This window comes from Rhinolophus hipposideros (genome assembly GCF_964194185.1).
Source record: "Rhinolophus hipposideros genome assembly, contig: HAP1_SCAFFOLD_290, whole genome shotgun sequence".
Classification (NCBI taxonomy): Eukaryota; Metazoa; Chordata; class Mammalia; order Chiroptera; family Rhinolophidae; genus Rhinolophus; species Rhinolophus hipposideros.
In genome coordinates, this window is record NW_027669323.1 from 1 (window position 1) to 72,089 (window position 72,089).

At 41.2% G+C, this 72,089-nt stretch overlaps 2 long non-coding RNA genes across 2 annotated transcripts; both read left to right on the forward strand.

The window, feature by feature from the left end:
• Window positions 1-15,665: 15,665 nt before the first annotated feature.
• Window positions 15,666-28,490, forward strand: LOC308495630. Its single transcript, XR_013993021.1, has 3 exons — window positions 15,666-15,749; window positions 17,032-17,086; window positions 28,372-28,490. It is a non-coding gene; the product is annotated as an uncharacterized lncRNA (long non-coding RNA).
• A 12,006-nt stretch (window positions 28,491-40,496) lies between these two features.
• On the forward strand, window positions 40,497-56,130 carry LOC308495629. The gene is made up of 3 exons (XR_013993020.1): window positions 40,497-40,580; window positions 41,008-41,233; window positions 53,981-56,130. It is a non-coding gene; the product is annotated as an uncharacterized lncRNA (long non-coding RNA).
• The last annotated feature ends 15,959 nt before the right edge of the window (window positions 56,131-72,089 follow it).

The window sequence follows — 72,089 nt, forward strand, 5'->3', positions numbered from 1 at the left end:
GAATGTCAGGAAACTGTTCAGAGAATTGGCAGAGATGGAGACATGAATAAGTATATAGATTTCATTGCATGCAGAGAAAAATAAGTAATATGCATGAAGAATGAGGCAAGGATTATATAATTTGATAATTATATGCTTAGACAGAAATATGACTTTAAAACTGAGTTTCTATCACTTCTGCTTTTTATGTGGAACTGATTTCAAGCTGTTCTTTCTAGAAAGTCTGGAGTCTCAGGAATAGTGAACATGGTTAGGAGTCATATATCAAACATGAATGGAATTAATTGTGATTATCAACATGTTGGCCTTGTTCGTGTTCACCCTGTAATTTCCTCTATCAAATATTTTAGGTGGGCAGGTCACTTTTCTCGTGTAACCTATTTCCATGACATGCATAATAATGAGGGGATTCAGTGTTTGAAACCAAACACGCACTCTTAAATGCCACATGTGTCCATGTAAACACACACTAGTCTAGAAAGCAGAAGTTGGGCCCCTGTGGTAGTGTAGACAGTGGTCTCCCTGAAAGTTCTATGAGGACGGGTCACATGATGATGCCCAACTGCCTTCCCTTCCAACTGTCACTCTGTGTACTGAGAGGAAAGAGGTGAGACCTTCTTAGGCTCTCACACCTCAGATCCTAGCGATGGGAAATCTCAACTGCTGTGGAGGTACGTTCCCACTGATCGCCTGAATGCTGCTCCTTCAGCAGGCTGCTCACCTTTGACTGCAAATATTTTCCTCATTTTTTAAAGTCCTTTCCACCATTCCCAATTTGTCTGTGGAGTGATAAATTCATCTGTAGTTTAGTTGTATCACTTAATTGACATTTCTGATTCCTCCAACCAGAGGGCTGACATTTATTTCCCTAAACTTAGAAAAGTGGAGCATTTCCTAGTGCCAGTTTTGCACTCATTCTTCAAGAGAATAGATCAAGCGCAGGCACAGACACGCCGCTTTCACTGGGTCGGGGTCAGGGCAACTCCTCTGACTGCAGTTGTAAAATCCGACAGCTGACATCAGCAGTCTTAGTCCAGAGGTTTTAAGAATAGATGGACACAACATGGTGGGAATCCATGGGTTGAAGTGCACAGGGGACGTGACTGTGTGGGTTCTTCCTGGGAGGTCAGTGCGACATGCCCTTGCCTCGAGTGGGTGCAAAGAACTCGGATTACGAGGGTCTGGGTAGTTCTCAGGGAGGGTCACTGGCTATGACTAAGTAAGGGACCCTCTCAGAGGAACGGGACTCTGCCCCCTGCTTCTTCCGGGTCGGGTGGGATGAGGCAGTTTTAGAGGCTGTGACGTAGTGAGGAGGTCCCTGGGCAGGGAAGGGGACACTCAGAGCTGGTGCTGCCACTTCCCCTCTAAGTCAGGCCTGAGTTCAGGCTTCCCAGATGAGTGCTCACATCAGTAGTCTGCACACAGGGAGGTCTGAGCCATAATTCATTGAACTATCTACCAAAGCACCAGCACAGACGGCTACTTTCCTGGGTCATGTGCATGAACTGCTCATCCAGAGTAAGTCACTTAAAGGGAAGCTTGTTTTTGGCCAAGTGGTCACATGGCCGTCGACCCAGAATGTTCTGAGCTGGCTTGGGAGGCGCACAGACCTCTGGCCCCTCAGCTTGGTCACCTGATCATGGGGAAAGCTTAGTGTGGAACACTGATAGTGTGAAGACACTGAGGAAGGATGGCCCAACGTGCGGACTTTCCCTGGTCCTTCAGAGGGGCTTTGTTTCAAGGAAACTGCTGTATCTGTGTCACAGCTCAAATAGGGAAGGCAGGGCTGTGTGATGAATGTGGCCTGTGCGTATTTCTGTCACCTCGTCCAGGGCATCACCAGCTGGGCTTCTACTTCTTTGACTCTCAATCATGGAACTTGTCAAAGATCCGGGGATTCCAAATTTGGTGATAAAAGGCCATTTGCCACGCACTCAATGAGAAAACCTCTGTCAGCATCCACAGAGTTTGGACAGATGGCCGTAATAGACAAACGAAAGACTCAGATTGTAGGTGTGTTTCTCTTACATAATTCTTCGCTCCGTGAATTGTGTGAATCACAGCTACAAGAAAACAGAGAAAGCAAAGAAGGAAATAAAAAAAACAGAAAGAGTTCAACCCTAGCCCACCTCTCTGTAGGTTGATCGTAGTTATGAATTTCCTACAGTCATTTTGTAGCAAAATCTGCTTTATGTTTACGCAACTCACAGCCAAATAAAATAACTTTTAGCAAGACATTGGCATTCTTCCTCAATCAGAGTAACATAAGGAAATAAGAAAGGGAATAAGGAGAAAGTGTGATTCCATTTAGACTAGTATTTAGCGTACACTGGGGAGTATATATGCATACATGCACACATATATAGGTACATATGTATATATTTATATATATATTTGGTATATGTGTATGTGTATATATATTAATATATAAATATAAATACACACACACACACACACACACACAGACATAGAGCAGAGGAAGTAAAAGTTCTTCATGTATTAATTGCCCACCAGTTGTATGAGTAACATTCACTCTACTATAGTCTTCAGGGGTGTTCCCAAAGAAATATTTTTACATCACTTCAATCTGACGCTTTCAAAGTTCTGTGTTTTTCTATTGTGTATTTACAATGTATTTGACTTTTTTCTTTTAACAGTGGATGAGTGTTCTCAATGCGACCCTGCAAGCAGGTAGGATTTTATGGATTTCTAAAATTGCATGTTAACTAAGAGACTGCGGAGAGAAGCCAGTAAGCTTTAATGAGTGTTCTGCTCTGGGCTAGACCCTATACTATGTGCCTAACATTGGTTATCCCAGGTCGTCGGCACAGTAGATTTGCAAAGTAGCTGTGCTGTTCGGCCGTTTTTATTCATTAGAGGAGTGTGGTTCCAGGAGGTGGATTAATTGACCCTTGGTTCCATAGTTACCAAGTGGCTGACCCGTGATGTGACCTTCAGCCTGCTTGGCTTCCCAAGTCCGTTCTCTTGTCCCTCAGCCTGTACTGAGAAGCGCCTGGACAGGTCTGGATTCAAGATTCAGGTGCACGTCAGGTGGCCTCAGAGAGTCCCGTTTAGTGATGCCTTAGTGCTGATTTAGAAGTTTCCTACCAAGCCCAGGTAGCCCAAGCTCTGTCTAAATGTACTTGACAGTTGCAGCAGTCACGAGAACCTTGTTTTCACCATCAGTGTTGAGGGCAGATGTCAGTTCGCTATGGCCACAGAACCACAGGTTGTACGTAAGCAAGACCTAATCAGATAAATGTTTTCAGGTATAATGCGACGTACACTTCTTGGGACGAATCGTCGTTCTGTAAGTGAAGATCATCTCTGTATAGACTGTTGTGCTAATTCAGCACAAATTGAGAGGATATTTCTAATTGATTTCTCTACTTACTGACTCCTCAGCCTGTGTTTTCCTTCTGGCTAATACCTTTACCTTGTTCTAGGAAGTTTTTTCTCTTTTTCCAGACTCTTTCTTCCTTCTTCCATGACTTTTCTTGATTTTTTACCTTTTTCTCTGCTTTACTCGGGGTAGTTTTGTTGCTGTTGTTGTGTTATTTTTTTTCCACTTCTGCCAGCTAAGTATTCTCCATTTTTCTTGACAGAATCAAAGGTACATAGAATTCCAGGTGTTGAAGGAATGTTATCAATTAATTATTGCAAACACCCCTAGTACTTCATGCTGCCATTAATGTTTTGGTCAAGTGGTTGATCACATGAGGAGTTTGAACTCCAAGAGATTGAAGTGACTTCTTTGACTACAGTGAGTGATGAAATGAGATTAAGTGTAGGTTTCTAAGCCCAGTACACTTCCTTCTTTATCATCCTTTGGGTGAGTGTTTTAATTATGGAAAGGTCTAGTGAATGCAATGGAAGAGGCTAAGAATGGAATTAGCAGGGGAATCCACGTTTCAAAGGAACAACACAGGTTGGGATAGGAATAAGGCTCTTAGAGCAGAGATTAGGGATCAGATGAGGGAAAAGAGATCAGAATGGTAGGGTATGACAAGGTAAAGAGAAATTACAGGAAGGAAGGACACAGGATGTTGGTAGTTGTCTAAAAAAGCAGATTAAAATAAGGGGCTCAAGGGCATCCTGCCTGAACAGGTTGCTGCTGTTTTGTTTGTTGAATTGGAGGAACCAGCAAAATTTAAGGTTTGTATGAAAACATATTAAACAGTTGAGCCTCTGGAAACATTCTCTTAATAGCAAGTAGGAATGTGGTATCTTCCACCTGCACCCGGAATTACAGAGGGGGTCCCCTTTAGTCCAAAGGCACTGGAGATTGCTGAACTACATAGATCTATGGCCCACGGCAGGTGTCTTGTCACCTCTACCTCTTTGCCCAACGCGCTGATGTCCTTCCCATGGAGATGGAGGGTTGGGCAGAGGGAGGACTGATTGTGAAAACAGTAATGGAGTTGGGTAGGTGGTAACATGCCTGTGTTGGGAGTGGATGACTGAGGCTCCATTTAGCTTGTTTTCCAGGAACAGCGAAATAAAGAAGTCCTACTGTGGGTCATTTGAGCCCAACCTTGTTTCAGGAGTCTATGCCTTCGTAGGCTGAAGTTTTCAAGTTTGGAGATTGCCAGGAAGCTGTGCGGACAAGTGATCTGGGAGTGGGGAGGCTAACAACGTACATATTTGTTCTTTGACTTTTGTACATGTAAGTTGCAAACATATCATGCATTTCAGGGACCTCACTGTAGTGTTTTTGAGTGAAAACAAGGAATGGGGTAAGTTTAGTAACTGCTTTCTATGTTAAAGAAGCAAGACTGCCGTTTTTGACCCAAACAGATTAATCTTTGAACCAGGGACAGACAGTGGAGAAGGGTCAGTGTATCATTCTACCTTGATTTAGCTCATTGCTTTTGTCCCAGTTCAGGTTCCTATTGTCAGCTATTAATTGCATTTTCATTTCAGCCTTTAGGACTTTTGGTGAAAACAAGGTACTCTCAGGTGTTGCCAACATGTTTGCTGTCATTCTTTGTTATGGAAACTTAGAGTGTATCTTCATTAAATATTGCACGAGTTGGGAGTGGTGGAGGCAGCAATAGATAACTGGTAGCTTTTCTAGAACATCGTCTAAATTTTAATCATATCAAGAAACTTCATTTCATATGCAGATAGCTGAATTGCACTCCTTTTGTTGTTGTTGTTGCTGCCTTTGTAAAGAAATGAACTCACTTGTGTCTGTTGTGTATCTTTCCCCGGAAGTCTTTCCTGGAAACCTGGCAGTGATGATTTATGGTGTACGTCAGACGATGGACTCTTCGATGTTGGTACCAAGGTAAAAGGCTCCTGTGTGAAATTAACTGTTGTGCTCTTAATTTAGTTTTGTGTAGCACCGAGTTGTAAAATTTAGTAGTGCTCCACCTATCATTGTTTTATGTTTGTTATGGAAAATTGGTCAGCGTGAACCATTTTATAACATATGACCATTTGACACTTCATTGTTTTGTTGTTGTTCTTTTAACTTTAGTAAGTATCGAAAATGGGAGCTGAGAAAAGAAGGGTCTGGGAAATGTATAGTGATAGTAAAATTCTATAGGGAGTTTTCCCACAGTGACGGAGATATGCAATTTGGTTAAAGGTAAGGATTCTTAATGTGACTTTTACGTTATACCAGCATGACTTTTATCATACTCGTGCCGAAATGAAATCTTTAATGGATTCAGGTACTCATTGTAACAGTCATGAATTCTTCCTGATACCTTTCAGTTTTAAAACTATATAGCATATGACATATAGTTTTATTTTTTTAAGCTTTGTATGTTGGTATGGTATACTTGTTAGGAGGGAGTGTTTTCTCCATTATTTTTTCACTTACATCCCGTGGACATTCCATATTATTTTATATTAGTTTCCGGTATACCAGGTTCATCATTTAGACTTAAAATACTAGTAGAAGTTTTGAAAGTTTAGAATTCATGTTCTCCATCTCAAAACCCATATTACAAAGGGATTCCACTATGTTCTAAATCATTGCATTGTGAATATATTTAAATGTCTTTATCTAATTGAAGAGTATATGTTTTGTATAAAATAATAACCAATTTGAAAAGCAGAGGTTCTTTTTTTTTTCAAGTTTAGTGTTTTAATGGCGTGTTTGATTACATGGTTTTTGATGCGTGGGCCCCTGCGTCCGTATAAGCAAGAGCGACACAGATTTTCATTTAACTGATATGCTGAAATACTCCATAGTCAAATCAACACTTGTTCTGTACCTATTCTGTAACAAGCATGATCTGATTTAATCCTCAGAATAGCCTTGTCAAGAAAGGGAATCCTCATGTTCAGAGATAAGGAAATGGAGTCCAAGGCAATCTAGGCAGCATGTCTTGCAGTAGCCAGGGAGAAGTTTGAGGGTTTGATGCAAAATCCACTTGGCTCCAAAGCTGATGATGCTCTTAGCTGCTCCCTATAAAAACATGTCCATGAGATTTTATGCCCATTGACCATGATGCATTGACCAAAGTAAAGAAAGGATCTGTGTCTGCAGAAGACAGGATCCTTTCTTTACTCTGGTGAAAAGCAGAGATTCTTAAAAACTACATAATAAAGTATCAAATTTCAGAAAGTTTTTAGTTTTAAATGTAAAATTTTTCATTTCTGTTACAGTTGACATTCAATGATGTCAGCCTCAGGTGTACAGCATAGTGGTTAGGCATTTATATAATGTGTAAAGTGGTACCCTGATTAGTGTGGTATACCTGACACCATACTTAGTTATTAAGTGTTATTTACTATATCTTCGTGCTATACTTGACATCTACATGACTATTTTATAACTGCCAATTTGTACTTCTTAACCCTTTAACCTTTTCAATTTGTTCCCCAATACTCTTCCCTCTGGGCAACGATCAGTTAGTTCTCTGCACCTATGAGTTTGTTTCTTTTTACTGTGTTCATTTATTTTTTTTTACATATCACCAATAGGTGAAATCATGTGGTATTTGCCTTTCTCTATCTGACTTTTTTCACTTCGAATAATACCCTCTAGGTCCACGCACATTGTCGCAAATGGTAAGATTTTGTTCTTTGTTTACAGCCAAGTAGTATGTTGTTGTGTATATGTACCACTTCTTCTTTATCCACTACGATGGATACTTCAGTTATTTCTTTATCTGGAGTATTGTAAATAATGTAAATAGAACCATACAGATGCATACATGTTTCAAATCAGTGTTTGGGATTTCTGCGGAGAAAAACCCAGAAGTGGGATTGCTATGCCACCTGGTAGTTCTATTTTCAAATTTTTGAGGAGCTTCCATATTGTTTTCCCTATAGAAAAGGTGTGGGCATCCTTATCAGTTGCTGCTGAGACGTACCTTGGATACTAATCTCTGGTTTATAGCTGATATTTAATATGTTTGATACTAACAATCTTAAGTGGATATTAATAATACTTTAATTATAAGAACCTTACATTGTTACAATATGAAGTCTGTATCATATGTATCACAATTGTTTTATGTTACTTACCTAAGATTATAATTTAATTAGTATGCTTTCAAACTCTTATACTGGAACATATAGGAGAGGATCATAATTTATAGATTTGTTTCAGTGGCTTTACCCTGCCTCTCACGGTCATATAAATTGTATGCTCAATCCAAGAGATGGTATTTGCATTGTAGTCCATACTCATTATGGACTACACTGAGTGTACATAGGAACGTATACATGATTACAAGCAGAGAAAATGTACTGTTGGCTCTTGGAATTGGTAAAAGGATTTTAGTACTGGGGTTATATTCTGGGCTTAATGCTCCCCATTTTTTGACATTGCTGATAGTTTGATGAATGATTTCAGTGTAACTGGTGTAAGAGACCACTTCCATTCGCATCCCATCTGTGTAAAATATCAAATTTTATTAGAACCTAAAATACAGCAACAATAATAAGGCTAACTGCAAACCCTTTGATTTTACTGTGTGCCATGTCCTTTTCTATTACATATGTTCCCTAATTTAATCTTCCCAATATCCCAGTGAGGTAGATGCCACTATTGTCTCATTTTATACATGAAGAAGCTGAGACCCCAAAAATTTAAGTATTTTGCTCAAGGTCACCCAGCTAATAACTGATGGACTTGGGATAAAAACCCAGGCATTTTGGCTCTTATTTAGTTACTGCCCCTCAAACTATTCCATGACTATCTGACTGCCCCCAAGAGTAGCCTGTTAACTTTCATAATCACTGGACTAGCCTGGTAATTCACGTATGTGAATATTTAAAATTAGAGTTGATGGGATGCTTGGAATACAGTATGTTTGATTTCTTGGGTCATTTGTACCACAAGGTATGATAATTGTGAGAACTCATTCAAGAAAAAGTGCTCCATACCTCGTTGCTGAATATCACTGCGGTCACAACGGTCCCTTTGGGAAACTCTGCACCAATGCCACCGCCTAGTTCACAGTTCAAAGCACTTCTGGAACTCTTTTTCTGGAATGGCCATCATTGCTGTCATCATATTACCCTTGATGTCCTGAATGTCATCAAATAGTCTTCCTTTCCATATTTTCTTTATCTTTGGATAATGACATATTTAGTCACTGGGGACCAGATCAGGTGAGTAGGGAGGGTGTTGCAATACAGTTATTTGTTTACAGGCTAAAAACTCCCTCAGACACAGTGCCCTGTGAGCTGGTGCATTGTCGTGATGCAAGAGCAATGAGTCGTTGGCTAAAAGTTCAGGTCATCTTAACTTTTTCACACAATCTTTTAAGCAATTCCAAAGAGTAAACTTGGTTAACTGTGTGTCCAGTTGGTAGAAATTCATAATGAACAGTCCCTCACATATATATAAAAAAAGGGGAGCAACATCATTGCAACAAGTTTGCGAACTTAATTGTCAGATGTCATAGATCATCAGTAAACATAACTTTTTCTTTATTTTAGCTGCAAGAAGCAGGAGCTCAACATCCAGAGGATGCACGATGCACTGAGAAGATGCAAGATCACGTGCAAAAGTATAAGTTAAAGCAGCACAGAAAATAACTTGAGTATTTATAAAGCAGATGTGTAGTGTAGTATGACCATTAGATCAGTTATAACATTAAACACGTGAGTGTGAAGCTGGGTCAAAATGGCAGCTTTGAGCTACCTTGAAAAGAATAATTTGTGTACATTATCTCTAATTTTGCATATTATGCAAAATTCACAACTAGAAAAATAGCACAATTGCCAAATCATGCGCTTTTCAAATTGTAAGATTTTATGTAGTTGCACAATAGATATTTGTTCAGTGATTATGTGGTATGCTTTAAAGTCAATGTGTGAGAATAATTGTGTCAAAATATTCACTTTAGGCTTGCAGCTAAAAATACTGACCTAATACTGACAATTCAAAAGCTAGTGGGCATAATCGAACAGCTTCTCAGGCACCTGTCAGGTACAAGTTTGGTAAGTGAATCTCTTCATTTCTGTCATACTGCAAAGGAATTTCTATGTCTGTCATAGTAGCATATAAGGATATTTTAGACAATAAGAACAGTCTCATTAATAAAAGTACTGTATTCATGTTGATACTACTTGCTGGGAGTAACGTAATTCCTCTCCACAGAGAAAGAAATCTCAGTTCATAAAATTAATGATTTTTGTAGTAAGATTTTTATAGAAAAAGATTGTGATAGTCTAAAGGCAACATTTGATATACACCATGTTTCATTTATCCTTTCGTGTGTCCAACATTTGGGTTTTTCCAACTGTTGGCTGTTGCTATTTATGCTGCCACAAACATTGGACTACAAATATCTGTTTGAGTCCAGGCATTTGAGTAATGATTTGATCCAGAATTCTAAATTTCCCTTGAAATCTAAACCCTTTAGTGAGATTTGGAGAATGAATTACTTTTAATGTTCTAATTTGTTTTCTTCATCATTAACGCATACTGGGTCATTAGGCAAATGTTTCCTGAAAAGAATATACTTTTCTCTTTGTTGGATTTTGAAAAAGAAAAGAGATGCCAGTGTAAAAGTAGAAATGAATGCCCAATCAAGTCCTTACATAGTAACATAGTGCTTCTAGCTTTGCAAGTTTAGAAACTAATCTTTTTCCATTCACTTGAGTTAATCATACGCCTTTAAAGATTTAACAGTTTGATGTCAGAAAAGATTGATGTGTCATCCAGGATGACAATTTCCTGATGGACAGTGAAAACCGTGTCACTATCTTTCCTAAGCAGAACAACATTCCTCTGCCATCCTCCTGTCCTATGTAGGAGAGGCTCCCTAGGATTTCCCATCATAAGATCGCATTGTGACCCCTGAGGTGGACCAATGACATAGATGTACCTTCCAGCTGGTGTCTTTCAGTCACAGTAGCCAGGTCTAAGCAATTTCATTAGACAGTCATGCCCATCAAGGGAAACAGAAGATTGTTCTCATGGTCCTTCTTGTGGCCAAAGAAACTTTGAAAAAAAATTTTTGTCTAGACTTCTTGTCAATTAAGTCACATTATGTTGCTAACATACTTTTCATATGAGTGACATGATAATGTGTTGATAAGGAGTCTTACATGAATGTGAGTTCCATGAGTTGTCACATCACAGCTTTATAGAGAAATCTATTATATTAAGGTATCAAAAATTGAAAAATTGGGGATTTGTGGTCAAGATAGCAGAGTAGGTAAATGCCATGCTTGCCTCCTCTCACGACCACATCAAAATTACAACTAAACTACAGAACAATCATCACTGAGCATCACCTGAAGTCTAGCTCAACCAAAGTCGTCCTACCTCTAGGGACATACAGAAGAAGTCACCTCGAGACTGGTAGGAGGAGCAGAAAAAACAGAACGAGCTGATGCCAGACCCTTGTGCGACTGTCAGAAGTCTAGAGGGATAGCTTGCTTGTCGAGGTCCACTAGGGGTGTGAGAGGTCCCAGCTCCACACCAGGCATCCTAGCCCAGGATTCCAATGCTAGAGAGAGATGTCCCCATAGCTTCTGGCTGTGGAAACCACTGGTCATTCTGGTTGGGTGAGATGAAAAGGGTGGCTAGAGTCCCAGTTGATTCTTTTATAGGGCTTGGAATGGGCTTACTAACTGACAGATTCATTTGCCCTGAACTCTAACACTGGGCAGTAGTTCAGGGATATAAGGGGAGGAACTAAGCTTTTTGCCTTTAGGGTGATGGCTGGAGGGGAGCTTCTTCCCACACAGAGGTCCTTGTGGAATCCATTGTTTCTGTACTGATCCATCACCTGCTGCAGTGTGAGACATAGACGGCCTCCATCTCTTGAGTCTACATCAACCTGGCTAACACTGTCCACCCCACCCTGGTGATTCCCTGAGAACCTGCCCCACCTAACTTGAGAGCCAACCCAAGCTTCTTTCAGTGACTTTTCCAAAAAAAAAACATCCTGTCTTGGCTCATGCTGCAGACTTGCCTAAAATCTCTCAAAGGTTCACAAAACCTAAACAAGCGTTATGTGGCCTCAGCTGTCCTTTACTTCTTGCTGTGTAGACCCAAGATGGCACTAATGGAAGCTGTCTTTGGTTCATAACTGGAACTCTTGAGGCACCTCCAAAGCCGGTGCAGGTGGCAGCCATCTGCATCCTGCTTTGTGGTCAAGCTAGGTGGCCCTCTGCAGGACATAGGCTGCGGCTGAACTAGGCCTGGGGGTGGGCCACTTCTAGGAGTCCCTAGGGCTGACATACCTGGTGGCCATCTTTGGACAGAGCAGGAGCATCACCGCTCTGGTGCCTCCCAGAAAGACACAACCAAAGTGTACACAGGGCAGACACCAGTGCCCTGCTAAAGCAAATCCTGCTCTATAGGGGCAGCCCCTGCAAAACAGCTCCTCCACTGTAGTCATGGTCAGTCCTCACAACCACACAGTCTGAGGATCAACCCTCCCATTGACATGCAAACAGCAGCCAAGGCTGCACTACAACAGGAGAGCACAGAGGACTCACACAAGGGGCAGAGCTGCAGCCCCCGGCTCTGGGTAACAAGGAGGCTGTGCCGCACGGCCCCACAGGACACCTACTATATAAGGCCACTCAGATAGGCCTGGGAGACACAGCCGTCCTACCTCATACACAGAAACATTCAGAAGGAGGGAGCCAACATGGGGAGTCAAAGAAACATGCCAAATAAAAGAACAGAAGAAACCTCCAGAAAAATACTGAGCAAGATAGAGACAAGCAATCTATCAGATGCAGAGTTCAAAACACTGGTTATTAGGATGCTCAGGGACCTCAAGAAGAACTTCCACTAAGACATAGGAAACATAAAAATGAAGATAGAAAACATAAAAATGAACCAGTCATAAGTAAAGAATAAAATAACTGAAAAAGCGAATGTCTTAGAGGGAATGAAAACTGACTAGATGAAGCAGAGAATCGAATGAGTGATTTAGAAGATACGGTAGCAGAGAATACCCAGTCAGAACAGCAAAAAGAATCCAAAATATGAGGACAGTTTAAGGGACCTCTGAGAATGTCAAGCATACCAACATTATCATATGGGGTACTACGAGAAGAAGAAATGAAGGAATTCGAAATGTACTTGATAATGACTGAGAACTTCCCTAACTTGGTAAAGGAAATGGACATATAAGCCCAGAATTTCAAAGAAGATGAGCCCAAACAGGCCCATACCAAGATACGTCATAATTAAATGCCAAAGTTTATAGGCAAATAAAGACTTTTTAAAACAGCAAGAAAAAAGCGGTTAGTAACCTGTAAAGGAGCACCCATAAGACTAGCAGGTGATTTCTCAAGAGCAACTTTGTAAGCCAGAAGGGATTGGCACAAAATATTCAAAGTGATGAAAGACATGCCTACAACTAAGATTTCTTTACCCAGCAAAGCTATAATTTAGTATCATAGGACAGATCAAGAGCTTTCTGGAGGAAAAAAAAAAAAAAACTGAAGGAGTTCATCAGTACCAAACCAGTATTACAAGGAATATTAGAGGGACTTCTTTAAAAGGAACAAAAAAGGAAGAACAAAAATATCAATCATAAAATAGCAGTAACTACATATCTATGCACAATTACTTTATGTGTAAATAGATTAAATTCTCCAATCAAAACACAGGGTGGCTGAAAGGATAAGAAAATAAGATCCTTACATATGCTCCCTACAACAGACTTGCTTCAGATCAAAAGACACAGAGACTGAAATTAAAGGGATATTTCATGAAAACAAAATAAAATTTAAAAAGCTGTGGGAGCAATACTTGTATCACACAATATAGACTTTTAAACAAAGGCTATCACAAGAGTTGAAGAATGACCCAGATATCCCACTTCAGAGAATTTATCCAAAGAAACCGAAAAATGCCAATTCGAAGCGATGTGTACATCAATATGTTCACTGCAGGATTCTTTACAATGGCCAAGATGGGCATGCAGCCTATCAATGGATGAATGGATAAAGAAGAGATGATACATGTATGCAATGGAATATTGCTTGGCCACAGAAGGAAATGGGCTCTGGCCATCTGTGGCGGTGTGGATGGACCTGGAGGGTACAGTGCTGAGTGGAGTGTGTCAGACCGAGAAAGATGCACTGTGATTGTGCTTCTAAGTGGGATTGAAGAAGAGAACAAACAAACAGAAAAAAGTTCATACATACAAAGGACATTTTGTTGGTTGCCAGCTGGGGGTTAAAAGGGGAGAGATTAAAAAGTACAAATTGGTCGTTACAAAGTAGTCATGGGGATCCAGGGTTTAGTATAAGGCATGTATTAATGATATTGCAATAACAACACATGGCATCAGATGAGTACTAGGTAATTTAGGGTGATAGGTGGGAGAGGAGTTAGGAGCAGGGTGGAAAAGGTGAAGGGGTTAAAAAGTACAAATTGGTAGTTACTAAATAGTCACGGGGATGTAATGTAAAGCATGGGGAATATAGTTAATACTATGACAATAACTATGTATAGTGCCAGGTGGGTACTGGATGAGTCAGGGGAATCACTTTGTTAAATTACTTAAATTCTAACCACTATGCTGTACACCTAAAATTAATATAAAATAATATTGAATGTCAAAAAATTGAAAAATTTGTAAAAACACCCAAAACTGATTAAGCTTATACCAAAATAATGAGGGACGATAGGTTCCTAGGGGAAGTAATTAGGATCTCAACAAAATTATCAGCCACCATAAGGTCTACCCTGTAAATCAAAAGTTTAATTACGACAGGTTTCAACGAATTCGATCAATAGCCCCCCAGGTGAGAGAGTACCTGGAGTAAGACATTTGATTCACACAATGTGAGAGGAAGCATCTGGACTGGGAAGAAAGGATAGCTCCAACTGACTTAAGCTGTCAAACAAGATGGTGGAGTGTACTTGCGAAAGGAATTTCAGAACACTTCCATAGGTCAGGTCAGGTCCCAAGGAATAGGAAGTTATTCAATAGAGCAAACAAAAATGGAAAGGCGAATAGTAGATAATGTGAACCTTATGAAAAAACTTATGCATTCTGAGAGAAAAATAGGACAAAGTATGCTGGTCAACATCCTAAGGGTGAGGAGCTGCCAAGAACTGAAAATAACGCTATGTTCACAGTCACAGTGATAAGAATCCCCATGAAATGTACCAGATGAGCTGATCCACAGCAAGTCATGGTGTATGAGTGTGTGGTTGAGGGACACTGTCTATGAGGAGCTCCAGGGGAAAAAGGAAAGTACAGATGACCTCAGTAAAGGGGTCAAGGCTGCCACTGTAGATGAGGGAATGTGGTTTGAAGCACTGGGATGTAAGGAACTGAGAGCATTTAAAAAGAGGAATAGAAAAGGGTCAAGGCCTGACCACCAGGACTGCTGTTCAGAGATGAGTTGGGCTAGGAAGACTATAGAAAGGGTGTGGGCATCCTTATCAGTTGCTGCTGAGAAGTAAAGCAGGACAAGGACTAAAAGAGATGACCCTGAAAAATGTTTTCGCGCAATTATAAGGACAGAAAGTCAGGCTCTCATGTAAAAGAAGAGAATAAGTGGCGAAAATATGGACCTGGGGATGAGACCACACATTAAAGAGGGTTAGAGTCCAAGGAGAAAAACAAGATGACAGAAAAAGTTACAGGAATCAAGAAAAAGTTATGTGTTTATATAATATAGAGAAGATAAACTTTAGTTAAAGAGAAAAATATTTACTAGAAAAGCAGAAATTGAAACCTATGGAAGAACGCTTAACAGAGAATGAGTGTCTTCCTCTGATGCTCATATCAGATTATCACAATAATGTAAGGTGGACTGCACGGGAAGTTTTCAAAGATTATCGTAGAAAAATGTGATTCCATAAGCCCTGTAAAATTTTGAACTGTTGATGAAAATGTCTCTGGAGGCATTTCTACAAACTGAAATGTAAATAGAGCCACTATTTAAATCAGGTCTGTAACACTTAGTATTTTTACATGTAAAAACGTCTGTTTTTAAGAAAGTTTGGCAATTTAAATTCCAGGAAACCAATGATGACACTGTAAAATCAATTTCAGCTGTTTTAAGAAAAGTCATTGTTTTTGAAATCTGCCCTTACTGGCATCAGGTTTATAAACTACATTTTATACACCTGTCTACATATATTCCTCATGAACTCATGAGGAATAATGTTTTAAAGAAAGAAGAGTGAGTCTCTAGAATTTTAAAATTAACTTTCTTTAAAAATGTTTTTCAAAGTCTGAGGATGAAAAGGAACAATTAAAGTACTATGAGAAGTTAGAATCTCTGCAATATAATTTGAATCAACAAAAGAAGAAAAATGATGAATTAGAGACCGAGGTTACCAGGTAAGGTTTTAATATTTCAGATCATGTCAACCATTAATTACTATTTAATTATAATTCTTACTTTATGAAAACCTAAGTACAAATGTATTTCATACCTGTAATTTTCATAATTAAACAAGTTATCCTACTTACGAATTTACATCAGAAACTCACAGCATAGTCAAACTTGTGTGAATGCCGAAATATTATACCTACTCTTGAATGATTCCTAAAACTATAATGACCGTGTCTTTTGCATATACTGTCAACTGCACTCTTCCTGGTCTCCATTGAATCTTTATTTCTGCAGGATGTCTGTGCTCTCTTTGGTAATCTTTCCTTCTTTTTGTAGTGTTCTTCCCTTCAGCATTCTAACAGTTTAATGTCTAAAAACCTATCTGTGGTATTGTTTAACAACATCAGAATTGTTATTGATTTGGCTTCTATGTTCTTTCTACTTTTTTGTCAGTTATAAAATATGTCATACATACCAAACCATATGTATAACTTAAAAAAGAATGAGATGAGTAATCATCTCACTCAGATAATAATGGAATCTTTCCCAACGTCTGGGAATCCCGCACGTGGCTTGCTTTCTGTTTACTTGCTGCTTACTGAATGAAGTTTTTTCTCTGATTCTCCTCAGTGTTTTTTCTCCCATGTCACTGTCTTTCTCTGCATTGTTTTGTATTCTTCTCATTTTGTTAACTTTGTGCTAGCAAAGATCTCTTCGTAAAACAGACTCGAAGAGACTGTGACACATTATCTCTCCAATTTCCTTTCTTCTAAAGCCCTGCCCCTTTCCTTTCCCCTCCACTCAGACTTCAGATTTTTCTTTCCGGTTTCTCTTTCTATTTTGAATGATCTCTTGTTGGTACCTACTTTCTTTTCTTCTGGCAGACTGCGGTCAGTAGGCACCGAATGGTATTTTGGTGTCTTTTCAAAACATCCACATATATTATACTTTTCTTTTCACCTTGGATACTAATCTCTGGTTTATAGCTGATATTTAATATGTTTGATACTAACAATCTTAAGTGGATATTAATAATACTTTAATTATAAGAACCTTACATTGTTACAATATGAAGTCTGTATCATATGTATCACAATTGTTTTATGTTACTTACCTAAGGTTATAATTTTATTAGTATGCTTTCAAACTCTTATACTGGAACAAATAGGAGAGGATCACAATTTATAGATTTGTTTATTTTGTATGATAGACATATCATCTCTTTAAATAATTACTAAACATTTACTCTTAAAGAATTTGACTTACTCGTTTTCTACAATTCTGCAGACTGAAGACCCTCTTTCAGAATACAAGGATGCTACATGACAGTCAAAATGGAGAGGTTAGTTTCCTTGGAGATTTAGAACCCAATCAATCTGAAATGGATATTCAGATGGCTAGGTTAAAACAGAAGGTACTTTGTAATCCGTTTGGGACCCAGAAATCACTTAATTTGGGGAAATAGAAACCACTCAATGCTTTGAGCAGTACAATATTGATTTCTCTCTTAATTTTACAGACTCAAGCAGTGAAAAAGATAGCTTATTTTCTATATCATTTTTCTATAAAAGGGCATACTGTTACCTCTCCTATGTCTCAACCCTGGCTAGTGATCTAAAGCCAAGAAGGACACCGTTGCATGACCCCAAAGCACTGGCTCCAATCTGCATTGAGATATAATGAACATAGCATGCAGTTCCATCATTTAAAGTATGCAGTGCAGTGACTTTTAGTGTATTCAAAGCTTTATGCAGTCATCATCACAGTCAGTTTTACAACATTTTCATCACCCTGGAAAGTATCTGTGTGCTGTTAGCCTTCACCGTGTGCCAGTCTGCCCTTCCCACTCTTCTTAGCCCTAGGGAACCACTAGTGAACTCTCTGCTCCATATTGTGGTTTTGATGTAGTTTTTTCTGATGACTAATGATGCTGAGCAATCTTTTCCCATGCTTATTATCCATTTGTATAACTTCTTTGAAAAACTGTTGTTTCAATTCCTTCGCCCTTTTAAAATTGCACTGTCTCTTTCTTGTTGAATTGTAAGAGTTCTTTATATATCCTGGATACAAATCGCTTATCAGATATAGGATTTTCAAATATTTCTCCCTTTCATTAGCTTGCCTTTTTAGTCTTTCAATGGTATCCTTTAAAGCACAGAAGCATTTTATTTTAATGGAGTCCAGTTAATCTATTTTTTTAAACACTCAATTACGAACTCTTTCATGAAGACGTATAACTATGCTTTCTTCTAAGCTTTTATAATTTTAGCTTTTACATTTTGAGATAATTTTTATATCTGGTATGATGTAGAGCTCTAATTTTTTCTTTTGCATGTGGATATCCAGTTGATCCAGTATCATTTGCTCAAAAGACTATTCACCTCCAATTGGATTTTTTAGCACCCTTGTCAAAAATCACTCGGCTCTACATATGAGGTTAATTTCCGGATCCTTAATTTTGATTCATTGATCTATAGATCTGTCCTTACGCCATTACCAAATCAAATGTTATGAGAACTCTTCCCCAGTCATCTTGCATATTACCAGATGCCTTATGGAATAATAAAATGTCAATGTAGGGGAATATCTTTAATTCCACTTCTGTGGAGATGTTTTGCTTCTGGATGGAGCCTGTGGCCCGCAGACCTTGGTGACCTTATGACATGATGGGATATTAGGCTTACAAAGTCGACTCATTCCTTTTGTTTTCTTCATTCAAAACATTAATCTTTAACCCAGTGCCTCCCTTTCACTCCCATTTCCATCAAATGTCGGTAATAGGATCTGATACTTGGTGGACAACTTTCTTCATTTTGTCTATCTCCTAATCCATAGCCTCTTCCATAGATTTCACTGTCTAGGAAGGAGAAGATGAAACCTGGACCATCTGCTTTCCTCTTTAGAAATCTCTCTAATCCATCATCTTGCAATTGAAAAGTAGATTCTGTTTGACCCGGTTCTTTTCTGAAACACTGGTGCCAATCTTGTTCTTGGCATAGATCCTACATTCTCAGAAACACATTGAGATGCATAGTTGTACCTTTAGCTTCATATATAATTAATGGAATAAATATTTCATCCCATCCAAAGAAAACATTTCAAGAGTACAGCTGTTCAACCTTTTATGATAAAAACCCTTAAGAAAGTGGGAATAGAGGGATCATATCTTAACATAATAAAGGCCATATATGACAAACCCACAGCTAACATCATACTCAATGGGGAAAAGCTAAAACCATTCCCCCTAAGATCAGGAACAAGACAAGGTTGCCCACTTTCTCCACTTCTATTCAACATAGTGCTGGAAGTTTTAGCCACAGCAATCAGACAAGAGAAAGAAATAAAAGGCATCCAAATTGGTAAGGAGGAAGTAAAATTATCATTATATGCAGATGATATGATACTATATATAGAGAAGCCTAAAGACTCCACCAAGAAACTATTAGAACTGATAGATGAATTTAGTAAAGTAGCAGGACATAAAATTAATATTCGAAAATCAGTTGCATTTGTATATACCAATGATAAAATAGCAGAAGGAGAAATTAAAAAAACAATTCCATTTACAATTGCTCCAAAGACTATAAAATATCTGGGAATAAATCTAACCAAAGATGTAAAGGATCTGTACTCAGAAAATTATACAACACTGAAGAAAGAAATGAAAGAAGACATAAATAGATGGAAACACATTCCATGTTCATGGATAGGAAGAATTAATATAGTTAAAATGTCCATACTGCCTAAGGCAATATACATATTCAACGCAATTCCTATCAAACTACCAACGACGTTTTTCACAGAAATAGAACATATAATCCTAAAATTTATATGGGACCATAAAAGACCCCGGATAGCCTCAGCAATCTTGAGAAATAAGAACAAAGTGGGAGGTATAACGATACCTGATTTCAAACTATACTACAAGGCTACAGTAATCAAAACAACATGGTACTGGCATAAAAATAGATACATAGATCAATGGAACAGAATAGAGAGTCCAGACGTAAATCCATGCCTATATGCCCATCTAATCTACGACAATGGAAGCAAGAATGTACGATGGGGTAAAGATAGTCTGTTCAATAAGTGGTGTTGGGAAACCTGGACGGACACATGCAAGAAAATGAAGCTGGACCACCTCCTTACACCATATACAAAAACAAATTCAAAATGGCTTAAAGACTTAAATGTAAGATCTGAAACCATAAAATATCTAGAAGAAAATATAGGAAGAAACTTCATGGACATTACCCGCAGTAAGATTTTCACTGATATATCCCCTCGCGCGAGCGAAGTAAGAGAAAAAATAAACATGTGGGATTACATCAAACTAAAAAGTTTTTTCACAGCAAAGGAAACCATCAATAAAACAAAAAGGGATCCTACTCTATGGGAAAAGATATTTGCCAATGATATATCTGATAAGGGATTAATATCACAAATCTATAAAAAACTTACTCAACTCAACTCCAAAAAAACAAACAACCCAATTAAAAAATGGGCAGAGGACTTGGGGAGACATTTCTCTAAGAAGGACATACAGAAGGCAAGAAGACATATGAAGAAATGCTCAACCTCACTAACCATCAGAGAAATGCAAATAAAAACCACAATGAGATACCACCTCACTCCAGTCAAAATGGCTATTATCAATAAATCAACAAACAACAAATGCTGGCGCGGATGTGGAGAAAAGGGAACGCTAGTGCACTGTTGGTGGGACTGCAGATTAGTGCAGCCACTATGGAAAACAGTATGGAGGTATCTCAGGAATCTGAAAATGGAACTCCCCTATGATCCAGTAATTCCACTCCTAGGCATCTACCCGGAGAAATCCAAAACTCCAATTCAAAAATCTGTATGCACTCCTATGTTTATTGCAGCACTTTACACAATAGCCAAGATATGGAAACAACCAAAATGCCCATCGGTAGATGACTGGATTAAGAAGCTGTGGTACATTTATACAATGGAGTATTACGCAGCCATAAAGAAGAAAGAAATCTTATCATTTGCAGCAACATGGATGGATCTAGAGAACATTATGTTAAGTGAAATAAGTCAGAAAGAGAAAGACAAGTACCATATGATCTCACTTATATATGGAATCTAAAGAAAAGACTATGTGAATGAACTAATCAGAGTCAGTTTGGGGGACGCAGAGAAAAAACCGAGAGTGGTTAGATGGGTGTGTGGGAGGGGGTTGGGGATAAGGGGAAAGGTGAAGGGATTTGGAAGCAGCTGGTAACCACAAGATGGCCTCAGGGTTTTTCTTTTGAAAATTAATTTGGGGAAGGTATTCTATAATGTTGTAAAGATTTTGTTGGGTATCCGATGGACATGCGTCCTATTTGGGAGACCACCTCAGGGATACTGTGGATACCTGATCATGGCATTGTACATCAGAAGCTAAACATTAATGAATGCCAACTATAATTTTATATATATAATGTGATGGTTCAGTGTGAGGTCGGAGGGATAGTGGATGGGGGGAGGGGGGCTCACAGTATGAGGGATATAAATGATGAACGTCTAAGTATTACCTTGTTTTGTACACCTGAAACTAATAAATAAATTAATTAATTAAAAAAAAAAAATTGGGATTGCAGTATTGCCTGCTGAAGCACTGCAAAGAGTCCAAAATATTGTAAAGAAATAGGTTTAAGTGATAAAATTTTGTAATGTTCGTGCTCACTTGCAAATTCATGCATGCATTTTTTTCTCTTTAGTAAGCCAGGGTCGTTTTGCTTCCTGCATAAACAAAACAGGCTAGTCCCCTCTCCACGGTGAAAGATGTGTCAGTCTGCTCTACACCTTCTGATTGCCTGGGTCAGAGACAGTGTTCACTTGTCTTGTGGAGGGCGGAAATGAGGCCTTTCTTCCTGTTATCTCCCACATAAAGTTCAAGCCCTCATTTTCAGTGCCTCAGCGAGTATTTGCTGAGTGGATGGATAAATGAATCTGAGACAGAGTGAAGCTCTATCACCTCTCAAGACAGAGTCATGCTTCTCAGCGTTTTTTCCCAGGTCCTAATAAATGTTGTATTTCTCACAAATCTGATATAAAATGTGTGTCACAACAGTGATAAAGTTTAGAAGTCCTTTTGCTCAAATCTAAAATACTGAAGTGTTTTAGTCAACAGGACAAGGCACAACCCTCTCCCTTTCAGCTGTATCAGGGTTTTCTGACATTTACACTTTTTAAAACATTCTTTTATATCTGGAACCAAGCAAGAGCACCTGGATAAAATGGGTAGCTGTCCCCTACAGAGGAGAACTTTCCTTTTATTTTCTTTTAGAATCAGTGATTACCAATCTTTTTGTATATGGGCCAATTCAGGAAAAGGAAAAGTTTAACAATGACTTATTTTTCTATCCGAAATAGGAAAAAAAAATACCCTTGCTGAGTCTGAAAGGAGGAAAATTGTATTATTTTCTTTCCACTTAGTTTACCTATTTTATTAAAGAGAAGAATGTTGATAAGAAAATTCATATGGCTTTTTAGTCCATAAACTGTTCCCTTTTGTGGGTATTTGAGTGGACACATGCAGGAGACATTCTAATTTTTTGTTGAATTAATAGACTTCATTGTTTATACTGGTTTTAAGTTTATAGAAAAATTAAGCAGGAAGCCCAGAGACTTCCCATGCTTCCCCTCATTCTTCTAACCCCTCTTCCAGCAATACTATCGTACATTTGTTACAATTGGTGAACTGATATTGATACATATTTTTCATTAAAGTTCATAGTCTACCTAAAAAAAAAAAAAAAAAAAAAAAAAAAAATCACAACTCGTTTTCTTCGTGTGACGTGGTTGTTAAAAATACTCATTCTTGAGTTCTTGACCAGCAGGAGTTCTGTTCGGTTCTGTTTCATAGTTTCCATCTCTTTGATAAAGTTCTCCTCCGGGTCATTAATTTTACTCCTGAACTCATTGAACTGCCTTGTGAGCGTTGTTATATCTCAGTGACATTCTTCATGCTGTTACTTTGTTTTGTTTTACCCTCCAAAATGTTTATTACATTTAAGCAACATGGAGAATACAGGAAGGAAAGCACAAATCATCTGCTCGGAACAATTGGTCTAATTTATATGCAGCATACAATATAGAAAATTAGTTTAAAACGGTTAGTAGAGGTCAAATTGAGGAGGGCTATAAGTGAGTTTGATTTTTTTTCTCTAGGCAGCAGTAGGTATAAAAAGGATAATGAAATAATAATTCTTTCATGGGGGAGTATATAATATGTGGCAGAGAGTCTTTTATCTCCTTTGTATTTGAAAAATTAAGTGAAGTATAATGTATGTCGTTAGTTTCAGGTGAACAAGCTTTTCCTGGTTCGTGCTACTCTTTGGCCCTAGAAGTAAATACTGTATGTCTTTTGACTATTGACATATAGTATTTTATATAATATAGTATATAATATACTGAGCTTCTTGCTGGGGCTACAGCTGAAAATAGCTCAGCCCTGTTTCTCTTTGGCCATGACTCGACTGTGTTGAACTGGGTTATTTTAAGCTGAGGGCCAGATTGCTGATTGACAGGTGTTATATATGTGCCTGAAAGTCATCAAGAAGTGCTATTGTTTTTTGTTTGTTTGTTTTACTGTGCAGAAACTAGTTCTGGGTGTCTTCTTTTTTTTCAGTGAATGAGTATTATTATTTTTAACTCTTTTTTTATTATTAGTTTCAGGTGTACAAAACAATGTAATAGTTACACATTTATAATTTGTATGCCTCACATAATGATGACCCCTCTCCCCTCATCAACGACCCCTCTGACATCACATACAGCCATTACATTTCTACTGCCTCTATCCCTCAGGCTGTACTCTACTTCTTGTAAACATATATATACATACATGTATATGTGTGTGTGTGTATAACAATTGTAGTTAACATTAACATTCATTATTGTTCAGCTTCAGCTTCCGGTGTACAGTGCAGTTGTCAGGCATCTACATCATCTCTGAGGTGCTCTCCCTAATGAGACAAGTGTAATCAGATACCCTACAAAATCTTTACATTATTGATTACATTCACCAAATTGACTTTCGTATCCCCATGGCAATCTTGGGGTTATCGATTGTGCTTTGTAATCCCCTCACCTTCCCCCTTATCCCCACCCCCCTCCCATCTAGCAACCTTCAGTTTTTCCTCTGTGTCTCTGAAACTGTTTCTGATTAGTTCACTCATTTATTGTTTTCTTATATTCCATATATAAGTGAGATCATAAGGTATTTGTCTTTCTCTGTCTGACTTATTTCACTTAACGTAATGTTCTCTAGGTCCATCCATATTGTTGCAAATGGTAAGATTTCCTTCTTCTTTATGGCTGCATAATATTCCATTGTATAAATGTACCACAGTTTCTTAATCCAGTCGTCTACCGATGGGCATTTTGATTGTTTCCATGTCTTGGCTATTGTGTATAGAGCTGCAATAAACATAGGGGTGCATACATTTTTTTGAATTAGAGTTTTGGATTTCTCCAGATCGATGCCTAGGAATGGAATTGCTGGGTCATAAGGTAGTTCCATTCTCAGATTTTTGAGATACTTCCATACTGTTTTCCATAGTGGCTGCACCAATCTGCAATCCCACCAACAGTGCACAAGGGTTCCCTTTTCTCCACATCCTCGCCAGCGCTTGTTGTTTGTTGATTTATTGATGATAACCATTTTGACTGGGGTGAGGTGGTATCTCATTGTGGTTTTTATTTGCATTTCTCTGATGGTTAGTGAGGTTGAGCATTTCTTCATATGTCTGTTTGCCATCTGTATGTCCTCTTTAGATAAATGTCTCTTCATGTCCTCTGCCCATTTTTTAATTGGTTTGATTGTTTTTTTGGAGCTGAGTTGAGTGAGTTTTTTAATAAAGTTTGGATATATCAATGGCAGATATCTTCTCCCATTCAGTAGGACCCTTTTTTGTTGTAATGATGGTTTCCTTTACTGTGAAAAAAATGTTTAGTTTGATGTAATCCCATATGTATATTTTTTCTGTTACTTCCCTTGCCCAAGGGGATGTATCAGTAAAAATCTTACTCCGGGTAATATATGTAAAGTTGCTTCCTATATTGTCTTCTAGGAGTTTTATGGTATCAGATGTTACATTTAAGTTTTTAACCCATTTTCAATTTATTCTTGTATATGGTGTAAGGAGGTGGTCCAGCTTTATCTTTTTGCATGTGTCTGTCCAGGTTTCCCAGCACCATTTATTGAAAAGACTGTCTTTACCTCACCGTAAATTCTTGCTTCCATTGTCGTAGATTAAATGGCCATATAGGCGTGGATTTATTTTTGTTCCGCTTGTGTGTTCACTGTTAACTTGTCTTCTGAGTCGCTGATTCAATTCTCTGACTCATCTAACCCACTGGTAATTCCTTCAAGCGTGTGTTTTATTTCACTTGTTGTATTCTTTAGTTCTAACTGGTTGTTCATTATGATTTCTCTATCCTTCTTTATGTCGTCACTAAGCTCTTTAAACATTCTTATCGTCGGTGTTCTGAACTCTGTCTCTGATAGATTGGTTACCTCTATTTCATTTGGTTCCAATTCTGGAGGTTTCTTCTGTTCTTTTATTTGGGACATGTTTCTTTGTTTCCCCATTCTGGTTGACTCTCCATGTTTGCTTCGATGTATTAGGTAGATCCCCTAGGATTCTCGGTCTTTGCTTGGTTATCTTATGTAGTGTGTGTCCTTTACATCTGACTTGCACCACTTCCCTATTCTCCTGTGCGTGTGCTCCAAAGTTGACCCTGGTGTTGTGTATATTGTCCTGTGTAAAGTTGAACTTTCATTGCTTTTGGCTGGTCAGTAGGTGGGGTTGCTCCTAGGCTGCCTAGTTGTGAGACTTAGCTCTGCCCTCGGTGGATGATCTGCTGCGTGAGGGTTGACCACTCCAATTAGACTTGGCCTCTATGGGCTCTTGTGCCTGTAGAGAATTCCCTCTGGGTGTGTCACTTGTAGGTCAAACCCAATAATACTCTGGTTGGGTCTGGAGTTGGTGTCAGGAGGTGTTGAATCTTGTGACTCTTGGGCTGGGCCCTGGTGTAGGGCAATTTCAGAACAAAGCCAATCACCAAGCACAACAGCAACAACAAAGTCAAAACCAAATACACTCACGTGTGAAAACAACCAGTAACCCACACTCAACACAGGCAAAAATATCAAAGATACAAAAACAAAACAAAACAAAAAATGCAGCGCCAGTCTTGGCTTAAGCCCACCAAGTAATCTCCAGGCCGTCCTCTGCTGTACCAGAGAGTCCTCTGTGTATTGTTCAGGCAGAGCCGGTCACCTGGTGCCCAGAGTGACCCTGGGACGGCAGATGTAGATGAGTGGGGCTATCGGGTCTGGATGGTAGTTTCTACAAAGTCAGTGCAGTTTCTGCTCTTGCCTGCACATATGCGCACTGAGAGTAACACAACCAGCCCTGTGCCCAGGTCTCCTGAGTCTTAGGTCACTCCTTCCGTGTGTGTGTGCGTGCGTGCATGTGTACGTGTGTGGTGGGAGATTTCTGAGCTGCTGAAAGCCCAGAGCTGCGACTGCTGCCTACTGCTAACCCCTGGGCATGTCTCCACAGTTGTAATTGCCCTGCCCTGGGCAGGTCAGAGAAGGTGGGGACTGGGGATGGAGGAGTCTTCTCTCTCTCAGCCCAGCAGTGTCACACACTTCCCAGCTTCTTCCCTAAGTCGCAGTAGCTACAAACCGGGTCCTCCCAGATCCTGAGCACTATGGGTCCTCTGTAATCTGACACTACTCCTCAGATCAGGGGCCAGCGTGAGTCTCTGGAAGGGTGGGGGTAGGATTGGGAGAGTCGGGGGAGGGGCCCAGGTATGGTGTTTACTTCCTTTGTCCTACCTAGGGCCCAGCTGGAGGTCTCAGCTGAGGTGACTGCCTCAAACTCTGATATGCTGCTCTCTGGGCAGGGAGATGAGCTGTGGGACACAGGGAAAGAGCCCACCTCCTGGCTCTTGTGGTCTCTGTTCTGTCCTGGGACCACCTGCACCTCCGCAGCCATGGATGCGGGCCACGTCTCTCTTCCCACTTCCCCTGCTCGCCCAGTTTGCCCACCTTCAAGTCATCCTCCTACAAGTCTCTTAGCTGTTCTGTGTGATAAGCAGAGAGCATGACTGCTGTTTTGAAATCTCAGTCACAGAGATCACAATCTTCCGTAACTTTGACTTGGTTTCTGGAGAAGTGTCATCTTCTCTCAGTGTTAACCATGTCACCTTGCTTCTTCATGCTGCTGAGTGGCTTGTTCCTCTACAGGAGTACCAGGAAAAAATAACTAAAGAACTATACAAAGACGGTATGTTGCCAAAATGTATTAATTCAAGTTAGATATCATTGATTTCTGGAATAAAATGTAAATATTAAATGGCATCCCTTTTCATGTTCTGATAATAGATACTACATTAAATATTTTCTTGGCCTTAGCAAATAAAAAAGGTGAAAGCATAAATATTCATAGTGAAGACAATGACATATGAGTAATATCTCAGAGACTATGTATCTCTTTTTATTTCTGGCCTGTCCCCTTCCTTTCTTCTGCCATCCCTATGGAACTTTACACCTGCACGTTGAAAACGGGGCTTCATCAACTTTTATGTTTTTGCCAGTGATATGAGGCCCAATAACCAGACTTATCTAGTGATACTTAAGCAATTACTGTTCATATATGGTGTTTCCCTGAAAATAAGACCTAACCGGAAAATAATACCTAATGTGTCTTTGGGAGCAAAAATGAATATAAGACCCGGTCTATTTTTGGGGAAATACGGTACTCCTAGAAGGGCCAAGCTACCATATTTCCCCGAAAATAAGACCAGGTCTTTTATTAATTATAGCTCCAAAAGACGCATTAGGGCTTAATTTCCGGTTAGTCTTATTTTTGGAGGAAACACTGTAGCTGTCACCTGATGGGTGACATTTAAATCTCCAGTCATTTACTTTGTCATTAGTTTACCATGTATCCTCAGGAGAAACTCCACATTGCTTTGCATGGAATGAAAACACCCAAATCAATGTAGTTCTCACCAAACATCTCAGCCTATATCTTGCTACCAACCCTCGTTTGCCCCTTTGCTCTAGCATCTAGCTAAACCAGACTACTTCTCGTTCCATAGTGTTCTCCCCCATGCTAGTCTTCGCATCTGCGGCTTCCCTCTCAATGGCATCCTCTGTCCTTGTCCTTCAGGCATCAACGTCCATGTCACCTCCACCAGAGAGCAGACAATCAATACTGGGATGTCCCTTCTGTGGGTCCCACTCGCGTCCTGTTGTGCATTTGTATGGTATAGGGGCCTCTGAATGGAAATTGCCTGTTCATCTGTTCCTTCAGCTTATAGTAGATGATGGGTCAGGGCTGGACCGTGTCATCTTCGTCTTGTAACTTCAGTGCTTGTCCTACGACCTTGTTTATAAATGAATGAAGGATGAGACAACCAGAAGCTCTGATACTTGGCCACAATAGCAGTCAAGTCAGTGTGCAGCCGTGGGCAAACTGTATTGAATATGATCTCCTGTTGTGAGCTGTGGCCTCATCTAGAGGTTTTCTCATTCTTCTTAACACTTATACTTAGTTGTATTTTAAAGAACATAATTCTGTTTTTTCTTTCCAGTTCCTGCTGAATTTGAATCTGAATGCAACCGAAAATTTCCTCCATCACCTATTAATGATCTACTTGAGAATATAAAACTAGAAATCGTCTACAATGTGAAAAAAAAGTATAAGCTCTAAAATATAAATAGTACAAGTGTATTTACTGGGCTGTTTAAACAACATGTTAATTGTATCCCAAAATATATAGCATGTGAAATCCATATTACAGGAAAATATTTTTGTATCATATGTTGTGGGGACAGAGCCCCAGAGAGCAGTTTCCAGGCTCTCGGCCTCACGTGGAGGGGTGCTGGCTCAGGTAGTAGATGGCCATCAACTGTGGTTGGATGGCCGTCAGCTGTGGCTAGTTGGCCGTCAGCTGTAACCAGTGAGCCACTGGCCACTAATATATCTGCTGTGGCTACACTAACTGTCGGTGCCTGCCGACGAGACGAACAGTCCCTGAAGTGGGGAGTGAGGATTGAGAAAAAAGAAGAGAGACAAAGATGGGATCGGGAGGGCAGGCAATTCTAAGTAGACTGCTGCAGTTCTAAGTAGAATGCCTCAGCCCAAGTTTATTTTTGCAGCTTATATACTCTGGGCATCAAAAAGTAACAGAACTGTCTGCAATCTAGTAGTTACAATAAAGGTAATACACAAGGGTGTGTTTTTTGGCCAGCTCCACACTTCCTGACCTAGTCTGGTTCTCTGTTCTCAGAGTAGCAAGTTTTGCCTTGCTGGGAGCACAAACCACTCAAGGAAGTCAAAGGTTCAACATTTCACAAAACAACACCTGCTAGCACTTCAGCACGGTTTCCCACAGGTCCCCCTTTTATATATAAAATTAACACAAGGGTTGCGCCTGGCTTAGGTGGTTGGTACAGATATGTCCATTTACCCGTCATAGGAGACCATCCCTCTAGCGAACGGTTCCTGTCTTAGGTTATGTACATTCTTACCAAATCCTTACCCATCTTTGGCTGCCGACCCATTGTAGGGGCTTTATACACGGGTGTCAGCGACACGGTGGACCTGGGCAGATAATCTCAACTCATGAACCTTTGTTTGGAGATCGATGTAGCCCTTGAGTATTACCTTTCTGAGCAACGGAGTAAAACATATGAATAGAAGAACACCAACAAACATTATTACAAAAGGCAGTAGCAAATGGAACAGAGCTAGAAAGGAGGGGAATTCTCCTCTGAGGTCCGAGTACCAAGGACCTGAAATGTTAACAGGTACCAAAATGAAAGATGGTCGGTGGAGAACTACAGCTCTACTTTTGTCATTTGACCAATTGATGCTATTACTTAGGATACACTGTATACAAGATACATTAAACTGGACCCCGTCAATAGGGGTGATGTTAGAATTACCAATCATAAGCACATATGGAGCCTTGACACAAGCAGTGGTATTGCCTTCTACCTTGCCTCGTCCCTCGTCCATACTCATAGTCACTGTATCCATTGCTCCCACTAGTTTCCAAATATGTCTTGGGGGCCGGGAGGTATACCATAATCCCACAACCACTCCAGCCTTAGTCCCGTGTTGGACATCAGCACCTGTGTCATGGCCTCCGAACCATCTATAACAGCTTGATTAAACCCAGGGACACTATATTCCCAGGGTTCTTTATAACATTGTCTCCAAAGGATGGATCCGTTGTTTTTTCTGTTCTCCTCACCGCAAGGATCATGGGCTTGTGGTGGAGGGATAAAAACATTATCCCTGATGTTTTTCCATCCTGCTGGCTGATGGGATATGACAGTCTGTCCTTGGTTGTCTCAGTGAATTGTCTGGCTGCCCACATGGAAACATCCAGTAACGTTGACAGTCTTCGCGAAGCATATGGGGAGTCCTATGCCCAAGCCGCTATGATTGAATCCAACAGCTTGTAGGACGGCAGGAGCGAATGGATGTCCTAACAGCCTAGTGTCATTTGTCCCAACAATGACTTCAGGCCCGTTCCACACAGTGGGGTGTAGCATGGGAGGGTCAGGAACATATGCCCAGTATGCTGAGGCATCTGCGCAACCAGCAGGATCTCGAAGATGCTCATCAGCAAGCCGCACCAACCTCTCAGGCAGCCACCGGGCACCTCCATTGTCCTGTGAATAAACACAAACATGCCCTCGTCCCCAGATTAGGACTGGCCCCGCCCAAGCCATTGGTTAGTAAGTGGATCTCGCCATCTCACTTGGGCATAATCTTGTTTAGTGTTAGGATGCCACAAGCGATCTGCGGCAGATCTGCCACGCGCATCCAGGTTTAAAAAATTTAGAACAAAGAGTGTGATTAAGGATTGTATGTGGGGAGACGGGGTAGACTCTAACGCTGCTGCCACACATTTTTGACATAGAGTAGGGCTATTAGCCATACCTTGAGGCAGCACCAGCCATTGATATCTCTTCATAGGTTCTTGTAAGTTAGTTGAAGGAACACTGAATGCAAACCTTTTACAGTCCTTGGGGCACAATGGTATTGTATAAAAACAATCCTTTAAAGCCAGGATTCTCTTATATGTGTTTTTGGGTATAGCAGAAGGATTAGGCAATCCTGGTTGTAAAGCCCCCGTGAGCTCCATAGTCTCATTTATTTTTCTCAAATCTTATAAGAACCTCCATTTACCTGATTTTTTCTTAATTACAAATATGGAGAGTTCCATGGAGAGTTAGAAAGTGCTATATGTCCCTTATCAAGTTGCTCCTGTTCCAGCAACCTTGCAGCCTGTATCTTTTCTGATGATAGGGGCCACTGTTCTACCCAAACAGGTGTGTCGCTTTTCCAAGTGATAGCATCTGCATGGGGTACAGAAGGAGTAGTGACCCCCGTTAAAAATATCCCAAGCCAGCTCTCTGTGGTAAGGGCGAGGGAAAGATAGGCTCTTTTCTCCCTTGTCCAGAGGGACCTGAGCCATCTCTAGGCAGGAGTCCCTGATGGAACATCATCTTAGTGACCTGTTGATTAGGGCTGTACAGGTAAACTCCCATCTGACTCATGACATCTCTGCCCCATAGATTGACAGGCAATCCTGCCACTGTGTATGGTTGAAAGGATCCTTCATGTCCCTCTTGATCTTTCCACAACAATATATCACTGCTCTGTTCTGGTGACTGAGATTGTCCTATGCCTTGTAACTGGGTGACTGTTTGCTGCTTTGGCCAGTGGCTAGGCCACTGATCTGCAGTTAAAACAGAGACATCGGCCCCCGTGTCTAAAAGGCCCATGAAGGAACGGCCATTAATGGATAGTGGTAATTCTGGCCTGGTGGTGAATGGCCTGGACCCAATAAGCATCTGATGAACCAAGGCCCGCGTCGCCTCGGGATTTATGGCCTGCGGTTTTACCCGGTTTGACATGTGGAATTAACAATGATTGTGCTATGCGTTGGCCCTTATCGATCACTGAAATGCCTCCAGGCGAATGTGTCATAATCTTGATCTCTCCTGTATAATCCATATCCACAACTCCCGGAGCAACCTATATCCCTTTCATGGTAATACTACTCCTTCCTAGGATGAGTCCCACAGTCTGTGGAGGCAGAGGCCCAAAGACCCCTGTAGGAATAGCTCGCATTCCCATCTCAGGTGTTAGTACTGTGTAGGCGGCGCTACTGAGGTCCAATCCTGCGCTGCCTGGGGTTGGTCGGAAGAGTTCCTGAATGGATTTCCCTGGTGGGGGACCAACTGCGGCAGCGCCCCATAGCATTGTTGCGGGGCCTGGGGCTGGCCCCTCTTCCTGTTTCCTGGAAGAAGAGGATTACCGGAGGCATCCCTCTTAGATTTACATGCATTGGCCCAGTGTTTACCTCTCTTACATTTTGGGCATAATCCAGGTTGTTTTGGGCCCTCCTTCCTTTGAGGCTGACCTTGTTTATTAGGGAAGTTTTTGATCATATGGCCCGGCTGTCCACACCCAAAACAGTTGCCCTGTCCCTTTATTTTCTTTTGTTGTTGTTGTTGGAATAACATTTCTCTAACAGTCTTTCCTTGCAAAGCAGCGGCCATTGCAAGACCCTGTGTATAAGAAGGTCCTATTTTTGAGCACAACCAGACATAATCTGACAAGTCACTCTTATTTTTGTAAGGTCATAATGCAGCCTGGCATGCAGAATTAGCATTCTCAAAAGCGAGCTATTTAACTAACAGCATGCTGGCATCTGAGTCTCCCAGAATTCTTCCAGCCGCCTGCATTAATCGCGAAAGGAAGTCTTGGAAAGTCTCATCAGGCCCCTGGATAATTTTAGAGAGGTCCTCAGAACGTTTTCCAGGCATAGGAATCTTTTTCCATGCACGCCTGGCGGCAGCACTTGTTTGTGCATAAGCAGCCGGGTCAAAATTTAATTGTGCCAACTATAATTTTATATATATAATGTGATGGTTCGGTGTGGGGTCGGAGGGATGGTGGATGGGGGGAGGGGGGTTCACAGTGTGAGGGATATGGATGATGAACGTCTAAGTATTACCTTGTTTTGTACACCTGAAACTAATAAATAAATAAATTTATGAAAAAAAAAATTTAATTGTGTTTGCAAGTCTCTATAAGGTCCTTCACCTGCCAACATATCAAAGGAGATAGGAATGTTTTGTGTCTGATTTATCTCTGCAGTACTCTGACAGAATTCTGCAAAGTCAGACTGCCATAAGATATAGTCCCCTCCTGATAAGCAAGCCCTAGCAAGTTGCTTCCAATCACTAGGCGGCAGGGCTTCTGTAGCTAGTGATTCTAGCAGGGCCTGGGTGAACGGGGCATTAGGACCATATTGAGAACATGCCATTTTTAATTCTTTTAAACTTTTGAATGCAAAAGGCACATGGTCTCGGACAGGATTTCCTTGTGCGTCCTGTCTTTCTATCACTGGAAATGCCAACCCAGAATCTCCAGTATCTTCCCCTAACTTGCAGGCGGTTTGCAAAACCTTACGCAGAGGAGAATCACGAGGGCAAGTCTGTTCTGCCTGCCTCGATTGTACCATCTGCACCTGCACAGAGAGGGAGGCAATTGCTGACTGCAATCCATCAATCTCTGCCTGGAGAGGATTCAGATGTCCTGTCTTAGCACCTGTTTCTGTCTGAACCACCCCATTATAATCTTCAGGGTCATGATATCGAGGACCGGCTTCCTCTAGGCCTTCCCCATCTAGGCCCTCCTCATCTTGGGGGTCCAGTCCGTTTAGCACACTTTTTAACATTTGAGTAAAAGACATTCTGCTTTTACCCTGTCCCATGATTTTTTACTCCCGACTGTGGTATCTCACCGCACCCCTTACCTTATGTGACGCGTCTCAGCTCCTTGCGGTGTCCTTCACTTTATCCCCAGTATTCAGGTCCCTGTTCGGGCGCCACTTGTCGGTGCCTGCCGACGAGACTAACAGTCCCTGAAGTAGGGAGTGAGGATTGAGAAAAAAGAAGAGAGACAAAGATGGGATGGGGGGGGGGAGGGGGGAAGGGGGGGCAGGCAATTCTAAGTAGACTGATGCAGTTCTAAGTAGAATGCCTCAGTTCTAAGTAGAATGACTCACCCCAAGTTTATTTTTGCAGCTTATATACTCTGGGCCTCAAAAAACTAACAGAACTGTCTGCAATCTAATAGTTACAATGTTGGGATACACAAGGGCTTGTTTTTTGGCCAGCTCCACACTTCCTGACCTTGTCTGGTTCTGTGTTCTCAGAGTAGCAAGTTTTGCCTTGCTGGGAGCACAAACCACTCAAGGAAGTCAAACGTTCAACATTTCACAAAATAACATCTGCTAGCACGTCAGCACGGTTTCCCACATTAGTGTATTCAAAGCTTTATGCAGTCATCATCACAATCAGTTTTACAACATTTTCATCACCCTGGAAAGTATCTGTGTACTGTTAGCCTTCACCGTGTGCCAGTCTGCCCTTCTCACTCTTCCTAGCCCTAGGGAACCACTAGTGAACTCTCTGCTCCATATTGTGGTTTTGATGTATTTTCTGATGACTAATGATGCTGAGCTATCTTTTCACATGCTTATTGTCCATTTGTATAACTTCTTTGAAGAACTGATTATTCAATTCCATTGCCCATTAAAATTGGTTTGTCTTTGTCTTGTTGAATTGTAAGAATTCTTTATATATCCTAGATACAAATCGCTTATCAGATATAGGATTTTCAAATATTTCTCCCTTTCATTAGCTTGCCTTTTTAGTTTTTCAATGGTGTCCTTTAAAGCATAGAGTTTTTTTTTTTTTATTTTAATGAAGTCCAGTTATCTACTTTTGTTTGGTACTGTCATATCTAAGACACAATTGCCAACTCCAGTCGTGAAGACATGAAGCTTCTTCAAAGCTTTTATAGTTTTAGCTTTTACCTTTTGAAATAATTTTATATATGGTATGATGTAGAGGTTTAATTTTTCTTTTGCATGTGGATATCCAGTAGACCCAGTATCGTTAGTTCAAAAGACTATTCATGCCCAACTGGATTTTTCGGCACCCTTGTCAAAAATCACTTGACTGTATATATGAGGGATAATTTTTGGATCATCTTTTCCAATTTATTGGTCTATAGATCTGTCCTTACGCCATTACCAAATCAAATGTTATGAGAACGCTTCCCCAGTCATCTTACATATTACCAAATGCCTTATGTAATAATAAAATGTCAATGTAGGGGAATATCTTTAATTCCACTTCTATGGAGATGTTTTGCTTCTGGATGGAGCCTGTGGCCCGCAGACCTTGGTGACCTTATGACATGATGGGATATTAGGCTTACAAAGTCGACTCATTCCTTTTGTTTTCTTCATTCAAAACATTAATCTTTAACCCAGTGCCTCCCTTTCACTCCCATTTCCATCAAATGTCGGTAATAGGATCTGATACTTGGTGGACAACTTTCTTCATTTTGTCTATCTCCTAATCCATAGCCTCTTCCATAGATTTCACTGTCTAGGAAGGAGAAGATGAAACCTGGACCATCTGCTTTCCTCTTTAGAAATCTCTCTAATCCATCATCTTGCAATTGAAAAGTAGATTCTGTTTGACCCGGTTCTTTTCTGAAACACTGGTGCCAATCTTGTTCTTGGCATAGATCCTACATTCTCAGAAACACATTGAGATGCATAGTTGTACCTTTAGCTTCATATATAATTAATGGAATAAATATTTCATCCCATCCAAAGAAAACATTTCAAGAGTACAGCTGTTAAAATTCAGGAAGTAATTAATCAATCAGAAACAAGTAAAAGATTTGTTTGGGGCAGACAGCAGGAAGACCTACACCTGAACACCCGGCTCGCATTGTGGCCCGAGCCTCCCCACAACACGGGGCTGGATTCCAAGGTTCAGATCCTCAGAGACATAACCAACAGGAGTTGTGTTGCCCTTTGTGAAGGAGTCTTGGAATTCACAGGGAATGTCTTTCAACATATTCTGTTCATTAGGAGCCAGTCACTAATGTTGACCCATATTGTAGTGGTTTTATGCAATGAATATTTCAAAATTTAAGGACACATTTAAAAACCACCTTGATCTGTCCACTGGCCACAATTCTTTACGTTCCCCCCACATGGAAAATACACTCATCCCTACACAATACTCGCCACAAGTCTCAATTTAATGGCATCAGGCTCAGGTTCGAATCTAAGATTTTACCATCTTAGTCTGGTGCAAATGGGGATGAAGGGCCTGGGTTTTGGTTTCTAGGATAAAGCCCCTTGAGGACAATTCCTTTCAATATGAAAACATGAGAAAGGAAGAGACAAGTTATCTACCACCCACACACCCAACATTCTGCTCGACTGCTGAAGTTTCCCCTGCAGAAATAGAAAGTGGAAGGCACGTTAGTCCATAGCAATTCTGAAATACAGCCTGATGTGTGCTGTCCGTTCTTTGATTAGGACTTAGTCCTAATCATGCCAATGCTTCTCCATGGCCCTTTGCTGTCCCCTGTGAGCTCTTTGTTCTGTCCTTTTCATAAGAAATGACCTGTGCTTGCAGCTCATCCCTCAGCGTCATTCCTCCACCCAAATGTCTAAGACCTACAGGCCTCCTCTATTTTTCACTCTCTTGGTTTTTATTAGTCCAAGGTAACAAGGTGGTTTTTTGCTACTTGATTATCCTAAAAACTTGGAGTTGCGTGAGAGTTTATTGGGGTTCGTGCCATTAGAAAAGCCACCGTCATACATCGTTTTGAGATAAGCTCTTGGGCTTCCTGTAGCTGTTGTAGGACCATGCCTATAAAATTCTTTTCCTCGGAAGAGCCTTCCAGGAATTTAAGGCCCCACTTTAACTCTTTCGAAGTCTTGAGGAAGGCTTTACACTCTTATCCTCATCCGTAGATCATGTCTTCCTGGGAGCACCGCGAATTTGATCTTCACTCAGAAGCCATTTCTTCATTTTAGCATGATTTGACAACAGGGCATGTGGGAGAGGCTGTAAATGGGAAACACATTTGAACACAATAAGTCCTGGTTCCTTTACAGTTCACAGTCTTTCGTTAGCTCATGTATCTCATGGATTTTACTTGGTTACTTCACAGCAAGAGTCCCCTTTTATCCAGATTTCAGACTCATTTTCTTCACTAGCTGAGAAGTCTTTGTGGCCATCCTCTTTAGGGGCCCGCAAGCCCCCAATAACCGTCTCTTGGAGGCTCTTGTGGGTGTCGTTCTCATTCTTCTCCACATCCTTTCGGGTTCCACCTACCTCCTGGTGGAAAGGCACTCCTACAGGTTTTAGATTGCTTTTCTTTGTGGCCTCACACCATTTTGAATATCAGTATCAATGCAGTTGTTCATTGCTGCTCAAGAAACCAACTCAAAAGCTAGTGGCTCAAAACAGCATCTGTTTTGTTCACCAGTAATGCAGTTGAGTGAAGCTCAGTGAGACTAGCTCATTTCTGTTCCACCTGGCATCAGCTGCGTTGCCATGAAGCTGCGAATGAGAATCATCTAAAGGCTGTTACACTCACGTGTAGCAGTTGAAGCGGGGTTTTGGCCGGGACGCCCACTGGGGCCGTCTCAGCGCGAACATCTGTAGGAGGCCTCGCTGTGTGTCCTGGGCTTCTTCATCTGCACAACATGGTGGCTGGGTTTTCAGGGCGAGCTTCCCGAGAGAAAGTCAGATGGAAGCTGTATCACATTTTCTGCCGCAGGCATAGCATTCTCACAGCAGTTCTGCCCTATTCCATGCACTAGAATCCAGTTACATCCTAAGGCCAGCACATATTAAAAGGGAGGGAATTTCATGGAGAAATGTCAAGAATTTGTAGCCATGTTTTAAAAACACTACATCCATCCACTCACCTCATCTTACCAAATAAGCATTGTATCTACAGGAAAGCAGTTCTACCCAACTCAGTATCACTGAAATTCCAGCAGATTTGTTGTTATTATTGCTGTTTAGGATGTTCTTGTATATTGTGGAAAGAGAGGATTACAAGATAGCATTATCGAATTAAGACACTTTTTTGTTGTTGAAAAAATGTAGCGATCATCTCACTAAACATTCACAGTGTGAGATGTGATTTCTCCTTAACCTTGGGAATCATTTCTTCTTGAAAGCAATTCAAATTACCATGAAACATTTGTAGCTGACGGAGGCCTAACTATCTCAAGATGAGTTACTTGTAACTCCCTACAACTTTGTAAGAAATTACGGAGAGTTAAAATGGGGAACAGGTGAGAGACTATCAACTCAGAGGTGACTTACAGTCATTTTATAGAAGAAAAACATGAACCAATCATTCAGGAAATCGTAGAAAATCAAGTACAGATGTTGTGTGGCAAAGTCGATGACAATAAAGGATACATTTTTGAGTCTCCTGGTGCTTTTCTCTTTGTTCTTCATTCTGAGTAATTCAAGTTTCCACATTCTAAGACTCTACTACAGTATGGATGACATTTTATGGCAACTGAGTTTATTTCACAAGTTGATACTGGTTTGGGGTTAGACTATTCTCAGTCAACTTCCTTCGTAACCAAATCATACTATCTTACTCATTCAGAATGATGCTCTCAAAGCAAAACTGGAAACTGCATCTTGAGAATGTCTCCATCTGTGGGGTGGCCAGTTGGCTTAATGGTTAGAGCATCGTGCTGGTTCCAATCCTTGGTAACCAAGGTCGCTGGTTCGATTCCCACATGGACCAGTTAGCTACACCCTCCACAACTAGGTTGAAAACAATGGCTGGAGCTTGGAGCTGAGCCCCCAGTGGGCGGCCGGCCAGTTGGTTCAGTGGTTAGAGCGCAGTGCTCATAACACCAAGGTTGCCGGTTCGAATCCCGCATGGGTCAGTGAGCTGTACCCTCCATAACTAGTAGATTGAAGAGAACAATTTGACTTGGAGCTGAGCTGCGCATCCCACAACTAGATTGGAAACTGTTACTTGACAGGGAGCTGATGGGTTCTGGCAAAAACAGTGTTCCCCAATTATAAAAAATAAATTTGTTTTAAAAAGTTTTTTTAAAAAAAGATATCTATACCTTGTTGAAGAAAATCAATCTTAAACAGGAGTTATTATCTATGAAAGGAGTACAAATATCATGTGAAAAAGTAGAGAATAAAAAGAGTGGAGATAAAAATTATTAAACCTCAAAATTCATATAGTCACGAATGTGGTAAAAAAGAGTGAAGCAGAACACAGTAAATTCTGGGATATTGAAGACTGAGCAAGACAGGATGTAGTAGAAAAAGCTTTTTAAATCTATTTTTACAGGTTAATTCATTGATTTTTAACACGCCTTAATTCATTTTGCTGCAAATTACGTTTTCGATATGCATAGTGTATGTGATTCTTCTACTCCCCTTAACGGCAGTTGTTTTTATTTTATTTTTTTTAGATTTCTGGAACTAAGGTGGTATCTGCTTCTCCTTTTTAATATTTCAGTTCCCATCATTATTGTCACTCAGTTGATCTTTGAGATTTGTTCTTTCTGAAAAATCATTTGATTTTTAAGACCAATTGATATAAAACGAGACTATTAGGAAATAAAGAAAATAAAATGCACCATATTCTTAGATTATTAAGTCATATTGTTCAATTTTTAAAATTTAAAATTGATTCTCTTATTGGAATAGTTAGATGAGATGATTCAAAATATTTTCGTGATTCAGATCTATTTCATTCCGTATTGATGGTAAATATTTTAAACTTCAGCTTTTTTTTTTCATTTAAATTGCCCTCCAAATCATTGACTTAAAACTAAAGAATACAAATAGACTGTAATTATTCAGTTTATATTTATTTTTAAAATGTATCCTTTCTGTTGGCTTTAGGAACAAACAGCATCTCAAAAAAACGTACACCCGTTAAATGACCATGATGGCGCTTCCGTAAGTGACATGGACATACTAAGAATTAAATATCTGGAATCTGAACTCTCCAAAATGAAAACTTCTCATGAAATAGAATTGGAAGAATATGAACACCTCTACCTAGAGGAATTAAAACTTATCACATCATTGCAAAACAAACTAAACAAGTAAGTCCAAACAAAGTCAGAGAAAATCAATCGAGCTCATTAATTTGCCTCTAAAGTATAATTTTTATCCAGGCAGATTCCCGAGATTGATAGGAAATGAAAGCTTACTAAATAGTATAATTTTGGAAAATGATGTTAGTGAATAAATTACTTTTAAAATGTTAGTTAGTTCAGGACATTTGCATCTCTCCCCATTTTTGGTTTTACATGATTGTATTTTTCCTCCCGCGGTTTTCATAGAGTTAATCTGATCTACCAGTCTTTAAGCAAAGTGTTTTTGAAGCTTTATGATTTAGACAACGCTATTTTTTATAAAATTTCTTGTCAGAATTCCCCTAAATAGTTTTTAATGAGGTAACTATTTATTATAAGATAACAACTTAAACCCAAAGGGTTAAGTACTCTGCATGTTCTGGCACTTGGTACATGTACTGTCTCCATTGTGCTCTGTGTTATTATCTCTGGAGGTCGCTTTCAGACAAGCTCTTCTTTCTAGTCTTTCTGATGTCCACAAAGGCATACATGTGAAATATAGCAGAGGGTTAACAACGTAGGGGTGAGGGTAGTATAACCCAAGAAGTGGCTAAAAAGATAAGGTGGTGAGCCTGAGGGGGTGTGTGGAAGACAGAAAGGGCAGAGCCCACGCCCAGCGCCTTGGTCACAGTGTTATATTATAAGCTACATGCCTGCGGAGCGGTTTCAGTTCAGTAGGGTCACCCACCAGGCTCCCTCCTTCTCCCCCAGAGGCTGTTGTTCTACATGACACTTCAGTCCTCAGGGTAATGAGGGCGCTACCCAAGGGCGGTGACTGCAAAGGCTTGAAAATATCTTGGTGGGATTTTTAAAAAATTCTAAACTCGTTTGCTATGTACGTCTCATGGCAATCCTCAAGAATCTTATTGGTTCAGCCATTGCAGAAGGCAGCAAGTATTATCTGTGAAGCCGTGGATGTCACTGATAGCCCGTTTCCTCCCCTCCCTACTTTGAATTTCTTCTTAGTCTGGCGTCCCCATAGAAACATATGTGCTTGTTTAGGATAATTTGAAACCTATCCTTGTGCATGCTAGGTCTGCCCTGACGCATTTTCAATGTTAAAATGCTGTTTAATGGGAAATTTCTTTTACTATTTATTATGGCAGCTTGAAAAAAATGCAAGTCATTCAGGAAAAATAAAATTCAAAGCTTTGTGTTTTACAATCTTCACAGTGCTAATGAAAGACTGGCAGAGGCTAGAACCGATCTTCAGGCAAAGGAACAGCCCAAGGAGTTTCTCAGCACTGCTCTTAGGAGGGGAGTCCTTGAGCCACCATGTGTTGGAAGTTTGAATACTGAGTTACTCCTCAGTGGAAATCCTGCTCCAAGAGAAAATTTGGTGATTCCTAAGTCAACCGCACGGGCTTCAAATGACATCATGGGGTATTACTGTCCCAAGGTTAGTTATATTAGCTTCTTTCCCTTGCATTTCAGATTTCTTTCTTTTTTATTTCTTTGATATAATATTGTTTTGTTTTGTCTTATATATTCATTAGGGTGATATTGGTTAGTGAAATCATATGGGTTTCAAGTGTACATTTCCATAATACATCATGTATATATTTCACTGTGTGTTCACCATCCCGAGTCAGTTCTCCTTCCATCGCCATGTATTTGATCCCCTTTTCCCTCTTCTACCTCTCTCTCTCCCCCCTCACCCACTAAGTGTTGTCTGTGTCTATGAGTTTTTGTTTCTTTGTTTGTCGTTGATGAAATTTTGAGTTGTTTCATTGACTAATGCACACGAAGTAAAAGGCATAATATGTGTGCTAATATGCATAGAAAGGAGATAGAAATTTTACAATCTTTTTTTAAGTCCCTAGAGCTCTCATGTGTTAAGAGTTATTTATTATTATTTAATAAATGTAACTAAAGTGATACATTTAAAATGCTTGAAAATTTGCCTTTAAATTTTATTACAGATGTTAAATATCATTGCCTAATAACCAATGGTATGCTTTGAGATGCTTTGGCTTCTTAATTGGTTTTAGTTGGAGATGATTCATAAAAATTTTAAAGTTTTGTGCATCCCAGTTTTTCTTCCCCTAAGTGTAAGTGAATGATGGCCGGCCAAACACCGAACCACAAATGGATGTTTATTATTAAATGAAACAGATATAATCCTTTTTATTAATTCAGCAAACTTATAATACTGCAGAAAGATTAGTCTCTGTTTTTATGGTTAATCTTATCTTCTAACAAGAGAGTATATCCTTAATTTTTATTTTATTCATAGCACTATCTATTTCAGTGTTTTAAAATGAGTTGCTTCACAGTTGTACATATTCTAAATAGGGACATTAAGCAAATAATTGAATTTTTAAAATGAAGTTCACTTATGTCTATATGTCTTGACAGCATTTGGGTAATTGATGAGTAAGGTGGCAGTGCTAGGGAGTCTTTAAATCACAACTCGTTTTCTTCGTGTGACGTGGTTGTTAAAAATACTCATTCTTGAGTTCTTGACCAGCAGGAGTTCTGTTCGGTTCTGTTTCATAATTTCCATCTCTTTGATAAAGTTCTCCTCCGGGTCATTAATTTTACTCCTGAACTCATTGAACTGCCTGTGAGTGTTGTTATATCTCAGTGACATTCTTCATGCTGTGACTTTGTTTTGTTTTACCCTCCAAAATGTTTGTTACATTTAAGCAACATGGAGAATACAGGAAGGAAAGCACAAATCATCTGCTCGGGAGAAAAAACCGAGAGTGGTTAGATGGGTGTGTGGGAGGGGGTTGGGGATAAGGGGAAAGGTGAAGGGATTTGGAAGCAGCTGGTAACCACAAGATGGCCTCAGGGTTTTTCTTTTGAAAATTAATTTGGGGAAGGTATTCTATAATGTTGTAAAGATTTTGTTGGGTATCCGATGGACATGCGTCCTATTTGGGAGACCACCTCAGGGATACTGTGGATACCTGATCATGGCATTGTACATCAGAAGCTAAACATTAATGAATGCCAACTATAATTTTATATATATAATGTGATGGTTCAGTGTGAGGTCGGAGGGATAGTGAATGGGGGCAGGGGGGTTCACAGTATGAGGGATATAAATGATGAACGTCTAAGTATTACCTTGTTTTGTACACCTGAAACTAATAAATAAATTAATTAATTAAAAAAAAAAAGAAATAAAAAATATTCCAATCCAAAAAAAAAAAAAAAAAAAAAAAAACAAATCATCTGCTCGGAACAATTGGTCTAATTTATATGCAGCATACAATATAGAAAATTAGTTTAAACCGGTTAGTAGAGGTCAAATTGAGGAGGGCTTTAAGTGAGTTTGATTTTTTTTTCTCTAGGCAGCAGTAGGCATAAAAAGGATAATGAAATAATAATTCTTTCATGGGGGAGTATATAATATGTGGCAGAGAGTCTGTTATCTCCTTTGTATTTGAAAAATTAAGTGAAGTATAATGTATGTCGTTAGTTTCAGGTGAACAAGCTTTTCCTGGTTCGTGCTACTCTTTGGCCCTAGAAGTAAATACTGTAAGTCTTTTGACTATTGACATATAGTATTTTATATAATATAGTATATAATATACTCAGCTTCTTGCTGGGGCTACAGCTGAAAATAGTTCAGCCCTGTTTCTCTTTGGCCATGACTCGACTGTGTTGAACTGGGTTATTTTAAGCTGAGGGCCAGATTGCTGATTGACAGGTGTTATATATGTGCCTGAAAGTCATCAAGAAGTGCTATTTTTTTTGGTTTGTTTGTTTCACTGTGCAGAAACTAGTTCTGGGTGTCTTCTTTTTTTTCAGTGAATGAGTATTATTATTTTTAACTCTTTTTTATTATTAGTTTCAGGTGTACAAAACAATGTAATAGTTACACATTTATAATTTGTATGCCTCACATAATGATGACCCCTCTCCACTCATCAACGACCCCTCTGACATCACATACAGCCATTACATTTCTACTGCCTCTATCCCTCAGGCTGTACTCTACTTCTTGTAAACATATATATACATACATGTATATGTGTGTGTGTGTATAACAATTGTAGTTAACATTAACATTCATTATTGTTCAGCTTCAGCTTCCGGTGTACAGTGCAGTTGTCAGGCATCTACATCATCTCTGAGGTGCTCTCCCTAATGAGACAAGTGTAATCAGATACCCTACAAAATCTTTACATTATTGATTACATTCACCAAATTGACTTTCGTATCCCCATGGCAATCTTGGGGTTATCGATTGTGCTTTGTAATCCCCTCACCTTCCCCCTTATTCCCACCCCCCTCCCATCTAGCAACCTTCAGTTTTTCCTCTGTCTCTGAGACTGTTTCTGATTAGTTCACTCATTTATTGTTTTCTTTAGATTCCACATATAAGTGAGATCATAAGGTATTTGTCTTTCTCTGTCTGACTTATTTCACTTAACGTAATGTTCTCTAGGTCCATCCATATTGTTGCAAATGGTAAGATTTCCTTCTTCTTTATGGCTGCGTAATACTCCATTGTATAAATGCACCACAGTTTCTTAATCCAGTCCTCTACCGATGGGCATTTTGATTGTTTCCATGTCTTGGCTATTGTGTATAGAGCTGCAATAAACATAGGGGTGCATACATTTTTTTGAATTAGAGTTTTGGATTTCTCCGGATCCATGCCTAGGAGTGGAATTGCTGGGTCATAAGGTAGTTCCAGTCTCAGATTTTTGAGATACCTCCATACTGTTTTCCATAGTGGTTGCACCAATCTGCAATCCCACCAACAGTGCACAAGGGTTCCCTTTTCTCCACATCCTCGCCAGCGCTTGTTGTTTGTTGATCTGTTGACGATAACCATTTTGACTGGGGTGAGGTGGTATCTCATTGTGGTTTTTATTTGCATTTCTCTGATGGTTATTGAGGTTGAGCCTTTCTTCATATGTCTGTTTGCCATCTGTATGTCCTCTTTAGAAAAATGTCTCCTCATGTCCTCTGCCCATTTTTTAATTGGGTTGATTGTTTTTTGGAGCTGAGTTGCGTGAGTTTTTTAATAAAGTTTGGATATATCAATGGCAGATATCTTCTCCCATTCAGTAGGACCCTTTTTTGTTTTAATGATGGTTTCTTTACTGTGAAAAAAATGTTTAGTTTGATGTAATCCCATATGTTTATTTTTTCTGTTACTTCCCTTGCCCAAGGGGATGTATCAGTAAAAATCTTACTCCGGGTAATATATGTAAAGTTGCTTCCTATATTGTCTTCTAGGAGTTTTATGGTATCAGATGTTACATTTAAGTTTTTGACCCATTTTCAATTTATTCTTGTATATGGTGTAAGGAGGTGGTCCAGCTTCATCTTTTTGCATGTGTCTGTCCAGGTTTCCCAGCACCATTTATTGAAAAGACTGTCTTTACCTCACCGTAAATTCTTGCTTCCATTGTCGTAGATTAAATGGCCATATAGGCGTGGATTTATTTTTGTTCCGCTTGTGTGTTCACTGTTAACTTGTCTTCTGAGTCGCTGATTCGATTCTCTGACTCATCTAACCCACTGGTAATTCCTTCAAGCGTGTGCTTTATTTCACTTGTTGTATTCTTTAGTTCTAACTGGTTGTTCATTATGATTTCTCTATCCTTCTTTATGTCGTCACTAAGCTCTTTAAACATTCTTATCGTCAGTGTTCTGAACTCTGTCTCTGATAGATTGGTTACCTCTATTTCATTTGGTTCCAATTCTGGAGGTTTCTTCTGTTCTTTTATTTGGGACATGTTTCTTTGTTTCCCCATTCTGGTTGACTCTCCATGTTTGCTTCGATGTATTAGGTAGATCCCCTAGGATTCTCGGTCTTTGCTGGGTTATCTTATGTAGTGTGTGTCCTTTATATCTGACTTGCACCACTTCCCTATTCTCCTGTGCGTGTGCTCCAAAGGTGACCCTGGTGTTGTGTATATTGTCCTGTGTAAAGTTGAACTTTCATTGCTTTTGGCTGGTCAGTAGGTGGGGTTGATCCTAGGCTGCCTAGTTGTGAGACTTAGCTCTGCCCTCGGTGGATGATCTGCTGCGTGAGGGTTGACCACTCCAATTAGACTTGGCCTCTATGGGCTCTTGTGCCTGTAGAGAATTCCCTCTGGGTGTGTCACTTGTAGGTCAAACCCAATAATACTCTGGTTGGGTCTGGAGTTGGTGTCAGGAGGTGTTGAATCTTGTGACTCTTGGGCTGGGCCCTGGTGTAGGGCAATTTCAGAACAAAGCCAATCACCAAGCACAACAGCAACAACAAAGTCAAAACCAAATACACTCACGTGTGAAAACAACCAGTAACCCACACTCAACACAGGCAAAAATATCAAAGATACAAAAACAAAACAAAACAAAAAACGCAGCGCCAGTCTTGGCTTAAGCCCACCAAGTAATCTCCAGGCCGTCCTCTGCTGTACCAGAGAGTCCTCTGTGTATTGTTCAGGCAGAGCCGGTCACCTGGTGCCCAGAGTGACCCTGGGACGGCAGATGTAGATGAGTGGGGCTATCGGGTCTGGATGGTAGTTTCTACAAAGTCAGTGCAGTTTCTGCTCTTGCCTGCACATATGCGCACTGAGAGTAACACAACCAGCCCTGTGCCCAGGTCTCCTGAGTCTTAGGTCACTCCTTCCGTGTGTGTGTGTGTGCGTGCGTGCATGTGTGCGTGTGTGGTGGGAGATTTCTGAGCTGCTGAACGCCCAGAGCTGCGACTGCTGCCTACTGCTAACCCCTGGGCATGTCTCCACAGTTGTAATTGCCCTGCCCTGGGCAGGTCAGAGAAGGTGGGGACTGGGGATGGAGGAGTCTTCTCTCTCTCAGCCCAGCAGTGTCACACACTTCCCAGCTTCTTCCCTGGGTTGCAGTAGCTACAAACCGGGTCCTCCCAGATCCTGAGCACTATGGGTCCTCTGTAATCTGACACTACTCCTCAGATCAGGGGCCAGCGTGAGTCTCTGGAAGGGTGGGGGTAGGATTGGGAGAGTCGGGGGAGGGGCCCAGGTATGGTGTTTACTTCCTTTGTCCTACCTAGGGCCCAGCTGGAGGTCTCAGCTGAGGTGACTGCCTCAAACTCTGATATGCTGCTCTCTGGGCAGGGAGATGAGCTGTGGGACACAGGGAAAGAGCCCACCTCCTGGCTCTTGTGGTCTCTGTTCTGTCCTGGGACCACCTGCACCTCCGCAGCCATGGATGCGGGCCACGTCTCCCTTCCCACTTCCCCTGCTCGCCCAGTTTGCCCACCTTCAAGTCATCCTCCTACAAGTCTCTTAGCTGTTCTGTGTGATGAGCAGAGAGCATGACTGCTGTTTTGAAATCTCGGTCACAGAGATCACAATCTTCCGTAACTTTGACTTGGTTTCTGGAGAAGTGTCATCTTCTCTCAGTGTTAACCATGTCACCTTGCTTCTTCATGCTGCTGAGTGGCTTGTTCCTCTACAGGCACATTTGAAGTAGTGAATACTTTCTTATGTAGGTACATTTCGATTTGAACAATTAAACAGGTATATAGTTAGAGGTCTTTCTTTTGTTTTCAGTAGATGGTACAAGAGTGTAGTTTCTGTTTTCTCCCACAGGTGCTCCTTGAGTATGGGGGATCCAGGGGCGGGGGCTTAGCTGTGGGTGTGGGAGTCCAAGCCTGGGTGACCAGGGAGATGGGTGTTGCAACTGCATCCAGGTCTCCAGGGTCTCTGGTCACCACCACCAAGCAGGTGGGGGAAGTGGGTGGTTGAGGGGAGCGTGTTCTTGAGCCCGCTGAGCTGCTACCTGGTTCCCTATGTCTACTGGTAGCACTGTGTGTGGTCGTGAGACTGGAGAATTGTTTCTGCTGCTGCTACTGGTCCCTGATGGTGCCAGCACTGCTGCATCTGGAGAGGGGTGGGGAGATGCTGCTGGTGCCCCACTTAGCCTCCCCTGGGCAGTGATGTGGGAGCTGCACCCCGTCCCCTCCACCACCACTGCCTTTGCTGGGGCTTCAGGCTCAGCCTTGTCCCCCTGGAACTGCAGCTGTGGGCTGTCCCTGTGCTTTCCTCCATCCTGCCTCCCTTTCACATCCAGTGCACCCTCCTTCCCTTTTACAGATGCGTGGTGTTTTAAGGAATCGTAGTGTGTTGAGCAGAAGATCCTTTCTTGGGCTATAGATGCCCGATGAGTTGTAGATATCGTGGAGATAGAAAGGGGTTGTCTCTCTTGACATGATGTTTACATCATTCCAAAGAATATCCATTTTGATCAATGCAGGGTGGTTTGTGGTTTTGATGGTGTTTTGTGGCCTCCTTTTTTTTTTTTCAGTTTTATTTTATTTTTACATCCCTCACAACGTGAACCCCCCTCCCCCCATCCACCACCACCCCGACCTCACACCGAGCCATCACATTATACACATAAATTTATAGTTGGCATTCATTAATGTCCAGTCTCTGGTGTACAATGCCATGACCAAGCATCCACCGCATCCCTGAGGTGGTCTCCCAAACAGGACACATGTCCATCGGACACCCAACAAAATCCCCAAACACTATTGAGTAAGTTCCCCAAAGTAATTCTCAAAAGACCCTGAGGCCATCCTGTGGTCACCAACCGCCCCCCAATCCCTTCACCCTTCCCCCCATCTCCAACCCCCTCCCACATCTAACAACTGTGGCCTTCTTAATGCAGAGAAACATAGCACAGGCCTGTGCTAAATGGGGCTCCAACCTTGTGTTTTCATTTAGCTTCCCCTTAATAAATCATAGGAGAACAAAGCCAAGGATTTTCGGACAGCCCTTCGGCTAAATGGAGTCCAAGTCCTTCAAAGTGGTGAACCTGGAGGAAGGACTGGGTACAAAAAGAAAGTGAATGGCCAACGCTTCTGTAAATTCTTAAGCATGATGCACAATTAAAATGTTCTCAGTGGTTTCACCACAGAAATCAGAAGATGAAAGAGTGTAAAGGCAGAAGCAATGAGAGAGAATATGCTTGTGGACATTTTTCCTTTAATTATTTTTTGGTAGGAAAGAGGTGTTTAGTTTTCAGTATTTCCTCATAAATTGGAAAATTGTTTATGTTAAAGTCAATGCCCTCATTCCAAGGCCAACGTTGTTCCCTTGTGAGGCGTTGGGTTGCCCAATCATGCAAGGCTGAATAAGAGATGGAAAAGCCCCACTCTGTCAAGATCCAGAGATAAGTGTCCCAAATCACTAGGGAACACTGGAAAGACTTCTGATGCAGTTGTGATGATGTGAGGTTGGACACAAGTGCACTAGATGGTAAAGAGAAATCTGTTTTGTGTTTCCAATTTCGCTATACTTAACCCCCACCATGAATAATACCTGTGTTGGTTTATATTGGTCAGCCAAATTTGATTCTGAGGAAAAGACAAGTCATTTTAAGGAAGAATTTCCTCAACTTGAGTTTGCTTTCTTTAACTCATGATTTTCTCCTTCAAGTTCCCTTTTCTGTGTTTAGAAATGTTTATGCTTTATAAATTGAGTGTGTTTGACTACTGCTAATAGGACTTGTGATGTTAATCTGTCTTTATTTTTAATAATGACTTTAAAGATAATACTTGAGTTAGAAAGCTACTATTTTGTTTCTCATGCTTTAACATTATTGAGCTACATGACAAAGTTTTGCATATTCATTTTCTTTGAGTTGTACTCAGAAATTGATGGAATTTTCCGGAATATGAGGTAGTAGCTGGCATAGCAGGCTAGCCTCAATAGGGAGACTTATCCCATTCCTGGCCCGCAGCTCCTTGGTTTGGTGACCTCAGGTGACCTATATAATCTCTGTGAGTCTTGGTTGCCTCTTATGCAAAATTAGGGACTTTCACTAAATCAGTGACTTTCAGACCTGAAAAATATTCTTTTTATCAAAGAATAGTACCGTTCTTTGAGAAAATTTTTTTTGTGTAATTACTGTGTTTACCCAAAAATAAGACCTAGCCGGACAATCAGCTCTAATGTGTCTTTTGGAACAAAAATTAATGTAAGATCCGGTCACATCACGTCACATCATATCATATGTCATACGCGGTCTTATATCATAGTAAAATAAGACCGGGTCTTAATTAATTTTTGTTCCAAAATGCATTAGAGCTGATTGTCTAGCTAGGTCTTATTTTCGGGGAAACACGGTATATAAAAACAGAGACCAAGGGTGGCCACATGCCTCAGTTGGTTAGAGTGCAAGTTCTTAACAACAAGGTTGTGGGTTCGATTCCCACATGAGCCAGTGAACTGCGCCCTCCACCGCTAGATTGAAAACAATGGCTTGAACTTGGAGATGAACCATGGTGGGCAGCCGGTTGGCCCAGTGGTTGGAGCACTGTGCTCATAACACCAAGGTTGACAGTTCCATTCCCACATAGACCCGTGAGAAGCAATGGGTTGAGCTTGGAATTGGGCTGCTGGTGGGGAGCCTGTTGGCTCAGTGGTTGGAGCGAGGTGCCCATAACACCAAGGTAACCGGTTCAAGTCCCACATTGGCCAGTGAGATGCACCATCCACAACTAGATTGAAAAAAAGAACAATTTGACATCCTGGAAAAGCAAACTGTTCCTCAGTAGTCCCCAATTAACACAAAACAAACCAAAGCAGAGACGTGTAGAGCTACCTAGCTAAAGGAGGGATGCAGACTCCTAAGCTGTGCTATCCTGTGGGTGTCCCCAGTGGAACCTGAGCTTTCTCCGAGACGTAGTCTAGTAAGAACTGCCAGTAATGAGAAAATCCTTCTAGTTGAAATCCTTTGAATTAAAGTTTGCTGATACATTTTTTTGTGTATAATTTTCTCACCTTTCTATATATTTGATAAATGGAAAAGTATAATAAGACTGCAGATATGTTGTCCTTATTAATGTTGGACTTCAAGCTACTTCCACCATCTGAACACACTCCTCACCTAGAAATAAACATACCGTGTTTCCCAAAAATAAGACATAGCTGGACCATCATCTCTAATGTGTCTTTTGGAGCAAAAATTAGTATAAGACCTGGTCTGATATTATTTTATATTACATAAGACCCATTCTTATATTATGTTAAAATAAGACCGGGTCTTATATTAATTTTTGCTCCAAAAGTCGCATTAGAGCTGATGGTCCAGCTACATCTTATTTTCAGGGAAACACGACAGAAAGTGCTGAAGTAAATATTTAAGAAAAGAGCTGTTTTGGGGGAAAATAATAACGCTACATTGGTAGTTCCTTAATTCAAGTCGTGTAAAAATGTGATTTACATTTTATATTGTTGATTAACAATAACTTAAAACTGTTTCATGAAAGTCCTCTCCCTTCCTATGGTATTTAGTTATTGATTTTACACGGCCTGTCTGGTGATGTTGTTGTCACATTATTCACGTTATAAGCCCTTTCTATCAAGCCATTCACAAAAAAAAGTGTTATGCAAATATTGGAAAACAAATTTGTCTTCCCCTGTCGGTGCCTGCCGACGAGAAGAAGAGTCCCTGAAGTGGGGAGTGAGGATTGAGAAAAAATAGAAGAGAGACAAAGATGGGATCGGGAGGGCAGGCAATTCTAAGTAGACTGCCGCAGTTCTAAGTAGACTGCTTCAGATCTAAGTAGAATGCCTCAGCTCAAGTTTATTTTTGCAGCTTATATACTCTGGGCATCAAAAAGTAACAGAACTGTCTGCCATCTAGTAGTTACAATAAAGGTAATACACAAGGGCCTGTTTTTTGGCCAGCTCCACACTTCCTGACCTTGTCTAGTTCTGTGTTCTCAAAGTAGCAAGTTTTGCCTTGCTGGGAGCACAAACCACTCAAGGAAGTCAAAGGTTCAACATTTCACAAAACAACACCTGCTAGCACTTTAGCACGGTTTCCCACATTCCCCCTAAATTTGTACAAGGATTGGCTGTCACATTGTTGTCACCATAGTGTCTATTAGTTTCTGGATATTATTTTAAGCACTACTTTGGACATTTTGTGAGAGGATAGCTTTCAGAAGAAAGGTTTCAGTAAGACCACTCTAGACTGGGACACTTGTAATATAGTTTGAAATACTCCCACACATTTCATAATTAAATAGACTATAACTACAGCTATTTTAGTGTTTCGAAAATTGGACCTGATTTCTAAGGAACAAAGTCACATTTAAAAATTATATATTATTTTTTGTTTCTAACTCTACAAAGTCATAAATGAGAAAGTAAATTTGAAAACTGGCTCTAGGTCATACTTTATTCAAGCAGCTTTTCGGAAATCTTTCTGTGCATACGAATACGGTAATGTTTCAGTCATAGACTGCAAAATCGTTTTGGTTATTGTTTCTGTCAGTAGAATTTTCACATGACGGCACAGTACCACTTTCATCATTTTATGTCTTTAAGGTTCTATGCTGAAAAATGAAGAGCCTAGAATACACCTTAAGATTACTTTTCTAGAAGTGCAAGAATGGAAAGCTCATTTTAAGGAAAAGTCCATTAAAGTAAAAACAAAGAACAAGAAACATTTATAAAGGACAATTTTTCTAAAAATTGCAAAGTAATGCATTCAGTGTAAAATATGACTTGACTTGTTTAAACTTCATTGTACCAATCAAATCAAACGTCACTCTTTTGAAATTATGTATCTTAGGTAGACCAATATCAATTGCACTGTTGGTCAGATTAATCTAAATAGCATCTCATATAGATGGTCTCTATTATGTACAATCAAAATAAGCAGTAATTTATGTTATTCATTTTTAAACTTTTTTGTATTTATATAAATCATACGTTAAGTCTATTCTCTAAAGGCATTATTTAAAGAGCACATTTCATAAGATATATCATTTCTACAATAAAGTCTCTTGTTTACCTTAAATGCTATAATAAGATTTGATTTATTTCAGTCGCTGCTGGAGTACCAGGAAAAAAAAACTAAAGAACTATACAAAGACGGTATGTTGCCAAAATGTATTAATTCAAGTTAGATATCATTGATTTCTGGAATAAAATGTAAATATTAAATGGCATCCCTTTCCATGTTCTGATAATAGATACTACATTAAATATTTTCTTGGCCTTAGCAAATAAAAAAGGTGAAAGCATAAACATTCATAGTAAAGACAAGGTCATATGAGTAATATCTCAAGAGTCTATGTATCTCTTTTTATTTCTGGCCTGTCCCCTTCCTTTCTTCTGCCATCCCTATGGAACTTTCCACCTGCACGTTGAAAACGGGGCTTCATCAACTTTTATGTTTTTGCCAGTGATATGAGGCCCAATAACCAGACTTATCTAGTGATACTTAAGCAATTACTGTTCATATATGGTGTTTCCCCGAAAATAAGACCTAACCGGAAAATAATACCTAATGTGTCTTTGGGAGCAAAAATGAATATAAGACCCGGTCTTATTTTTGGGGAAATACGGTACCTCCTAGAAGGGCCAAGCTACCATATTTCCCCGAAAATAAGACCAGGTCTTATATTAATTATAGCTCCAAAAGACGCATTAGGGCTTAATTTCTGGTTAGTCTTATTTTTGGAGGAAACACTGTAGCTGTCACCTGATGGGTGACATTTAAATCTCCAGTCATTTACTTTGTCATTAGTTTACCATGTACCCTCAGGAGAAACTCCACATTGCTTTGCATGGAATGAAAACACCCAAATCAATGTAGTTCTCACCAAACATCTCAGCCTATATCTTGCTACCAACCCTCGTTTGCCCCTTTGCTCTAGCATCTAGCTAAACCAGACTACTTCTCGTTCCGTAGTCTTCTCCCCCACACTAGTCTTCGCATCTGCGTCTTCCCTCTCTCTGGCATCCTCTGTCCTTGTCCTTCAGGCATCAACATCCATGTCACCTCCACCAGAGAGCAGACAATCAATACTGGGATGTCCCTTTTGTGGGTCCCACTTGCGTCCTGTTGTGCATTTGTATGGTATAGGGGCCTCTGAATGGAAATTGCCTGTTCATCTGTTCCTTCAGCTTATAGTAGATGATGGGTCAGGGCTGGACCGTGTCATCTTTGTCTTGTAACTTCAGTGCTTGTCGTACGACCTTGTTTATAAATGAATGAAGGATGAGACAACCAGAAGCTCTGATACTTGGCCACAATAGCAGTCAAGTCAGTGTGCAGCCGTGGGCAAACTGTATTGAATATGATCTCCTGTTGTGAGCTGTGGCCTCATCTAGAGGTTTTCTCATTCTTCTTAACACTTATACTTAGTTGTATTTTAAAGAACACAATTCTGTCTTTTTCTTTCCAGCTCCTGCTGAATTTGAATCTGAATGCAACCGAAAATTTCCTCCATCACCTATTAATGATCTACTTGAGAATATAAAACTAGAAATCGTCTACAATGTGAAAAAAAAGTATAAGCTCTAAAATATAAATAGTACAAGTGTATTTACTGGGCTGTTTAAACAACATGTTAATTGTATCCCAAAATATATGGCATGTGAAATCCTTATTACAGGAAAATATTTTTGTATCATATGTTGTGGGGACAGAGCCTGTGGGGACAAAACCCCAAAAAACAGTTTCCAGGCTCTCGGCCTCACATAGAAAGGTGCTGGCTCGGGTAGTAAATGGCCATAAACTGTGATCAGATGCCAGCAGCTGTGGCTAGTTGGCCGTCAGCTGTAACCCGTAAGCCATTGGCCACTAATATAACGGCTGTGGCTATGCTAGCAAAAAGGAATGGGGGCTAGCAAGAAGATGGTGGCTGGCAAGCGCGGACTGCTGTTAGGCAGATTATGTAGATCCTACTTCCTGTGTCTCCAGCCCAGCCGCCAGCGAGAATATATTGGTTTGACTCCCCTATCTATGGCTCCGTGGGTGTTCCTTTTTGGCCTTACCGTGTCCTGCGTTCTTGGGCGGGGAGCGGGAGCTGAGACCCTGCACGACAAATGGCGCAGCGAGCAGGGTCCACCGCGTGACACATGGCGTAGTCGGCAGGATACGGTGCTGGCCAAAGCTCTCCGAAGTGCAGTGGAGCAGTTTGTGCGTATGAAAGCTCAGTCTGAGGAAGACCAGGAGGAGCAGCTGCCGGAGAGCTCGATTTCCGTGGAGCGGTGGGAAGATGTGGATGGTTCCCCAACCAGCAGAGGCCGGAGAAAGCGGAGAAAGCGAAGGTTGTTGCGGCCCTGTGGGCTGGGAACTGCTTGCTGACGCAGCCTGGATGCGGGACTTGTCCCAGGAGGAAACGCTTGCTGAGTCCTCATTGTGAGATGAGGGTGAGGTCAAGGTCATCCCTCATCCCCAGGACAGCCCTGGCGAATGACTATGGACTATGAGGAATTGCCTTCTATCCCTGATTTAATGGACGCTTGACTGTTTGGGAACATACCATCATGTAGTGGGACTGGCGGATGTTTGCTTTTGTGTCTTGACTGGCCACCATTGATAATATGTAAGCACCTTGATGTGAGCCACTGTTGTTCCAGCACGGTACCCCGAGAGGCCCAGAGAGAGAGTGGCAGTGCCCTGAGAGCCCTGGCTGTGTCCAGGAAGTCTGGCTGTGCCCAGAGAGAGTGGCAGTGCCCTGAGGCCCTGGCTGTGTCCAGGAAGTCTGGCTGTGTCCAGGAAGTCTGGCTGTGTCCAGAGAGTGGCAGTGTCCTGAGAGGCCCTGGCTGAGTCCAGGAAGTCTGGCTGTGCCCAGAGAGAGTGGCAGTGCCCTGTGAGCCCTGGCTGTGTCCAGGAAGTCTGGCTGTGCCCAGAGAGAGTGGCAGTGCCCTGAGAGGCCCTGGCTGTGTCCAGGAAGTCTGGCTGTGCCCAGAGAGAGTGGCAGTGCCCTGAGAAAAGCTGGCTGTGCCCGGGGAAACAGGTGGTACCCTAAGAAGCCCAGGATGTCTGGCTGTGCCCAGAAGTACTGGGGTGGTGCCCTGAGAAACCCTGGCTGTGCCCGGGGAGACTGGTGGTACCTTAAGAAGCCCAGGAAGTCTGGCTGTGCCCAGAAGTACTGGTGGTGCCCTGAGAAACCCTGGCTGTGCTCAGAGAGCCTGGCTGTGTCCAGGATATTGCATTCACCTCCAGGCTCCTCGCACAGGGACCATCGCGGAAGACACTTGTCGCGTAGATTGTGAGGCGAGAACCTGTAGGGGTGGAGTGTGGGGACAAAACCCCAAAAAACAGTTTCCAGGCTCTCGGCCTCACATAGAAAGGTGCTGGCTCGGGTAGTAAATGGCCATAAACTGTGATCAGATGCCAGCAGCTGTGGCTAGTTGGCCATCAGCTGTAACCCGTAAGCCATTGGCCACTAATATAACGGCTGTGGCTATGCTAGCAAAAAGGAATAGGGGCTAGCAAGAAGATGGTGGCTGGCAAGCGCGGACTGCTGTTAGGCAGATTATGTAGATCCTACTTCCTGTGTCTCCAGCCCAGCCGCCAGCGAGAATATATTGGTTTGACTCCCCTATCTATGGCTCCGTGGGTGTTCCTTTTTGGCCTTACCGTGTCCTGCGTTCTTGGGCGGGGAGCGGGAGCTGAGACCCTGCACGACAAATGGCGCAGCGAGCAGGGTACCCCGCACGACAGAGCCCCAGAGAGCAGTTTCCAGGCTCTCGGCCTCACGTGGAGGGGTGCTGGCTCAGGTAGTAGATGGCCATCAACTGTGGTTGGATGGCCGTCAGCTGTGACTAGTTGGCCGTCAGCTGTAACCAGTGAGCCACTGGCCACTAATATAACTGCTGTGGCTACACTAACTGTCGGTGCCTGCCGACGAGACGAACAGTCCCTGAAGTGGGGAGTGAGGATTGAGAAAAAAGAAGAGAGACAAAGATGGGATCGGGAGGGCAGGCAATTCTAAGTAGACTGCCGCAGTTCTAAGTAGAATGCCTCAGCCCAAGTTTATTTTTGCAGCTTATATACTCTGGGCATCAAAAAGTAACAGAACTGTCTGCAATCTAGTAGTTACAATAAAGGTAATACACAAGGGCCTGTTTTTTGGCCAGCTCCACACTTCCTGACCTAGTCTGGTTCTGTGTTCTCAGAGTAGCAAGTTTTGCCTCGCTGGGAGCACAAACCACTCAAGGAAGTCAAAGGTTCAACATTTCACAAAACAACACCTGCTAGCACTTCAGCACGGTTTCCCACAGGTCCCCCTTTTTTATATAAAATTAACACAAGGGTTGCGCCTGGCTTAGGTGGTTGGTACAGATATGTCCATTTACCCGTCATAGGAGACCATCCCTCTAGCGAACGGTTCCTGTCTTAGGTTATGTACATTCTTACCAAATCCTTACCCATCTTTGGCTGCCGACCCATTGTAGGGGCTTTATACACGGGTGTCAGCGACACGGTGGACCTGGGCAGATAATCTCAACTCATGAACCTTTGTTTGGAGATCGATGAAGCCCTTGAGTATTACCTTTCTGAGCAACGGAGTAAACCACATGAATAGAGGAACACCAACAAAGATTATTACAAAAGGCAGTAGCAAATGGAACAGAGCTAGAAAGGAGGGGAATTCTCCTCTGAGGTCCGAGTACCAAGGACCTGAAATGTTAACAGGTACCATAACGAAAGAGGGTCGGTGGAGAACTACAGCTCTACTTTTGTCATTTGACCAATTGATGCTATTACTTAGGTTACACTGTATACAAGATACATTAAACTGGACCCTGTCAATATGGGTGATGTTAAAATTTCCAATCATAAGCACATATGGAGCCTTGACACAAGCAGTGGTATTGCCTTCTACCTTGCCTCGTCCCTCGTCCATACTCATAGTCACTGTATCCACTGCTCCCACTAGTTTCCAAATATGTCTTTGGGGCCGGGAGGTATACCATAATCCCACAACCACTCCAGTCTTAGTCCCGTGTTGGACATCAGCACCTGTGTCATGGCCTCCGGACCATCTATAACAGCTTGATTAAACCCAGGGACACTATATTCCCCGGGTTCTTTATAACATTGTCTCCAAAGGATGGATCTGCTATTTTTTCTGTTCTCCTCACTGCAAGGATCATGGGCTTGTGGTGGAGGTGGGTTTTTATCCCTGATGTTTTTCCATCCTGCTGGCTGATGGAATGTGACACTCTGTCCTAGGTTGTCTCCGTGAATTGTCTGGCTGCCCACACGGAAACATCCAGTAACGCTGACATTATCGCGAAGCATATGAGGAGTCCTATGCCCAAGCCGCTATGATTGAATCCAACAGCTTGTAGGACGGCAGGAGCGAATGGATGTCCTAACAGCCTAGTGTCATTTGTCCCACCAATGACTTCAGGCCCGTTCCACACAGTGGGGTGTAGCATGGGAGGGTCAGGAACATATGCCCAGTATGTCTCACCCTGAGGCATCTGCGCAACCAGCAGGATCTCGAAGACGCTCATCAGCAAGCCACACCAACCTCTCAGGCAGCCACCGCGCACCTCCATTGTCCTGTGAATAAACACAAACATGCCCTCGTCCCCAAATTAGGACTGGGTCTGGCCCATGCCACTGGTTAGTAACTGGATCCTGCCATCTCACTTGGGCATAATCTTGTTGAGTGTTAGGATGCCAGAAGCGATCTGCGGCAGATCTGCCACGCGCATCCAGGTTTAAAAAATTTAGAACAAAGAGTGTGATTAAGGATTGTATGTGGGGAGACAGGGTAGACTCTAACGCCGCTGCCACACATTCTTGACATAGAGTAGGGCTATTAGCCATACCTTGAGGCAGCACCAGCCATTGATATCTCTTCATAGGTTCTTGTAAGTTACTTAAAGCAAACCTTTTACAATCCTTGGGGCACAATGGTATGGTATAAAAACAATCCTTTAAAGCCAGGATTCTCTTATATGTGTTTTGGGGTATAGCAGAAGGATTAGGCAATCCCGGTTGTAAAGCCCCCATGAGCTCCATAGTCTCATTTATTTTTCTCAAATCTTGTAACAACCTCCATTTACCTGATTTTTTCTTAATTACAAATATGGGAGAGTTCCATGGAGAGTTAGAAAGTGCTGTATGTCCCTTATCGAGTTGCTCCTGTTCCAGCAACCTTCCAGCCTGTATCTTTTCTGATGATAGGGGCCACTGTTCTACCCAAACAGGTGTGTCGCTTTTCCAAGTGATAGCATCTGCATGGGGTACAGGAGGAGTAGTGACCCCCGTTAAAAATATCCCAAGCCAGCTCTCTGTGGTAAGGGCGAGGGAAAGATAGGCTCTTTTCTCCCTTGTCCAGAGGGACCTGAGCCATCTCTAGGCAGGAGTCCCTGATGGAACATCATCTTAGTGACCTGTTGATTAGGGCTGTACAGGTAAACTCCCATCTGACTCATGACACGTCTGCCCCATAGATTGACAGGCAATCCTGCCACTATGTATGGTTGAAAGGATCCTTCATGTCCCTCTTGATCTTTCCACAACAATATATCACTGCTCTGTTCTGGTGACTGAGATTGTCCTATGCCTTTTAACTGGGTTACTGTTTGCTGCTTTGGCCAGTGGCTAGGCCACTGATCTGCAGTTAAAACAGAGACATCGGCCCCCGTGTCTAAAAGGCCCATGAAGGAACGGCCATTAATGGATAGTGGTAATTCTGGCCTGGTGGTGAATGGCCTGGACCCAATAAGCATCCTATGAACCAAGGCCCGCGTCGCTTCGGGATTTACGGCCTGCGGTTTTACCCGCTTTGACATATGGAATTAACAATGATTGTGCTATGCGTTGGCCCTTATCGATCACTGAAATGCCTCCAGGCGAATGTGTCATAATCTTGATCTCTCCTGTATAATCCATATCCACAACTCCCGGAGCAACCTATATCCCTTTCATGGTAATACTACTCCTTCCTAGGATTAGTCCCACAGTCTGTGGAGGCAGAGGCCCAAAGACCCCTGTAGGAATAGCTCGCATTCCCATCTCAGGTGTTAGTACTGTGTAGGCGGCGCTACTGAGGTCCAATCCTGCGCTGCCTGGGGTTGGTCGGAAGAGTTCCTGAATGGATTTCCCTGGTGGGGGACCAACTGCGGCAGCGCCCCATAGCATTGTTGCGGGGCCACAGTAAGCTGGGAAGGCGGCCAGGCCGCTGTGCCAGGTGAGTGGCCGCAATAAGACTGCCACAACCACGCGTGCACCTGCCGGGAGTCCTCGCGGGCGCTCAGCTGCGCGGGTTTCTCCCGTGACGCCGTGGCCTCTGGCCTCCAGCGTCTCGCAGCCCGCCGGCTCGGGCAGCCCTGCCCCGGAGCTGGATATCGCATCCCCGCGCTTCACAGGCTCACACTGTGGCTCCCACTCCTCGGCGGTGGCCGTCGTGGAGGCGAGGCCCGCGGCTCGTCCCAGGGATGCGGGGTGGCAGCAGGAGGGCCCGTCAGAGAAGTGACGGGCTCTTGGTCTCCTCCACCTTCGCCCCGCCCGGGACGGTGGCCTTGGGCCTCTTCCGGCCCCTCTGCCATGTCTCAGCCCCACTCTGCTGTCTTGTCACTGCACCGTCTACCACCCTCACTGGCCCCTCCCCATCTAGGCCCTCCTCATCCTGGGGGTCCAGTCTGTTTAGCACACTTTTTAACATTTGAGTAAAAGACATTCTGCTGTTACCCTGTCCCATGATTTTTTACTCCTGATCGTGGTATCTCACCTCACCCCTTACCTTATGCGACGCGTCTCAGCTCCGTGCGGTGTCCTTCACTTTATCCCCAGTATTCAGGTCCCTGTTCGGGCGCCACTTGTCGGTGCCTGCCCACGAGAGGAACAGTCCCTGAAGTGGGGAGTGAGGATTGAGAGAAAAGAAGAGAGACAAAGATGGGATCGGGAGGGCAGGCAATTCTAAGTAGACTGCCGCAGTTCTAAGTAGACTGCCTCAGATCTAAGTAGAATGCCTCAGCCCAAGTTTATTTTTGCAGCTTGTATCCTCTGGGCATCAAAAAGTAACAGAACTGTCTGCAATCTAGTAGTTACAATAAAGGTAATACACAAGGGCCTGTTTTTTGTCCAGCTCCACACTTCCTGACCTAGTCTGGTTCTGTGTTCTCAGAGTAGCAAGTTTTGCCTTGTTGGGGGCACAGACCACTCAAGGAAGTCAAAGGTTCAACATTTCACAAAGCAATACCTGCTAGCACTTCAGCACGGTTTCCTACAGGTTCGGATTGTCCGCGTTTGAGTTCGAGTTCGGGTTCGAGTTCAGAGATCAAAAATTCACGACCAAAACCATTGTCATCCTATGGTGACTGTAGTTACATGCAAAGCTGCACCTCCTTGGGGAGTAACAATAGAGGCTTAACAGTGGGGGAGGAAAAATAGGCTTCAGGAAAGTAATGCAAACATGTACTGAACACGCAAATAAGCCAATAACCATAACAATACATCAATAGCAGGTTAGACATTCATTTCAGGTACCCAAGGAACATTCTCTAGGATAGACATTGTGCTAGGCCATAAAAAAATTAAAATAAATTTAAAAGAAAAGAAATAACACAAATTATGTTTTCTGACAATATGGAATAAAAGCAGAACTAGCAGCAGAACAACACACTAATATATACTAATCGGTCAAAATATAAATCACAAAGGAAATCCTAAAAATAAAAAATATTTTGAAGTGAATAAAAATAAAGACAAAATAAATAAAGTTTTCTGATGCATCTAAAACAGTACTTAGAGGAAAATATACAGCTATAAAATATGTATATTAAGAAAAAGAAATATCTCAAGTCAATAATCTAACCTTTCCTCCTCAAATGCTGAAAAGAGAGGAACAAACTAAACCTAAAGAAATTGTGAAGGAAATAATATATATTAGGGCAGAAATTAGTGTAAGAGAGAAGAGAAAAATAATAGAGAAAAATCAATAAAAATGTCAGCAAAATTGATAAACATTTAGCTATATTGATCAAGAGAAAAAGAGAGAAGACTCAATTCTAGAATCATAATCAAAAAAGGGGGCATTACCTTACAGAAATAAAAAGATAATAAAGGAATACTATGAAAAACTGTACACCAACAAATAAGATAACTTGATGAAATAATAATTCCTAGACAGACACAAACTAACAAAGTTGACTCAAGAAGAAATAAACCGATTAAGTAAAGATATGAATAGGTAACGAAAAATGAGTCATAAAGAAATGCCCAGAAGTTCTCACTACTGAATTCTACCAAAGGTTAAAGAATTAATGCCAATTCTTCACAAACTATTCCAAAAGGTAGACGAGGGAACGTATCTCAACTCATTTTATGAGACCAGTGTTACACTGATTCCAAACCAAACACATCAAAAGAAAATATACCTAAAGGCTAATATTTCTTATGAAAGTGGATGTAAAAATCCTCAGCAAAATACTAGCAAATCATATTCAGCAAAATACAGAAAAAAAGCATATTCCATGACCATGTGAGATATCCCTGAAATACAAAGTTGATTTAAAACTCAAACATCACTTAATGTAACACATCATATTAATTAAACAAAAAACACTATCATGATCATTGCTACAACTTCAGTAAAAGCATTTAACAAAATTCAATGCCTTTTCATGAAAAACAAAACAAACAAAAAACAAAAACAATCAACAACAACAACAACAAAAATACCTCAACCAACTAAGCATGTGAGATAATTCTCTAAACCTGAAAAGAGCATCTATAGAACAGCTATAACTTGCATAATATTTAAGAGTGAAAGCCTGGATGCTTTCTTCCTAAGACAGTGAACTCGAAAGGATGACAACTGTGGCCAGTTCTATTCAATATTGTACTGAATATTTTATCCAGAGCAATTAGGTAAGACATGGAAATAAAAGCCATTCATATTGGAAAGACAGAAGCAAAATGCTCTCTATTCACAGATTACATAACCTGTAGTATACGACATTATGAGAATTCCGCTTAAGAACTACAGTAAGTCCTCACTTAACATCATGGGTAAGTTTTACGCTTTAAGTGAAACCACATATAAGGAAACCAATTTTACCATAGGCTGACTGCTATAAACAAGAGGTGCATTCCTGCCACAACTCATGCAAGTTATAAGGAAACAACTCTGACCAAGGCCCAGCTGTATTTGCATGTATAAGTCAGCAGATTTGCAGTATTCAAGATCAATATATAAAAACCAGTTGCATTTCTGCATACTTCAACTCAATTTGCAACAGCATCAAAAATAATAGAATACTTAGGAATATATTTAACAAAATAAGAGCCAAACTTATTCTCTAAAAACTGCAAAACTGATGGAAATAAATTAAAGACAACCTAATTGCGAAAATATTCCACGATTTTGGTCTGAACACTGTTAACATGGCCATATTCCTCAACCTATTAGGTCAGATACGGGCATGGTCAAAGAGGCCGAGGCCGGGAGCAAAGTCATACCCCTCTGCCAAGTCAGACCCCTCCTCGCATGATGGAAACTGGGGCCCCTGGCATTTCCCAGAAGAGGCAGCAGACCTTGGTGCAATAAACAACTCCAGACACAGCCACTGGGGCCCTATCTGCACTGGGGGTGCGGGCTTGCTCATCTGCCACCTCACTCAGCCAACCCCCTCCCCCAAATCGCATATCTGCCTCCCTCCTCTGCCCTGGGAGCGACTTCACCAGCCCCGTCTGCGGACCGCTGAACCTTACCTGGGAGCGCAGAATAAAGCCCTCACTTTTCTCAAGCTGCCTGACTCTCTTAGCTTCATTATCTCGCCTCAAGCCTTACACAACCTAATCAACAAATTCAACAGGAATCTTTCTAAGAATCCCAGCTAATTCTTTGTGCAGCAATTGACAAGCTGATTCTAAAATCCATTCGGAATTGCAAGGGACCCAGCATAGCCAAATCAATCCTGAAAAAGAAGAATAAAGTAGGAGGACTCAAACTTCCCAATTTCAAAATTTACTATGAAACAATGGTAGCAACCCCCCCCCCCCACACACACACACAAAGTTTCACTTTCCACAGGTTCAGTTACCTGCAGTAAGCCCTGGTAGAAAAATATTAAATGGAAAATTCCAGAAATTAACAATTCATAAGTTAAATTACAGGCCATTCTGAGTAGTGTGATTAAATCTCATGCTGTCCCACTCCAACACATGCTGCCCAGGATGTGAACCACCCCTTTGTTCATCACACTGTATACAATACCCCCCATCACTCACTTAGCCACCTCAATTATTAGATGGACCATCATGGTATGGCAGTGCTTGTGTTCAAGTCACCCTTGTTTTACTGAATGCCCCCAAAGTGCAAGATTAGTAATGCTGGCAATTCAGATAGGCCAAAGAAAAGTTGTAAAGTGCTCCCTTTAAGTGAAAAGGTGCAAGCTCTTGATTTAATAAGGGGAAAAAAAGCCATATACCCAGGTTAGTAAGATCTACGGTATTAAAAAAATATATTTGTGAAGCAAGATAATTTGAGATAGAAACCACATTCACGTAACTTTTATTACAGTATATTGTTATAATTGTAATTTATTATCAGTTCTTGTTGATCCCTCACTGTGCCTACTTTTTAAATTAAATTTTATCATCGGTATATATAATATGTATAAGAAAAATCATTCTATATTTAAGGTTTGGCATTATCCGAAGTTTCAGGCATCAACTTGGAGTCCATTAAATTTATTGTGTGAATTATGTTCTTTGATTGTAAATGCTGCTTATGGATGTTTTTGTGCATATGCTAATATGTATGTCCGAGGAGTTAATTAGGTATGAAAGTTATCTTCAAATCGCTCGATATATTTATATATTTCTTAATTTATTCATGTATTTCTATCAACTTTTGATTTATATATATTGAATATATGTTACAGCATAAAGGATCAGCTATAAGAATTTTCATTTGGTTGGTGTTTATGTGACATATTTTGCTCATATTTTAGTGACACATATTTTAAATTATATTTAGGTTTTTTTTTGTAAACAGCATGTAGTTGGATTTTCCTTAGTCTATTCTGTTAATGTAAATTTAGTAAATCTAGAATTCTGTGTATTTACCATTATTTTAAATAGTATTGCATTTAGACCTTTCTGTATACTCAAATTTTGAACTTCCTATTTGTACCGTTTCTTATATTTCCTTTCTTTTCTTGTCTTCTTTTCAATTGAGCAGTTTGTCATTTTGTTTTCTCACATTCATTGCCTCGAAAAATATACATTCTGTTTACATTCTGCAGTTGTTTTGACCATAATGTCAACACACATACTTAAACTGGATCCGTCAGGATTCAGTGACTGAAACCTCAACCATCCAAAGAATATTAAGGAGCAAAAGACATCTAATATGAGAACTCAGTGGTTATAAAATTATTGAAAGCCTTGGAGGAATATTCCCCAGAGGCTGTCACTAGAACTCTTGTGAAAAAAATTCATACCATTGTGCAGTTGCTCTCCAAAGATGAGGATGTCATGGTATAACACGTCACCACCACCACGACTGCAATTATCCCTGGACATGTATGAATAGGGAATAAGTGAATCCATCCAATGTCCTGCAGACATAGGAAAAAGCAACAGAAAATTGACAGTTCTGTCATCTCAAACTTTAGTCGCTGCTTCTTAGTGATAAAACCCAATTTAGTACCAAGCATGCCAATTACAAACAACCCAAGATAAGAAGTTTTCAGATTTTCATCCTCTATGTGACGGGGAGTTCACTAGATGCAAGATGGATAGGGGACAGAGTACCAATCAATCATAGCCACTCTAGCCAATTAAACTATTCAGGAACTCAAATCTTTAAAAATGTACAGCAATAACATCATCCTGCGTAATACAATTTAAATCTTGCTATTCCAAAAGAAAACATGCTTAATCTCTCTCTCAAAAAAAAAAAAAAGAGAGAGAGAGAGACTAAATCATCCTCAGTCACTCTGTCTTGTTGAACTTCAGTCACATTCTAAACTTGAAATATTGATGGGTTGTCTGCCTCATGGGGACTTAGTGCCCCATGACACCACTTTCTTCCTGGACCCAATAATATGCCAAAAATAAATTCTCAATTTTTCTCCTTTGCCAAAGAAGGTCGGAGCTTTATTTGAACATCTTTTGTCTCTCATCGAGGTTCTCCTCAGGGCTAATGTCTGAGATTTTTCTAGGGATGTGATAGAACCTAGATATTCCTTACAGGAAAGTATTGTACAAGATATTGGGACTAGAAAACAGTGCCTTCTTTCTATCACGCAAGGTGAACCACTGATGACATTTGCATTAGTACGAATTGCTTAATATGTCAAAAAGTCACTTTTTTGAATTACAGATTTTTTTGTTTGTTTGTTTTTATTCTTTACTTCATTTTGTATTGAAATAAATTTGTTTTAAATATTGGAGAATGAGTTAGTGAAATCAACACTTTCACTGAATACTGATCTCTACGGTGATGAAGGTGGCCATTTGCCACTTCAGTTCAGTGAGTCTAGTGACCATGTGACTCACTCTGGCCCCTGAGACATACCTGTTTTCAGTGAGAGCTTTTTAGAAAGTGTGTCTTTCTTTTGCTTGTCCTCCAAAAACAAGGCAGACATACATGGCACTGCCCTCTTTTCTCTGTCATTCTGTCTTGAAAATGAATGTATATTTTGCAGCAGAAAAGTTGTCTTGTGAACAAAAGTAACAAGCGTGCAGAATAAAGCCATTTATTCCTAAAAGCTTTGTATGGGACAATGCCGTGCGAGACCCAGTCTGGCATCTTTGATAGGCTGAATTTATGCAAATTATGTTAACTCCTAGATTTTGTGTTATGTGAGGAAAAAGAATACTTGTTTTTTAAGCTATTGCAGGTTAGATTTTCTGTTACCTAAATCAGAACACAGTCTTAGCTGAAACAAAACCTAAATAAATTGGCTTACTGCATATGTAAACGTTTATTTCTATCTTTTAAAAGCTTCTTTCTCAATAAAAGTCAAGTGTGAATTTGTGTATAAGAATTAACATCCACTTTCTCTCAGTCAACTATGAATGTGTTTATGTTAGTATTCCTCCCTTCTATTATGGATTGCCAGATATTGATATAGGGTACATCTACATGTAAGTTTCAGGAACTCTTCTGGAATGTATTTGTCATTGATTGGCGTTACATTATTAGTTTGTTCATAAGTTATACATTTATTATATATTTCCTTATTTTTATCCGTTGGATTTAGTAAAATGTGTTAATTTACATAAAACAAATGTAAAAAAGCTTTTAAAATAAGAAAACTGTTTTTCATAATATTAAAGTATATTTGGATATCTTATTGGTTGAAGGTATTTCCTAGAGATATGTTGTACCCGTAGTACCTCAGAATGTGATCTTATTATAAACGTAATGAGTTAAGATGAGGTTAGACTGGGACAGGGTGGGCACCTGATCCAGTCTGAGTGGCGTCTTTATAAGAAGAAAAGAAACACGGAGAGGAAAATGCATGTGAAAACAAGGAGACACACAAAGAGAAGACAGCCATGGGGGCAGTAAGAGTTATGCTGTCATAAACCAGAAACATCTCAGGCTACCGGAAAGTAGGAGAGGAAAGGAGGGATATTCCTCTAGAAGCATTAGAGGGAACATGGCCCTGCCAACACCTTGACTCAGACTTCTTGTCTGCCTAACTACAAAATAATGCATTTATGTTGTTTTAAGACGTCCATTTTGTAGTATTTTGTTACAGCAGCCATAGGAAACTAGCCCAGAAACCTTAGAAGGGAGAGAGTATATTTTGCCTGTAGGAGAGACGTGAATCATTGGGAACCGGGGAGGTGACTGTGGTAAGTAGCCACTGACATGGCCCCCAGTGATCCTAACCTCCTAATATACACAGTTCCCGCCATGTGAGTGTGAGCTGGATTTAGCAACTTGCTTCTTACAAATATACTGTATAGATGATAGGATGTCACTTCTGAGGTTCGATTTTAAAGGACTTCACCTTCAATCTCGGATTTTTCCCCCTCTCTCTTGTTCTCTCAGATTTCTTGCCCTAGGAGAATCAGGCTGCCCTTACCTGAGGCAGCCCTGGGGAGGGAGAGGCACTGAGAGACGTGCTGCGGGGGATAAAGCCAGTCCCTAGCCGTGTGAGAGGATTTGGCAGTGGATCCACCCATGCGGAACCCCAGATGAATCCTCAGTCCTGGACAGTAGTTTGACTACAAACTTTTGAAAAATCTTCAACCAGAGTTACATAACTAATGCACACCCAGGTTCTTGAGCACAGACCCTGGGAGTTAAAAAACATTTGTTGTTTCAAACCACTAGATTTGGAGCTAATTTGTTAGACTGCAATAGAAAACTAACACGGTCAGTGACTAGAAGCTAAGCTGAAAGATGATTTCTGTTGTACACCAAAAGCAGGCAGTTGTGCTTGGCACTTCTTCGCTCCATTCGTGAGGGAGAGATTTCTAGACTAACGTTATAAGCATGAATGAGCGCATGACAGTGGACACTAGAAACATGAGATAACAACAGTTTAAGAGTCGCATGCACAGCTGGGTAGAAGATATTGCGTGCCATGCAGGTCCCACAGGAATTGTACTTGGGAACGGAGTGAACAGGGGCTGTGGAGGGCAGGCTTTGCAGTACTAGAGGAAGAACGCTCCCTGGTTCCTGCAGGAAGATGTGATTGGCTTGTGTGAATAAGTCCACAGACTGGCAGGGAAATCTACTCAGGGATAAGCAGGAACGGTGTCCGGCCCCGTGCTTTGGCGGGGTTGTTTGGGACCTTATCCATTGGAGCAGAATAGGGAAGAGAACTCATTTAAGTTAAAACAATTGAGTCCCTCCCAGTTTTACTAGATATCAAGGCAGCACATAACATTAAAACGTAACTTCAGGATTTAACACCATGTAATTTAACTATGTAATTTATAGGATCCAGAACAAATATAAATTGTGGAGTTACTTCTCTAAAACCCATAAAAACATAGTGTCATTAAAGGTATGCATGAATCTTTGTCTTTCTTCTATGGCCTTGCTATCTTGACATATAGTGTTTTATGTTTGCTATTTAATGTTGTTCTAAGTAAATAAAGATTCACATTTTAAACTACTAGGATGAATTTTTATTGCTCCTGGTTCACCTAAAATCATGCCGGTTTTAAATGCAAATATCAGAGCATTTAACTTTGATGCAGAACCAGCAAAATTAAACAATGTATATCTTGTGTCTGATCTTGGAGGGTGCACCTAGCAGGACAGAAGAGAAAAATCACAGGTCAGAATCAAGAGCATTGGAAGGAGAACAAAGGATCCCTGCAGGCAAGTAGTGGACTGAAAGATCCAGGTAGAGAGGTCATTTCAAGGCCAGTGCAAACCCTCACAAACGCAATAGTCTGCCAGCCACCAAAATGACGTTCCACACCCCAGCTGGGGAGGAGTGTGAGGAATGTGAGCCAGGAGTTTTCTCATGAGCCCATTGTCACTACCCTTGGTGGATGGATGGTTCCTAAGGATTTCAACCTCTGCACCGGGGCACACTAGTTATTTGAGTGGGGGTGGGTGAGAGGCTCATGGCATTCAAGAAGCTACCTCTGGATGGTTGCCCACCAGATGCAGGGTGGTGCTTCCAGCCTATGTGGAGGGAACACCAGTCCTTGCAGTGAGATGCTGTGTAATGCTGGTACCTAACTCAGCCCTCCCCACACTCATATCCAGGACTCTGTCAGGGGTGGAGAGCAGCAGCCATCATTGTGTGTGTAAAGAAGCGAGAGAGAAGGCCAAGCAGGGTGCGGGCCCCAGGGAATGGGAGTCGGGCTGCTGCGAAGGTACTCTGGAGTCATGGCAGAAAGAGAGACAGCCTGTCAGCCAAGTGTCCACATTTCCAGTTCATGTACCATTGTCCCATCTGGCTTCCGCCTGACTTCACTTGGCAAACACGAATTCAAATTTCAAGATGTCAAGGGCAGAGCATTAAAGCTCAAGCATGGGGCCCTAGGAAACGGACTGGGAGCAGGGATGGAGTTAGCCCTGACTAAATGTCAACACGAAGGATCTGAGTCACAGGAATGCACAGCGCAGGTGAAGGACAAGGAGCAATCGGGTTGTCAAGCAGGTAAGGTGACGGCTCTGGGAAAATCAAGTATGAGAGTGGGAGGTGCAGTTAGGTAATTGGCCAAAGATTAATTCCTTTATATGTTTTGATCCTGCTGATGCCAGGTTTGATATATTGACCCAGCAAGTCATCAAAGACCACTTCCGGTAGGAGGAGGGAGACTCTGCATGTGAAAACCTAAACTGGTTGTTCATTGTGGGCTAGGTTCATTGTAACTGTATGTGCAAATAAACATGAGGCCAACCAGTGGGGACCTCTGAGCCTCTGTAAAGCCCTGTGGAGAGCCAGGGTCACCTCATTGCACCATTTTTCAGGTTGAGTGTCTATTGGATTTTCACATATATGTAACAAATCAATCAAAATACAAAAATATTGAAAACTCAGGGCAGTGCTCTGTTAGGATATGGTAAGGTTTGATTACAATCTGCCTATGTTCTTTTTTTCTTTTCCAATTTTTAAGTCTGTATAAGAAGTATAATTGGTTTCATTACATTTAAAACAGCTGTGTCATCTGTGATCTTTTCACTCCAGACTACACTAAGCCAAAATTTCTTTTATAATAAAATAATTATTAATATTATGATTACCACAACATCATTGTGTTTAAATTGCAAGGCACAGAGAAAGCTTCAGGATGTTAAAAGAAACAAAAAAAGATTCCCATTCCCACCAACAGTGTATGAGGGTTCCTTTTGCTCCACAGCCTCTCTAACACTTGTTAATATTTGCCTTGCTGATGATAGCCAGTCTAAAAAGACTGAAATTTAAAAAAGGAAAAGGGAAGAATTCCAGGAGCCTGTCCACATTTACTGTGCTGCTCTCATGCTGGGTGGCTTTGAGTGTGGGTGGAGGGGCAGGGTCACCACTCTCACCTGTCATCGCGCCTCCTGCTCTTCACAGAGCACGGGAGGGGCCGTACTTGGTGTTTCCTTCCTAAACCTGGAGTCCCCCTCTTTCTTCTTCATCAGTCTCGCTGAGCAGGGGACCAGTCACCTGAAGCCGGCCTGGCTAAATGTCCAGGTTCAGTTGACTCCTGTCAGACATTTATAGACAGTCCAGGCCAGAGACCTCACCCTCAGCCGAGAGCAGCACACAGGCCTCAGTGCCCCGTGAACCTGACCCCTGGGGAAATCAGGGCCCATGGGCACTTCTGCAGGGTGTGAGGAGCCTCCTGGGTCCCACACACCCTCACCAGGCTCCCTCCACCGTCTCTGTGACTCCCCAGCAGTCCAGCAGCCGTGTTCTCCTTGCACAGCTGGTACCAATACCTGTGCAGGCCGAGACCTGGGGCCTCGGCCTGAGTCTCAGAGGGGTGGAGTTGGCACAACGTCAGGGGATTCCATGAGGCCAAGGAACAGGAGCCCCCTTCCTGTTCCTCCTCTCCCAGCCCAGCACATATAGTGGTGGTTAATTCATCCCTGAATGTATAGATTTAGGTCTATGTTTTATGTTTACATCTAGAGACTTTTACATGAATGTATTTATTTACTACTGATTTCCTTTTAAATGTTTTATGTAAATAAAACACATCCATAGAAAAGCATACCAAACCTGTTAGAACTTAATGAATTATTACACCCGGTCACTTCAGTGACCCTAAGCAAGTCACGCCATCTCTCCCATCAGCCTCACTTAGTATTCCTTCAAAAAAGTAACCTCAAATTTAATACTTACCACATGTCCTTATGCCATTATCTTTCTAGGAATTTTATTTTCTGATGGTTTTCATTCTCCTGGAAGGGGGTTCCTGCGAACAATAATATTATCTGGGGTCGTTCTTGCTGGCATAGCTGTCAGTGCATTCCATACCCATGTGCTCCTCTAACTGAGTACAAGATCGTGGCTCACTGTTCTTCACTAACTATAACGTTCCATTGTCTTCTTGTACCAATTAGTACAAGAAGGTGGATGAGATTCTAATTTTATTTCCCTTACAGGTCACTGGCTTTTTTCCCGCTAGATGACCAACGAACATTTCTGTCTTGAAAGCCCAATAATTGCAGGGGCATATACCCCGTCATCAGCAAGTCCAAGTCTTCGTTTCCTCCTCCGGTTTCTGTCTGTGGGTGCGCATATACACAGGCACACTTTGTTTTCAAGTAGAGACCATCAAAATTCTTCCTTTAGAACAACACAATATTACTTTCTTCCCACTTCTGCTCATTTGGGTAATCCCTAGAGAAACTATGGCACCGTGTATGTTAATGCAGGTTTTATAACTTATTAGTGACCCGTTGCCACCCAATTTTATTTTTTACTTCTAGAAATTAGCCCTGAATCAGCAATGATTTGGACTATGGCCTTTCACACCGTGAAGGGTATCCACTTTGTTTGAAATATGCAATACTTTCATCTTTATCCTAAAATTGTCACTTGTTCCAAATTTTGGGGTCTGATACATACCTTGCTGTAGCAAGTGTGCATGGCCACATTGTAAGATTGTGA